The sequence below is a fragment of the Pelmatolapia mariae genome, linkage group LG20 (assembly GCF_036321145.2).
Source record: "Pelmatolapia mariae isolate MD_Pm_ZW linkage group LG20, Pm_UMD_F_2, whole genome shotgun sequence".
NCBI lineage: Eukaryota > Metazoa > Chordata > Actinopteri > Cichliformes > Cichlidae > Pelmatolapia > Pelmatolapia mariae.
Genome location: NC_086244.1, coordinates 10,155,958 through 10,217,496, shown reverse-complemented (window position 1 = coordinate 10,217,496; position 61,539 = coordinate 10,155,958). Strand labels below are relative to the sequence as shown.

The following is a 61,539-nucleotide window of genomic DNA, read 5'->3' as shown; positions in this document are numbered from 1 at the left end:
TGTCAGAACAATGAGGCGACTGCTGAATGTTACAGGTGTTACAGGAGTGATACATCTGCTGTTGTCAGGCCTGCAGGTATCAGGCTGTTGTTCTCCTTTATCTCATAGTGGACAGAAATTATATTTTGGAGTGGCACAAATAATTTGTGTGGCATCAGATTTGATGCAGAACAGCTGATTGTTCTGTAAATAGTTTGAAATGTTTATTTAAAAACGCCTTGGCTGCATTTAAAAAAATAGCTGCAAAATCTTTGTTGTTTGCCAAACTGAGTTACTTTTTTGAAGAAGTAACTATATAATTAATTGCCCAACATTGGTCATTATATACTGTATTTTGCAGACAGAGAGTTACAGGACTCTGTCCCAGACCACAGACTCAGACTCATAATACAAGTCAGAGCTTTTTTTTAAAAAGAAAGAAAGTTGTATTTTCAAAATTGGAGTTCAAGTTATTTTTACTTCCAATAGTGTTAACATACTACACAGGTCAATGACTAGATTTTTTTTACATTTTCATTGTAAATGGGCTAAAGCAGTTAATTAAAAGTAGTCTAACATAAATGTAAATGCTGTAATTTGATTATTTTAATAAACCATGTAACTTGGATGGATTAGATGCTGGTGTGACCACAGTGCACACGTCTGATGTCGCTCACAGTGGTCCAAGGGATCGCTCAGGGAGTTTGTGTGTTCGCTCAGACACGTGAAAAATTAGAGGGAACATTGGTCTGAAGTGAAATGGAAAAAGCATTCCTAATTTATGTAATCTGTGCCACCTGTCAGTTGATAGGTTTTAAATCCGGGGTGGCTGTAGCTCAGGAGGTAGAGCAAGTCACCTACTAACCAGAAGGTTGGTGGTTCGATCCTAGGCTGCTCCAGTCTGCATGCCAAATATCCTTGGGCAAGATACTAACCAGGTTGCTCTCCGATGCATCCATCAGTGTGAATGTGTGTATGAATGTTAGTTAGACAGCACTAAAAACTTAGAAAAGTGAATGAACAAGTTTTGTAAAGCACTTTGAGTGCTCAGATAGAGTAGAAAAGCGCTATATATAAGAACCAGTCCATTTACCAAATCTGTTTCTATGCCCGTGAATCTCTGTGAAGCTTTACATGTGATAGTGGGGTATAAAAAAAATCACAGATTTTTTGAACAATGACAGATGGTGCACTTTTATGAGCTGTGGAATGGCATCATCGCTTTTCCTTTTATAAAGAAGGGTCCAATGTATCCTCTTCTAAAGGCGGTAATAAAGGAAGCAAATAATCTTCTCAGTATTTATAGAACAGCGGTCCCCAATCCCCGGGCCACGGACGGTTGGGGTACTAGTACCGGTCCATGAGTTGTTTGGTGCCGGACTGCAAGAGTTGAGGCTCGGGTGTGATATTCATGGTTTTCAGGGTTTTTATCATTATTTTTTTAACGTTTTTATCGTTAACCTGCTTTCCTTGGGTCTTTCCCCATGTGTTATGAATAAATATTTTTTTTGGTACCGGTGCTGGTTTTATTTTGTTGTATTTATCCGCAACACCTTAAAGGTCGGTCCGTGAAAATATTGTCGGACATAAACCGGTCCGTGGCGCAAAAAAAGGTTGGGGACCGCTGATTTAGAAGATTTCACTGTGGCTCACATTAAGTCATGAACCTTCCTCAGCAAATTTGTCTTCCCTGTCAACAGGTGGTTCAGATGTATCACAGATAATCTTAACTGGTTCTCATTGTGTTTATTTACTTCCCAGGCAACAGTGATGTTAGGAGTGTATCATACATTTACATCCAAATCTATACTCTGAGGAAAGAAAAATAAATCACAAGCACCTCATACTTGAATTTTCAAAGTTGCCAAATCGAGGAACAAATGAATCAAGAACCAATGGGTACAAATCAGTCATTTTCTAAAACAAAAACATCTCTAAATATATCTTCTGAGAGAGAGAGAGAGAGAGAGAGAGAGAGAGAGAGAGAGAGAGAGAGAATATGTATGAAACATATTAAAGTTATTTTAATTAAAAAGCACTGTTTACGGGTAGGGGTTGAATTACTGACTCATTAACGACGTTGCAAATGCCAAATGAGTTCACCCGATAACAAGCTAATGTAGGGCAACGATCATCAAAGTCAAATGGGAGGCAACATGGATGCTCACCGCTTGATGTAGGCCAATGTCATAAGGCATATAGCAGCAACTGGAGCCTGAATCTGCTCCACTGTATTTTGTTTTCTTATCATGAGTAGAAATATATTGCACTTTGAAGACAAACTGAAAAAATAATCTCACAGGTAACGACAGACACAAGTACCACAGAAGAGAGTCATGCATGTCCTGATGGGCTCCTTGGAGGCCTCTTTTGAGGTGAAGTCTACCACGGTGAAGCTGAATCTCTGTAGCACGGTCCGACTCGCGGAGGGTTAACCGTCCTTTGGAGGAGGCGGCTCAAACTGTTGCGCTTCATAATCTTTTGAGGGTATCTATTTGCATACTGGTGAACAGACATCTCCCTTTGCGGCTGTGTTTTAGAGGCATTTAAGCACAGTTTAGCTGCCTGCCCTCCCGCTTGCTTTTCCTCTTGTGGTTCTTGGCAAACGTCACTTTTCTCGTAGAACACAGACGCCCGCGTCACACCGCTGGGTCGCCATCGAGGTAACAACTTCCCAGGAGTCGATAACTGGGTCGTAACATTCGATACTGCTGAGGAGAGAGTTCCCGTCATATCTGGAGAAATGGAGAGGAACTGAGAGTTTGAACCACAGCAGGAAACACAGAGCTGAGTGAAACCACTGAACAAGATCACATTACTACTGTCTGACAAGCTTGCTGCAGAATGCTGTACCGGTTCCAAGTTAAATCAGACAATTCACCTTCAGCTGTCTGCGTACATTAGTACCATGAAGAACAAATATGAAAACACAGTAGTAACTGCTGCTCAAATATCACTAATGTACAGTTGTAGTCAAAAGTTTGCATACACTCATTGTGGGCATGAATGTTGTGGTAATTTGGGGCTTTTAATGATTTTGGTTATCGGTTCTTTTTCATGGTGGAATTATTGTATAGCATACATCTTTAATGACTATAATAACAAAATTTGGGTGCACAAGTTTTTTTGGTTTTTTTTAATTTTCTCTAATCAGGGTCCTTACAGGGCTAAAAGTAAACATGGAGGCTCAAATATATGTACTAATATTTGATTAAATATCTATTAGCAAGTTGCACTTCAACCAGCTCTTGGTGGCCATCAATAAGCTTCTGGCATAATTCTGGGTGGATATTTAATCACTCGTCTTCTTCACAGAATTTATTTAAATTAGTTGGTTTTGTGGCAGTAGGCTTGGCTTTTAAGCCACGTCCACAAATTTTCAATATGGTTGACGTTAGGGTTTGGGCTCATTGTCCTGTTAGAGCCCCCAGTTGTTTCCAAGTTTCAACTGTCTAGGTATTGATTTCAGGTGAAGTTAAAGAATTTAATCCACTTTGTGCAATTTACCAGCACCACTGGCAAATAAAAGCCTCAGAGCATGATGCTACCACCACCATGCTTGGCAGCATGTACAGTGTTCTTTTGGTGTGAATGCCTCTTTACTCCTCCAAACATGCTTCTTGTCATTGTGGTCAAATAGCTCAATCTTTGTCTCGTTTGACATTGCATGACTTTCATGCCCATGGTCAGTGTATGTAAACTTCTGACCACAATAATTTGTCTGCTAACAACATGAATGCAAAGATAAAATCAGCCTATTTTATGAGGAGCCACCATCCTTATTTTCAGCTCTGTATATATGGAATATACTGAAATAGCTTCGTATGTGTCACAGTTCACCATTATTTATCTAATCCTGGGGCTTTGTGCAGTCAGTTAGTTCATCTGTCTGAACAACCCAGATTAGTTTCCTTCCCCTGCCCTGTTATTAAGTGTCATATGTAGATATGACAGAAAATAAGGAAATGTATCATAGGTCATCTTTAGCATCATGATTAGGACACCTTACCTAAGAGTGTTAGCGCTAATTTATGAGTTGTCCCTGTAGCTCAAATTGCTCTGAATTTAAACCACTTACAGATGCCATGCTCATGTGTGGTTTTGATAAACAGTTTGGGCTTTGTCACTTTGGGGAATTCTGAAAATGAAATGCACTGAATGTTTAAGAAGAAGATTTTAATTAGACTGAAATGCTAGAAGGGAAGAAAAAAAAGGAAAAGGCAAAACACAACAAAGACAAAGCAGGGACTGCTTTGGTGAAAGTTGTGTTACTTTAGAAAATACAATCAAGGAAACAATGTTTTTAAGTATCAGATGAGCGAGTTTGAAGGTTCATTAGATGTCAAGAAACTACTGTTAATGTACTATGAAACACGAATGTGCATTGCAGAAAAAAATGAACAAATGAAAAAATAAACAAATCTGTGTGCTTTGCCCGTAGCTTCCAGTGTTTGCATCTCCACTGCAGTCACTGAAATGAATGACCAGGCTGAACCCGCTAAGGTGATCTCAACCTCAGTTTGTATTAGTTCACATTTTTGTTCAGCTTTACCGTTTTCTTTTCAGTTCAGTTTACTTTCACTTCGTTTCCAGAGTCGGCGTGCTTGTTTTGAGTTGAGCTTTTACGGTTTGAAAATGTTTAGTTTAAGTGTCAGTTTAGTTTTTCTGTTCCGGGAGTATTCGTCATGAGCATGACTCAAGAAGGTCAGAACCTGTATTACAATACAAACACATGGCTCACAACCATGTGGGCACTCCAGTTTGAGTAAACATAATGTCCTCCTAATGTTTGTTGTGCTTACATTTTTGAACAAATATACTAAAACTAAAGCATGTTTTAATTTTAATTATTTTTCCGAGGATGTGGTATTGTTTCAGTAACTATAATAAACTGGGGTCTGACCCAAGATAAATGGAATATGGTGGGATTACATTATGCATTCACGTTAAAAAACATTTCCTTTATACAATCATTAAAATTCTTATGTCTGTGTGCAGACTTGTTGAAAATACATATGTGATCTATTCTTTACTATTAATGTGCGCACTGTATGCAGGGAGCTATGGGACATTCTTTCTGTACACCAGCTGCTCTATGCTGAGTAAAATCAGGAAAAAACCCATAATCTCTGTAAAAATACATTCTGAGGGTCAGTCGAAGCCTGAGTGCTCAAAAGTCGTTTTTTTAGTGCTACATTCTCTACTTGTGTTTCTCCACACAGCGTGAAGGGATTCCTCGTGTTATCACTGGGACAAAAGGCAGTCAGTAGACTTGACAGACCGTTTCTTCAGAAAGCATTTATACTATGAGAATAACGATAATGTATTGAAACTGGTTTCACTTCATAGTCTACATGGAAAGAAGGCACAATAACCCAAAAGCCTGCCAATATTCATATCATATGTGAGCACTGTATTAAGTAAAACCCCTTTAGGACTATTACCACAGCAATGGAACTCTTTCTTACCCGGCGATGGCGTAGAGTCGCCCTCGGAGAACGGTGGCTCCTACGTAACACCGAGGAGTCGTCATACTGGCTACAGTGGTCCAGTAGTCTGTTCTGATGTTGTAGACTTCGACGGAGTCAAGGTGTGAAACACCATCAAACCCTCCCACTACATAAATGTGGTCATTGAGCAAAGCCACACCGGCCCCTGGAAACAGCAGGAAGGCGTCAACAGACAGCAGCACAGCTCGCAGGAATTTGGATCAGATATCAGTGTGACCATAGCTCAAAAAGTTGTACTGAGTATCTGTGACAGTGGCCCATTTTATGTATGATGTTCTGTGTTTACTACACCATGCATCAGCAGCAGTGTGAATGGGAGAGCTAACAAAGCATCAAGGAAACAGCAAAAGGTCAGCTGTCTGGAGGAGATGCGTGCTTCCCACGCCAACAGCTTCTTGTTATATGCCTGAACTTCAAATTTTTGCTGTTTTTTTTTTTTTTTTATAGTCAGCAGCACACTGTGGTCAAGTCTGTTAACATGACTGAAACACAAAAAAACCTTTTAAAACCAGCATCTCTTGCTCAATCACTTTCACTGTCTTTAAGTTTAGATTAACATTTGATTGGAAGCTTTTAGAAATATTAAATAAATAATTTTACAAATGAGACAAATAACATGGTCCCTGTTTATGTTTTATTTTTAAATAAATACCAATCCATGGGCATGTGCAGAGAAGGGATAATGGATACACATGACAAAGGATGTTGAATATGGAGCTGCCAAGCAGGAGGAAAAAAAGCCCACAGAGGGGGTTAATGGGTGTAGTGAGGAGGACGTGCAGAGGGTTGGTGTGACAGAGGAGGATGCTAGGGATAGGTGAGATGGAGGAAGATGATCTACCGTGGGAACCCAAAACAAGGGAGCAGTCGAAATTAGAAGACAATAACTTGCAGTGGATTGGTACTCGATGTCAGCAGAAAGTCAAAACCAAGCCATCGGTAATGTATCCAAACTGGAAAAAAGATTGATTGGCGCATCCCTAATGTTTTATTCCATTTGTTTTCTTACCTACCTGACCGTTTGGTGGCCATGGGTGTGACACTAGTCCAGTGGCCTGTGTGTGGGTCATACCGCTCCACCGAATTCAGGATGTTTAGCCCATCATAGCCACCTGTCAAGAAATGGATGGTCAGAAAACTAATCATGATGAGCTTGTTTATGCTGCTGTTCAACCGAGTTCTAACTAAAGACTGTGATGTCTCCCACTGGCTTGTAAATTCTTTATTGTGAAGACTCAAGCTGAGCGTTTTGGCACTTGCTATCTTAACTTTTTAAAACGCTCATTTTGTAGCAACTTGACAGGCCCACTCAAAAGCACCTTCTGCTTTGTCATCCTAACAAACATTATGCTGTTTTGCATGCACATGCAAACATAAAGACTGACTGAGGACACACATCAGGAAAGCTGAGGTCCATTTTTCCATTCACTACGGTAAAATCTAATTTCTTTCTAAAGGGAATCAGGGATAGGTTTCACTTTTCAGACCCAGAAGCTACGTGCACCTTGTATATGACGTAAAAATCTTTTTGGTTTATTTTATGAGCTAAAGCAGAGATTACCTTTGAGGTCAGAAGGAGAATATAAGCTGCTTTCTAAAGAAATCTTAACTAAAACGCTAATGTTATGGCTATGCATACTCTCCCTAATTTTTAAAATGTTATAAACCACATGATTAACTGAAAAACCTGCCAGAAAAAAGACACATTAACATAGTTTTCTTGACACAAAACAAAGATGAAATGATAACTCAGTTTTTATATTTGCCTGTACTGGAAAACATGGAGTTCTCATTGCATTGTGGGTTGCTTGTAGCCTTAATGTGTCTGTCAGTGTTAGTCAGCTATCAAAGTAATTTATCCTGTAGGAGTTTTTGAGAGGAGTCCAATGACTGAGTACAAACTGCCTCCTGACATCTTCTGAGGGAAACCGACTGTGGATAAACTCTTTAGTCGAGCAGCCAAGAATTACTACTGTCATAAATGAAGAGGAGCTCTAAAAGACACGCCTGTGAAATGGTTATTGCTGGAGAAAATGAAGACAGCTTCCACGAAACTGATGGTAGAGTGTTTCAGAACAACTGACTATGTTAAAATGGTTTTACTTCATGCTTTCATTGTTATAAATAAGAGGAAAGGAGGGTGAGAATTAGTCTTATAATCACACACTGTATGTATAAAATGGTAGTAGCTTCATGATTCGAAAAACTAAGCCAATGTGAAAGTGCCTTAAACATGTATTCTTTCTAATCGAGCGACTTCTCTGGTTGCAAAAACAAATGTCTACTACTCAAGTGATCTCTGACCCCAGTCTACCCTTTCTTGATGAGTTTATGGTCTCAATTGCTAGCTTCAAGTCTTAAAGAATACAACGTGTGTTCTTAGAATACCATCTTCGCTAGAGTCAAAAAGATCAATGAAATGTAGGTGTTATGACTTTAGCTGAGACCAAGAGGAGAGACAAATCTCTGGGAGAGTTGCGTCAGGAAGAGCATCTGATGTGAAAACCTTCTAAATCAAATACGCAGAGCTACACACTGGTGACCTGTAGCTTCAGCGCAAATCAACACCCAGCATTTCCAACTCTTCTGTTCCACCTATAAAGGCTTGCTAAATTTTCCAGTCAATGAAAATAAAAATCAGAAGAAAGTAAATGGATGAAAAAGAAGAATTAACTGTACAAAACCAACAACAAAAACTCCACCATCCTCAGTGACACAGCACTAGCCATAATAGTTTGACGTGTGCATTTTCAGTCATAGTGACTACTTAGATTGGTACTCAGTCATCACAACATGGAAAACTTCTGCTTAGGGGAAATCTGAGCATAGGGTGCCCCTTGAATTTTGCAAATTTGAAAATAAAACGCACTGATTGTTTAATAAGATTTTAAAGAAAAAAAAAAAAAGGAAAAGGCAAAACACAACAAATATAAACCAGGGACTGCTTTTGTGAAAGGTTCCCTACTTCACATAATGATAAAATACAATCAAGAAAACCATGTTTTAAGTATCAGATAAGAGAGTTTGAAGGCTCATTAGATGTCAGAAACACATGACTGTACATTGGAGCAAAAGCTGAACAAATGAAAAACAAATCTGTGCTTTGCCTGTAGCCCCCAGTGTTTGCACCCCACTGCAGTCACTGAAATCAATGACCACGCTGATTTTCGTAATGCTTTTCATGAATCATTACGATATGAAAACATCCAGATGTTGATGGATGAAACAGTCAAGGGTTATAGGTCTATGTCCACCTTTTATATACAGTCTATGCTGGTTTTCAGGTTAATATTTGGGTCCATGTGATAATCAAATTTTGATGACAGTGTATTTTTGTCTTCATACCTAGACAGTATATAAGCCCGCTGGCCACCACCAAACCAGCTCCTTCTCTAGCAGTCTGCATATCACCCAGCATGCTCCACTGGTCGATGTTTGGATCATATCGCTCCATGCTGGTATGACGCCGACTGCCATCGAAGCCACCAGCAACATAGATCATATCTGTCAAGAGCCAATAACACCACAGCTCTCTCGTTAAACATGAAAAATGGAGATGAACAAAGAAAATCACAGGTGACTTCAGAGAAGGGACTAAGATCACTGAGCACAGAATGTCTCTGACCTCCAAGTGTTGTAGCTCCAGCAAGGCCTCGCCGAACATTCATGGTGGCGACGGTGTACCAAACACCGTCCTCATCCGCTGTGTAGTCCAGGCACTCCACGGAGCTGAGCCGCGACCGGCCGTCATAGCCCCCGATCACATAGACTCGATCGTGCAAAGAAACTGTGGCCACGTAACGCCGTTTCCGTGCAATATTCTGTTTAAGACACAAGTGTCAAACTCATTTGAGTTCATGGGCCACATACAGTCTAATTTAATCTACAGTGGGCACTGCATTATAACTAAAAAGAAATCAACTCTGCAGACATGAACCAAAGCCAGAGCAAAAGACACGTGAACTGAAATCGATTAGAATTCTTTTTAAAGCAAAGATGATAGTAGAAATCTATCTTCCAGGGAAAAAGCTTTACAAAATCCTATGTTTGGGGAAAGACAGGAAACTCTTTAAGCTGAGCTGCTTTTCACTATACTTGTTATCACTATAATTAAAGTAAATTTAGATAATTCTTCACAATAACTGCAAAAAAAAGAGGTGTTCAAACTTGCTTTTAGAACAACTTTTGCCATTTTGAGATTTGAGAAAGCTGAAAGCAGAAGCCTGAGTAAAAGACAACCTTTAACCCTACACCCTCACAAATTTACCAGCCATTAGCAAATACTGTATTCTGTAGAAGTCATTTTAATTTTAAAGGTTATTTTTTATTCTTTATTAAGCTATTGATTTACAAAACAGGCGCTGAAAAGCCTGAGATGCCTTAATAAAAATCTATTTCAACAATATTTCACTTTACAGATCAAAGCTGTACAGTTTTCGTTTCTGAAGAGGATTTCATGTGTTCATGATTCAAACAACTTCACTTTTAATTTTCTGTCCATTTCTTGTGTAATGTGGGCATCATGAAAAACCTTGCATTTCATTGACAAATTGGAAGCAATTTATGAGTTCAATAACATTTTCACACTTTGCACTGCATGTTTGACACCCCTGGTTCAACAGCCAAATACATGCATCAAATTAATACTTACAGGCAGAAAGCTCCACTCTTGAGTTTTGGGATCATATTTTTCAACTATGTCTATTGGTGACTGCTGGCTGCCAAACCCACCGATAACCAGCAGGACTTCTTTGGCACCTTAAAAGAAAATAACGTATTTTACAAAGCTTCTGTCTACAAGACAAGTATTTAGCTAAAGTGCAGTTAAAAACTGGATTCCTACCTAATCTGGCTTGTGTGCGTGGGCCTTGCATCTCACTCCTCAGCTCCGGTCTTAAGTGGAATTTCTTGGCTTCGTCAACAAGGTCTCGACATGGCAGGCTACACCGAATGAGAGGCTAAGACGAGTAAAAACTTGCTTAATTACGGTGTGATAAAACTTGACAGAAAAATCTTTCATAGGAGGCTTGGCATGTGATTACACAACAACCCACAAAGCGTCGCCTGGCTCACCTCAGTATCAATGACATCTGTAATGTAGCGCGGGGTCAGCAGCGGCATCCGAACAAACTCAAGCATGTCTGGCAGGTAGGGTTCCCGCTCTTTGCGGTTGTGTTTGACCCAATTTAACACGGCCTCGAATACAGGCTCCTCCGAGTCCACCTGCATACCGACAACATATACAGTAATAACACCTGACAGTAAATCTACACAACACTGAAGGATTTGCAAACAGCTGCAATTGAACTATTGCACAAGACTGATTTTTGATGCAAGCTTTTTTTCAATAAATGTAATTACTTGTGGCAAGACTAGTGGCAACAATTCAAGAGACTTCTGCAACTGCAAAGACAAAATGTACAAAGGTGAAACAGCGCAGTCTGCTAAAATAAACTTCAAATCCTCAAAGATGACAGAAAACTTTAACTGAAGGCAAATTATGCGTGACTACAATTTACATGTATGGTCTGGTTTTATTTTAAAAACAACAAATATGACAGGAAAGACAATTTGACAGAACTTGTGATCTATAAATCATCATGTGATAATAACTATGTTTTCACAAAGCGGGGTATGTGGTTGGGAAACAGGAATTTCCTGAGCACAAAGCCAAACTTAAATCAGATTCACTTCTCTGCAATTTCATTGTCAGGTCAATCCACAACACTGACTGGAACTTGGGTGGTTGGGTTGTTGAGGGGGGAGGTCGCAGACTGATTCTGTAGCAGGTTTATACTTGCTTTTCATTTTTGGCGCTTAGATTGTTGACAGACATTATAGAAGCTGTGAAAGTCAAGCTCAATTTGCATTAAATCAACTATTTGTTTCAGGGATCTTAGACTGAAATTTAACTATTTCAGTAGTACTGCAGACTAAAGTTATTACACTTAACTAGAACTCAACTACAAACTAGAACTAGTTGTGATAAAAGATTTTAGTTAACTGAAATAAAACTTTGTGAAAAATAAAATAAAAATAAAGTGGAAATGTCTTCATTTTAGTTTATTTTAGTAAAATATATATAAACTGTCTGATGAGGCTTTAGTGCATTTGTAGATATACAATGTCTATGTGACTGTGAGGCAACAGCCTTCACAAAAAGTCATGTTTGAACTGCAATGCCTGTGTGGATTTCCCTAAATCTTCCCCCTGATAAATATCCTCCATATAACTCATACTAACCAAGGAAACTGAAACTAAATATTTTCAAACTACAGAAACTAAAAAGAAACTAATAAAGCCACTCTGGAAAGTAAGTGAAAGGGAACTGAATTAAAAACAAAAAGTCAATCAAAACCAATTAGAAAATAGAAAACTATAACACCAACTCTCGTGCAGACAAAAAAGTTAACAGGCAACTTTCAGGTGCTTGGAGTTACAAATTTCACATCATCCAGCAACAAAACACAAAGCAGCATTCACAGCACATTTAAAAAGATCTTTAAAGAGAAGCAAGCCTCCCTGCATGCAGTTTTCCTACCTGAATTTCGTCACATTTTATTAGCTTTTCCACTTCTGTCTGGCTCAGCAGCATGAACTCCTCATGCTGAACCACCTCGGAGAAATGCTTCTGGGAGAAGAGCTCAGCGGCCTGCATCAGGTCAAGGCAGTTGTGCGTCTCTGCAAAGTCTCGAATGCCCAGACAGTTGGAAGGATCGAGTTGGCTCTCCAAAAAATCACAACACGCTCTTTTCACCCCTAGGGAAGAGGGAGATAGGTTTGTACACACATGCACCATTTGTAGCCTTAACTCTTTCAAAAACCAGCATGTAATTCTCTTTTAATTTGGAAACGCAGAAGGCATTTTAATGGAATAGTGCCACTGTTTAATAAACGTTTCACTATCACACCAACCAAATTAGAAAGTAGAATTTTAAATTGATGATTAAGCCTAAAAATAATTATTACGTCACATTTTCTGCGGTTCCCAGCAGACTATAATAATTCTGGATGATATGATTAATATTACAAACAGACTCATGAACACTCTCTACAAAAATATATATTTTTGCAACATTCGCTGTCATTTTTTTGTTTTACATTTTTTATATAAGATTATATGGGGTCCACTAAGATGAGCTGGATGAGGCGGCCAGGGAGCGGGAGGTCTGGGCTCTCCTGCTTAGACTGCTGCCCACTCATCCTGGCAGAAGATGGATGGATGCATGGATTTTTCCAGGTGCCATACAAGGTATGAATACTGAATACAACACTGGATGACTGATTGATTACACTGCCGTAACTGGGGTTCAAATTAAGCCCTTACGTTGTTGCATGAATGGATTGAGGAATTAAAGACGATCCATTTAAATCTGTAACTGGATGAGTTTTCCAGTTACTAACGTTTGCGAAAGTGACTTATTTCAACAGGCCTGCTTACTAAAACTCCAAAATCCAACATTACAACAACCCAGTTTATTCTACTGGATAGACACATAAACTGACCTAAATCATGCTAAAACTAATACATTACTGCCTGCAAGAGGCAAAAGGGAAACAATTCAAACTTTGTAATACCTGGTAAAATGTATTTTTGAGGACACTGAATAAGACGTTTCAAGATCTGGGGTTACAGTCATGAGAAAAGATGGCTTAAGCAAACTCTTTAATCATTATGTTTATATTCTTTAATCATAACACTGCACTTTAATTAACATGAACACTGTAAATATGCCACATTTACCCATACACACTAATTCTTATCAGCAGACCGTGGTAAACAGACATAATTATATTATGTTATATTAACATGTTAAACAAAGTTATAAAAGCTCAAAACACAGAAGCTTCTGAAGACAATGTCAAAACCAGGGACAATTATTAGAAACTTTTTAAATCAAGGTACAGCTCTGAACTTACCTTTGAGCTGTAGCAAACACGCTGCAGGGAGCAGCTCTTGTACGTTCTCCACCGTGACGAGCACAGTCTCTGTGTAGACAAAGTCCAACAAGATCTCCATAGTGGATGCCGTGAGCCCCTGAATGTCGACAAAAGATTTCCCCTTTTCTGCAAGCTACAGAGCCACAACAACACATTTATTTGAAGGATTACTTTTGAGAATCATCCTGCATTTTAGGCAAATGTAACACCACCTTAAGACACCCAGAAAGGCCAACAAAGAAAAAAAACAGCATAAAAGAGTGCATCAGGAATGTAACTGGGGCATCTATTTTTCAAACATTATTACCTCGCTAGTGAACATGGCACAAAAATAGTCACTGCAGGCAGCCAAGACGATTCGGTGAGCTGGAAAATCAGTGTTCTCCACCCTCAGAGTGATGTCGCAGAGTGTGTTGCTCTTGCGAAGTGAGTTCATTGCATTGAGGATGGATTTGGCATGGGAATTGGTCATGATGTCTTTGGGAGCCATGCTGCTTTGAGAATCCCTTACGGATCTCAAACTACTAAATGAATCTGGAAAAAAGACAGTCTATTTTGAAAACATCCTTTGGGAAGAAAGGTATTCCACAGTAAGCATAAAAGCACGCCACAAGGACACATTTTTATATACTGTACAAGCAAGTCATGCAGCTAGTCAGTGTGTGTGTCTGTCAGTAATTTGTCAGTTGGGTTGAACTGCTGGCTATTCACAAGATAAGTTTGTGACACTTTGTGGGAAATGATAACAGATTCACTATTTTACACCCTTTTTACAACATTTTATAAAAGACAAACAAACAAAAAAAACCCTCAACTGCTAATGAAAATGTACATGAAAAAAACCCATTTTATATTAACTTTTACATTATATAATACTTACTATATATATATATATATATATATATATATATATATATATATATATATATATATATATATATATATATATACACTTTGTATTGTGTATTATTTCTACAATGTTTTTTCTTGGCAAGGACAAGAAATAGCATAATTTATTCTGCTTATAGGACAGCAATGGAGAGAAAATACTGACTATCATAGAAGCACTATAGTATTTATAGTGCTGTATTTGCCCGACTTCTGGATCTATTTCTTGCAAACAATTACTTGATTTATTAAGGGGGGGGGGGGAGCTATCCAATTCTACCTGGCCCTGTGTAAAAACTGAATTGTTACCCTTGTTAAATCATGAATTAACTCCAACTAACCACATTTTTGGAAATCTGAGTTCAATTTCACTTGCCACACTTTGGTCTGATTACTGCCACACCTACTGAATCAAGAAATTACAAGAGTAACCTGCCTGACAAAGTAAAGTAGGCCAAAAGGCCTCAAAAACCAACATATTATGCCATGATCAAAACAGATGTGAACCAAAGTCACTGACGTCCATTTCTAAGACTTTGGGACTCCGGTGAACCACGGTGAGAGCCACTAACCACAAATGTAGAAAACTTGGAACAGTGGTGAACATTCACCAGAGTGGAGTAATTTTGGTAGGCTGGCCAAAAGCCCATCAATGATTGATCCAGGAGGTCTTAGGCATGTCTCACATTTGCCAAAGAACATCTAAATAAACCCCAGAACTTTTGAAAAAAAAAAATACTCTGAGGACTAAAGTTGAACCTTTGGAAGGTTTGTGTCCTTTTACATCTGATGTAAGACTAACATAGCATTTCACAAAAAGAACATCATGCCAACAATGAAACACGGTGGTGGTAGTGTGATGGTCCAGGGCTTCTTGCTGTAATTCATAGAACAATGAATTCTGCTCTCTACCAGAAAATCCTGAAGAACAATGTGAAGTCATCAGTTTGCCCCATGGAGCTCAAGCATAATTTGGTGCATAACATGAGTTATGCAGCAGGATCTGAAACACATTAACAAGTCTGCCTCTTAACGGCTCAAAAAAATAAGATTTTGGACCGGCCTACTCAAATTTTGGACTGAAACCAGATTAAGATGCTTTGGCATGACCTTAAACTGGTCGCTCATACTTGAAAACCTTCTAATGTGGCTGTATTAAAATCATTCTGCAAAGAAGAGTGGGCCAGATTTTCTCCACATGTGAAAGACTCATTCCCAGTTATCACAAAGACTTCACTGCGGTTCATCCTTCCAAGGGTGGTATAACAAGTTATCAAGGTTGTAGAGGGCAATTACTTTTGTCCACACAGGTTTGGATATCTTTACGCCATAAATAAAATAAATCATCATTTAAAACTGCATTTTGTATTACTTATTTGCCTAATTTTAAAAGTTCTTTGAAGATTTCAAAAATGAAAAAATAACAACTCAGAAAGGGGGCAAATACTTTTCTCATAACTCTACTTCTTGTAGAAAGGCTTAAATGATCAGTTATTTCTATGAATAAAAAAAAACATATTTAATAATGCTAGTCAAATAAGAGCAATATGTGTTTTTTTACTTTCCAGACTTTACATTTTTGGAATATTTTTCCACTACAGTCTTGCAAATACAACTTACCGTTAAAAGATCGGAATACTTTTTCCACCACTGGGAGGCAATAACTATAGCTACACATTAGCTAGCAGCAGCCAACGACAGCTGACGGCTAACGCCAACGCTAACAATAACAACTACGAAAACACAGCAATATAAAGTGAGCTGACGGCCAGAAGAAGACAACACATGGAGCGACACACACACACAAAACAACTTATAATAATACCTGTCGCAGCAGTAAAAACGTCTAGCTAAGTTGCTCGGCTAGCTAACGTTAGTAGCACCAAAGTCTCCCTGTCCCAGTTCTTTGCTCCCAGTCGCACTGCCTTTAACAAAGCCCCTCAACTACAGCTACTCCATGACGACCTCTGCCGGGTCACTCTATGCACAGCCACCGTGAGGACACATATATCGGAACGGCATCATATTAAATCCCGATGGGATTTTTATCCAGCTATAATATCTCGTTGACTAAACTGCAGCAGGTCACAGTAGCAGCAGCAGAGGAGCGACTCCACAGATTGGACGTAAACAGACCATTACGTGAGTGTACGTGCGCGTCCCCCGAGGAGACCGCCCAGACGCGTTTCGCTCCAGAAACAAGATGCCTTCCGCGCATGCCCGCTGGTCGGTCTCAACTGCCGCTGTAGGAATAGTAAAATAGCCGTCTCAAGCAAACAAAGTGACAAATCCGGACTTGACGGGGGCTTATAAACCCAAAGTGACACACAGAGAAACGCAGGAGGAATTTTATTTCTTAAAAAAAATATATTCTGCTCTCTTTTTTTGGTCACCCAAGGACGGCAGCTACAGCAGGAGGAGGAGTTAGCGGCGTGTTTCCGCTAAGAGCAGGCCGAGACGGTAATCTATGCAGCCGCACTGAGAATTACAAAACAGCGGCAGACCAGTTGGCAGCTACTGCGCGAAATAGTTTGACTGAAATTTGTTTAATCTTCGGGGACTTTTGGTTGTTCGTATCGGGAGGCTAAACAACGAGAGAGTGAGTGGCAGCTGGACTGTCAGCGATGGAAGCTGAATTTCGGGAAATCGATGAAAACGGCAGCTGGAACGCCATTTATCAGGTAAGAGCTCTTGGCAAATTAAGGTGGAAATAATCAGACCGTAGCTGAAGCTGGTTAGGCCAACGTGTAGCTTACGTACGGTGAGGTGGTAGCTATAGTTTCTCTGGCTATATGAGTGTGTTGGTGTTTAGTTCAGTGCCTGTTCTTCCTGCTCGGAGTTATCCGATGATTGATACGTCTGCTCGGGTATAAAGGCAGCAGCTCAACGCTGACTGACGTCATACATTTTTGGACATACTAACTTATTTTTAATGATTTATTCTCAGTTTCGTCCACCGTTTCCATTCCGCTGTTAATCGGCAGCTTATTATAGTTATTATAAATGTTTATAATACATTACATAGGGGTATAACACCTGAAACCGAGTGAAATCACGATACAAACCTCCAAAATATCGTATCGCGGTTTTATCTCTCCCATACCATGATACACATAAGATGTAAAATGCCATAGGTAACAATTCAAATGGAAATGCATCACAATAATGGTAGAAATTTTCCTTTATGTAAAAACTTTGCCACGTTCTAAAGAAGTTTTAGCCTTTCATAAAAGAAAATTTAGTAATTTTTGTTGAATGGGGTTTGATTTACTCAAACTTAAATGCATTGTTAAGGGTTTTCAGTGGGGTTAATTTAGAAAAAATACATTACCGACAAAACAAATACCCCCCCCCCAAAAAAACCCAACTGAAACCTGTTTTGAGCCAGGAATCCCCCTCTCCCAATATACTATGACATAAAGGATTCATTAGTCTGTTATATGTAACATACAGCTTCTATTTTAATTCTTTAAGACCATATCCTAAAACTTAAAATTAGAAGTACCCCTCTGGAATTTTTTTGTGAACTAGCAAAAGTACTGTTCAAAACATTTACCAACACATTAAATATTTTCTGTACATTTGTGGTCTACCAAACATGTTGAAGGCATTCACTTCCTCATTTATGATATGAAGTGTACTGTTTTTTTTTCTTTCTTTCTGCGTATAAGAAAATTTGACCTGCTACTCGAACTTCATGTAATCACCCCAAAGGCTCATTTTAAGCCAGGAAATGCTCTTAATGGAGCTTAATTGTTATTCATAATCCAGTCGTGATCAAACGATCAGACCTGTTGTGGACTTTGATTTTCTCCCTCGTGTCTTTGTTATTCATCCCTGCTGAAGAAAATTGAATAAACTGAAACAGTGGAACATGAGGTTATGGACTATGATTGGTCAGTGAGTCAAATCTCAATCATCTCTCTATTATTTACAAACATTATGCAGTGGCTGAAGTTAAAACCGTGTTGTTGTTGTTTTTTCACATGGAATCTTCTTTAACTGTTACATAATTCAAATAAAATAGAAAAAAACAAATGTTCAGTAGGCAGGGCTTTGGATTATAAAGCCAGACCAGGTGATGGTCCCTACAAGCCCATAGCTTCCATAACGGGATGTTTGTGGGTCCAGATGGGTGAAAGGCTGTAATAGAGTTTTGCCGTCTTGGGAAACCTTTAAAGCAGCCTAAGGTGATCCACAGAGAGCTGAAGCTGACAGCAAACTGTTCAGCATTGCCAAAAGCAGATAGGGTGACAGGCCCTAAGTGATCTAAAGTTGGAAACGGCTGCAGTCAACCATTAAAAATCCTTCCACAGGTTCACCGACCTATGCCTTGAAACTTTTTCTCCCGCTGTTTAGCTCTCTTGCAGTTATATTGCCTGCAGCTGAACTAAACAGCGAGCTAAAACTTTTTAGGAAGAGGTGAAAGCAAAAGAGGTGGGCTTGGAACATATATATCATAAAACAATAAAAACAATGAAAATGAATGTTGTTTCTTGTTTTCATAATAGTTGGAAATCAGAATTGACATTTAAATTAAAATTTCATTAGCCACCCTAAGAAAGCAACCAGCAAATTTCTGGTTTCAGAAATTTGCTAACCCCCTCCTCATATTTTAGGGTAGTCTAAATACAAGCTTTTGACAGTGTTAGTATTGAGGCAAATATAATCCTGATTATTACTGAGATAGCTAGAGGAAATTGTAAAAGGGTCATCAGTGATTGTCATCATTATTTGTTTGTTTGTCTTAAAGAATACATTCAGAGCTTTTTAATGTGGAGTGGATGGGTTTTTTTTTTTTTTTTTTTTTTTTTTTAAACAAAAAAAACAGAAAAAAACCCTGCAAAAACACCAAAACTCTGCTTTAATGCTTGTTTTCCTCCTTTTATTCTGTTACAGGAGATTCGGCAGCAGTCGAGTGAATTCCCTTGTAAGGTTGCCAAATCACCTGAAAACAAGACTCGGAATCGATACAGAGACGTTAGCCCGTGTAAGTTTGTCTTTGCTTGCCTCAGTGTGCTGGACTGCAGAGTCTGAAATACTTAAAATATTCCCATAACTCTCAAGGTGTTTTAGCCACTAAAATTACATTTAGGACCTCATTATATACTCGTATACTGGTTTCATTTATCTAGGGCAGATATTTTAAAATGTTTTCATGTAATTAACTAGGGTTTTCAGTGATTTTAAGCATCACAGTTATGCCAGGTATTTATGCCAAACCTGCTGTAAAAGGGATACATTGCCTAAAACTTCACCTGCCTCTTAAAGCTAGCACCATGCAGACAGAGGTTGGTCACAGGGATACAGTATTTGGGTAACTCCAATAGAAACATTGTCCAAATGCCCCTGAAAGTAGCAGATTTGTTTGTGTCCTGCCTGCCAGCTCTGGTTGCTCGGTTATCAAACCACATGTGCTTCAGGATATCTCTGAATCTTGCTCTGCCTCTGTGAACTGTGGTTCATTGCAAAACATTAAAGTGAGTGAGTAGAAGTGGAAAATTACAATAAAATCTAACACTGTTATGTTTTAAAAAAACAACATGCTCACATTTTCACACAGCTTTCTACTATCTTTGCCACACTAAAGGGGTTATTCATGTAAGAAACTATGAAAAGTTGTGGATTGGCAAATGTTATGTCATGGTAGGAACCTTTTTCTGATTCAAAATATCACAAAGGCACATATAAATATACAGCTGGGGTGATAGTGCGACCTCATTTGAATACTTGAAGGTTAAGTGAATGCCACTGTGGGTCTCTTTGCTTGGTACTCTACCCGCAGTGTTGAAGGGTCTGTAATCTCCTATTTATGTTTAAACATCTGTGGTGAAGTCACAGCATTATGCAGCATTATATAAACACCTAAGCTGGCTGCTGTTTCAGTAGGTACAAGAACTGTAATATCAGTTTGAAGTTAAGTAAAGGTAGTGTTGCGCAATAGAAACAGCCTTGCATCACTCTGACTGGCGTAGTATTTCCAGCTAATTTATTACTGAGTGTCTCAAAAACAGCTACACAGGGGAAGATCAGGGAAAGGGGATTTTTTTTTCCAGCAATGCTTTTAGTATCATTTATTTTTTAAGCGTTGAAATAAATGGTGAAATAAAAAGCAAACACAGAAACAAAAAAGAAAGGAAATGCTTATCGTATTAATATATGGTTATCCATAATCACACAGCTCCTATTTGTTTGTATTTTACATAAAAAGTGAGCGTATATACTGATGCATAATTCATTCATAAATATTAATAGAAAAAATCTTTTTTCTGAATTGAGGATATATCTTAAAAATCTTAAAGGAGCCACTGTTTTTTGTGAGCTTGATTTCATTAGCAGCGTTGCCCTCATTGGGACTTACTGGTGTCTTTGACCAAAATTTTGGTACTGTTACAAGCTGTGTGCTGGATATTGTGCTGTTACTTCAGGATATAAATCGGTGTATCTAAAATATATTCTTACTGGCAGTTTGGTGACCATACACAATATTAAAGGTGCATGTGGATAAAAGCTGAATTTTGAAGCTTTAAAGTTAGAGTTTTGCCACCATCATAATGCTATGATGATTTTTGGGGGGCCAGAGTTGACCTTATATGGATGAAAGGGTGAAGGGCTGAGTTTACAGGTACAGTTTTTTTTTTTTTTTTTAGCAGCATCAATGAACTTTTAATTAATACAGTAGCAGTAAACACTCACCAAAAAGGAGCACAAACTTTGTGACTAGTTTGTATCACACATTAGTTATTAGTCAAATGATCTCCATTTAAAAAGCTCAGTGACTCCAGTTAGTGGAGGTGTACATCAGCTACATGTAAGTACACTTGTCAATCAACGCAATGACTAAGCTAACTCAATAATTCAATTATCTAAGTGAATGAGTTTCCTCATTTCTTTTTCTTCTCTACACCAAGTTGTAAATATATATTTTAATGCTGTAAATTTGGGCGTTTTAACAGGGGAGTCTAGTGGGAATTACTTGCTTTTAGAGTCAACCTCAGGTGGTCTCTAGAGGATCTGCAGTTTTTGCCACTTCTGTGTTTTCAGCTCTGGAAGTTTCCCTCTTGCTGGTGACTCAAAGAACACAAAGATACCAAATGTTTTTCCAATATGTATTTTTTTGATCATCAATGTTTTTTGTTTTGTTTTGTTTTTTGCTTGTTTGTTTGCTTGTTTGTTTTAATTTTCTATAACAGTTTGGCATTTAAAATACAAGGTTCATTATGTCCATGTGTTCTTTTTGGGTACAAATCAGATAGCTTTGGGTCTAGTGCACTTCCTCTCGTGATAATCTTCTCACAGGTCACGCTGACCTCTTCTCAAAATCTTTTTACTGCTGGAGACTTTGCAACAACTGAAAGCCTCATGTCAGCTTCAGCAGATAGTCAGGTTGCGATGAACTTTCTACAAAATATCCTGAACTAACAGCTGAACAACAGAGTTTCCTCTTTTTCACACTCAATAAGCCATGCAAATTTTTTTTTTTTTCTCAGACTGGGTTGCAAATAGTTACCGTAAATACCAACAAGGGTTTTCTTATTCCCCTTTACCAGATATGAAAATCAGGAACCTGAAACTTTTTTTATACTGCTAACCTTTTACCTAAAAGGTTCTTTCACTGGAAATCATAACTAGCTAATCTCACAATAGTAAACATCTTTAGTTTGTATGAAGATGCTTGTTAAGTGTTCCCTACAGCTTTTTTGGTCTGAGAATTGCATTTCTAGTCCCTGGTGGGTTGTGGCATTTAAAAAAAAAAAAAAAAAAAAGTTCATATGCATATTTTCATATTTCTTTTTTTGTTTGTTTTTTTTTTTCTCTTCTCAGTCGATCACAGCAGAATACGTCTGCAGTTAGGTACAAATGACTACATTAATGCCAGCCTAATAACAGTAGAAGAGGCACGGAGGAACTATATCCTTACTCAGGTAAGTGTAGAAAAGATTCAGCACTGAAAATTCAATATTTCCTCTAATTCAGAGAGACAGTGACAGAAAAATCCAAACCTTTAAGTCAGTATTTTCTGATTGTATAAGATTATTTAGTTTCCTGGTTGGCGTAATGACCATAATATCTTGTATTTTATAGTTATGCCTTATTTTAGGTCCTTGTCTGCAGCATTTTTAAAATGAATATGCAAAGTTATTAGTTTCTTAGGCACACAGAGCTAAAGATGAGGCCACTCTAATGCAATAACTCAGCATGAGGTCCTCCCTTTATGAAGGTCATAATTCTCAGTTTCTGCTGACACCGTTTTCTTGATGTTTCGATTTGGCTTTTATGATAAATTTAGAATCTTTTTGTTTGTTGTGCTTTTATATGATGAAGGTGTTTCTTTTCATTCTACCCTCATTCTAACCTCAGTCGAGGTTTATCATGTTTTTATCACTTTGAAGTCGTCCTCAGCATCAATGAGTCAACCTTCTGGTTAGAGTGACACTGGGAAAACACTTTGACATTAGGGCTGGTTATACTTGCTGATATGAAGTCACAACTGCAGGCACAAGTGCTGCTTTGGTGTTCATTCAACTTGGCCTGCGCCTCAGTTTTTTATTTTTGTTTTTTATCCTGGTGCTGTTTGGTTCAGCCAAGTGGACATGAATATACCATTGTGTTTGTTGTTCTGCCGCTTATGCGGCTCCAAGTCAAAGAGGCAGCAATGCCAGCAGACGCTCTTCTGGGCAAACACTGAGGTATTGCCAACCAAGGGACACAATCTTTAAAAGGTGTCCTGGGTTTGCTGGGGCTTCTCCACCCTGGAGGACCTGCCTGGAACAACTCACCTATGAGGCACCAGGAGAACTCCTGGTCAGTTGCCTGAGGAGCACTGGCTCTGAGCCCCTCCTGCATAACCACTCTCTTTATACTGTCTCTGAGGCTGAGCCCAGACATCCTTTAGAGCTTTGACTTTCTGCCTTTTTTGATCTACTACCCACAGCTCGTAACCATAGAGAGAGAAACAAAGCTCATTGAAGATTGATTTAAAAAAAACCCCACATAAAGCTAAATCAGTTGCCAAAAGCATTTAAAATATCTTTATTCCTTCTCGCACTGAGAAAGCAAAACTTTTAGAGCACTTTGTGAAGCAAATATTGTCAGTTATTTAGTAACAATACCAATATATTAAGCTGGTAAATGCTCCACATGTTTCATAGTGCACACATTGGAAATGGGCAAATGTAAAGACCCAAATTGTCCAAGTCAAAGCACAGGGCAAAGCTTGGGGATGATCCCTGCTGGTACTAATGCCGGACAGACAATGAACTGGTGACAAGGCAGAAGGGACTGAGCGGGAACTGGGACTGAACTGGTCTGCAGCTGGCATCTTTGAGCTGATAATGGAGGGTAGCTTCGGTGGCTTTGGGTCAAAGCTGATTTGGCAACATTCAAAGAAGTGTATTAGACAGGAGTGATCATAATGTTTCCTCTCCCAGCCATGCAATTACAACAAAGTGTGTTACAAGACAGTTTGTATAAGCTCTGTATATTACAAACAATGTTATGTATTTACAAACAGCACTCAAAAATTGCGTCTCTATTTCAAGCCTGTTTTTAGGAGTTTATAATGTAGATTAGATCAGTTTTTAATCCAAAGAAGTTACGCAAAGGGTAAACATACTGCAGTCTCCCTCTGTAGGAAATTTCAGGGCAAGAGTGTTTATGCTGAAGACCAAATGTCTTAAAAATAAATGAATAAATAATAATAATCAGATGCCTTGGAAAGCTCTTTAAATAGATACTGTTTTATTGTGTTCTGTTACACTAAAAATATTATTTCCTGCCTTTTATATAACAAATGTGCTGTACTTCCTTTTTAGGGACCCCTACCAAGTACATGTGGCCATTTCTGGGAAATGGTGTGGGAGCAGAGGACCCGTGGTGTAGTGATGCTGAACCGGGTCATAGAGAAAGGCTCTGTAAGCAGCTGTTTGAGTCCTCACAATGTTTTAGTATTGTCATACCTTGTTTACCTTTGAACCTCACCGCTGTCTGTTACTCAGCGTGTAATGTGTACCTTCATGTCATTTTAGATTAAGTGTGCCCAGTACTGGCCAGAGAGAGAGGAGAGAGATGCCATCTTCGAAGACACCAATTTCAAGCTCACCCTCGTCTCTGAAGACATCAAATCTTATTACACCGTCCGTCAGCTGGAGTTGGAAAATCTATGTGTAAGTTGTCTTCCTGCTGAGTTTGGTTGTAAAACTGTAGGGTTGGGTAAAAACACACCGCTGTAAAGAAAAGGGATGATGAACTTCAAAGTGAAAATGTGAAAACTTTAAAAAAGTGAAAACTTTATAAACATAGATTTTAATTTAAAGGAACAATTTTCATACTTAAGATCATTAGTGAAATTAAAAAAAAGAAGAAGAAGAAGTCAACCCTGACGGTGAAGTGGAAATGAAGAATCAGGCCAGAGTTAACATAAAACGGCAAATTCACAGGGCTTGTCTTTAGTACTTTACATACCCCCTGTAGTAGATTTGATCACTAGATTTACTGTACTAGTTTTTTTTTTTTTTTTTTTTTTTTTAGGCAATTGTAGGCGCTATAAATACTTGAAACTGTGAGAAATGGTCTACTTTCTAATGAGCTGCTTTTGCTTCTAGTCCTCTGTTGTTGTTGTTTTTCTCTGTGAGGGTCTTTTACTGTGTAGCCTCTGTTTTTATTTTTCCTCCATTGGTTACTGTTCTGTGTAAGACTCAAGAACTGACAGCAACAAATGACATACACTTCCTTTTTGGCACTCCAGCGAGTCTCTATTTCACACTTGGTGAAACACCACTTCATCTTTGATGCTGGCTTAATTGTCACATCTACTAACTTGTGGTGCCAACATGCTAATGATTAAAAGGAGTGTCTGTTTATTCACAGATTAAAAAAACAACAAAATGAACGTCACTCTTGTGATAATTTATAAAAGAGGAATTTGCACCACATGGTATTCTACCCTACATCCAGGTTTAGTTTGGATTCAGCACTTTGTTGTGAGTTTTTCATTTCTCCTGCATGTTTTCTCTCCAATCTTTCTCTGCAGACTCAAGAGACTCGTGAGATTCTGCATTTTCACTACACGACCTGGCCCGACTTTGGGGTGCCGGAGTCTCCTGCATCTTTCCTCAACTTCCTGTTCAAGGTGCGAGAGTCGGGCTGTCTGAATTCAGACCAGGGACCAGTGGTGGTGCACTGCAGTGCTGGAATTGGGCGCTCTGGGACCTTTTGCCTCGTGGATACCTGCCTCTTGTTGGTGTGTACAAAACTCTGTTCTTAGGAAGTCGTGATAATAACAAATTTAATCTCCTAGGAGACTGACATTTGCACAGGAAATTAACGCAACCTTTTCTTGAGAAGCTGTAGTGCTAGAACAACACTTGATTTCCAGACATAGTGACGAATAGTGCTAAGATAATGGGAATCCATTATAACAAATTCGTTGTCTAAGATGTCTTGTTGGAACACCTGGTTAGAAATTGGACATATGGTTAGGTTGTGTTAAAAAAAATCTTTTTAAAGTTGTTAGTTTGCCCAATTACTTTTTTAGATTCTGAAAATGGGAAACTGTGTATCAAAATGGCTAATTCATAAAAAGTTAATTTAATAGGAGTATTGCATTAATGTTGAATTAAAGCTGAAAGTTTGAACTTCAGTAATATATTGATTAAAATCCACTGTTGTACAGAAAAAAAGTGCCATTGTCCAAATTCGTACAGACCTTACTGTAGACCTCACTTTTAGAACCACATCAGCAGCCCAGTTTAATTTTTTTTAATCATTTAAGAAGTTTTATAAAGGTTAGAAGCTTTTTATTCCAGGGAGATGCTGAAAAAACCATCCACGCGTTCATTTCTACCTGGCTGGTGTACTGAAACTCTCTGCTCAGAGGAATCTTTGAAAAGAAAGGAAAAAAATTCAGTTACTAAATGCAGCTGTGTTTAAAAAAACAAAAATAAATAAATAAAATATAGAACACCTGCACTGAGGTCATTACATTGGCTTCTAGTTGGTTGAAGAGGTGATTTCTTTTTCTTTTTTTCTTCTTTTTTTTCAAAGGCCAACCTCAGGTTAAGTATTTCAAGCTGCTAGAACAGCCTGCTGAATCATATTAGGTGTGCTCCAGTTTTAGTATTTATAAACATATTTTAAAAATTCCTGTGTTTACCTGCCTTTCAGTCTAGAACAGGCCTTGAAATTAATGAGCATTTTACTTTTAGTTTTAGTTTTCCTATTGTTTTCAAGTGATTAGTCTTTTAATTTTACAGTTTTTTGTTATTTTAAAAAAGTATATTTTGTTGGTGATAGCAGCTCTTATTTATTTGTGTGCCTAAATCTATTGGCTTAAGTTGTCTTTACAGTTTAGTGGCTGAAACCTCTGGTAGCTCGCTCATTGTTCTTAAGTAGAAGCACATACAGTTTTGTTTATTTATTTTTTTTGCTTGCTAGTGTGACAGAATTCAGTACGCTCTTGCACACCTTACAGAGGACGTCAGAAACGTCTGTATTGAATGTTTTTGCTGCTGTGTGTAGATGTCCCTACGTAAAGACCCGTCTTCAGTTCGTATTCGCGATGTGCTGCTGGAGATGCGACGCTATCGAACGGGCTTGATTCAGACTGCAGATCAGCTTCGGTTCTCCTACCTGGCTATAATTGAAGGTGCCAAGTACATCAAGGGAGATACTTCTGTGCAGGCAAGTCCCTCCTCTCTTTTCTGCTCTGTGTTCTTAATGCACAAATTTTACTTGGTTTGTCTGTTTTTCATTAAATGTTATACCAATATCCACTTTTTATATTTTTATGTTTGGACGGCTATGAGAGCAACTTTACCTGCTTCAGAATTTAAGTTATTGTTTTGTTGTTGTTGTTGTTGTTGTTTTTTTTTTTAATGTTATACTGGACCTTAGTCCAAAGCTTCAGGTTATCTGCTCTCTGAAACAAACTGTTTTAGTTTCTTGCTCCCCTTAATCCATCTTTCGTTTGATTGGCCATCACTGGTAAAGCATATCACGGTGGAGCTATCCGGTCTTTAAGTCTGATGTCATTAGCCGTGCCTGGGCCCAAACTCTGCTGCAGGTCCCTAAGTCCAACGATCACTGCGGCATCACTGACAGTTAAAAACTGTCTAAATCCTTTCATCTTTAATAAAATGATCAGTGTGGCTGCTCTACCAGGTGTAACAATTAAGTTTAACTTCCAGGCATCCATGAAAACCGAATTTATGAAATTTAACGGAGTTAGAAGTTAGCAGGAAGTTAGCTCGCTAGTTTGCATCTAAATATAATATACCATGTTCTGACTGAGAGATTTATGAAACAAATTAACACGTACAGCTCTGCTATCACTTCCAACATAAATGAAGACAGGAAAGTAAACAGCAGTGACGTTTGTAGGGTTACTGAAGTTTGGCTTGATGGTTTGATGTGCTATGTGATCACTAGCGACACAGCTATGTTAGCATAATATAAACAGTGAAGCTGGAGGATGAACGCTAACTTTTTTCCACTCAATAAACGTTAATGTGAGGGTTCCCGAAGGTTCGGGACAAATGCAATCACATGGCAGGATGCTGTAAACGGACTGAACTTCAGTCGGGAGAACAACTGAGATAATCCATCCACAATACGATCACTGACTGTTTTTAGGGGCTTGTTGAGATTAAATAGAACAAGATACAAAGCATTAAAAGATGTAAAAAACACAAAAGCCTTATTAAACGCAGAGTAGTTTGGGCCCGGAAGCAGGATTCATCACGTCATCACTTAAAGACCGGATTCCCACTGAGATGACCATATAAGTATATCCCCTCTTTGTACCAGTGTGTACGCTCACTGACCACTTCTTTAGGTACATCTGTTCACCCGCTTCTTAACAAAAATATCTAATCAGCTGATCAGATGGCAACAATTTAATGCATTTAGGCATGTAGACATGGCCGAGGGGACCTGCTGAGGTTTAAGCTGAGAATCAGAATGTGCAGAAAGGTGGTTTTAAATTACTTTGAATGTTGTTCGTCTAAATATTTCAGAAACTTTTGATCCACTGGGATTTTTCCACACAATCATCTGTGGTTGCTGTCATCTCCGTATGGAGAAATGATTCCAGAACGTTGTCAAATCTATTACATGAAGAATCAAGGCATTTCTGAAGGCACAAGAGGTCCTTCCTAGTACGGGCAAGGTGTTTCTAACAAAGCGGATAGAGTGAGAAAATGGATTATAGGTCATCTTTAACATCATAAAGCAAATGTCTTGATGCATGCTCAATCATCCAGGTAAGTAAATCCCAAAAGGTTGATTCTGTCAATCGCTACAACACAGAGCGAACACCATCCCCACAGACAGAGCGGCCAGAGAAGCAGAAGAACATCACTTCAGGAAGGCTCTGAGTAAATGTGGTTATCCCAGCTGGACATTTGTCAAAGGTGCGAAGGCGCCTAAAGAAAGCTCCAGCTGATCCAGGAGAGAAGGACAACTGCTGCCTAAGCAAAAACCCTTAGTGATCCCTTATGTGTCAGGAGTATCGGAACAGTTGAGATGCATTTTTTTCTAAACACTGCGTCTCAATGGCTTAAACGCCAAAACCCGCTGCGCCAAAAATTGGCCCACCCCAAGGATCGGGTCCCCCGGCACAAACAGAGTAATGTAATGTATGCTGTTAAGTGCCAGGAGGATTGCTATGATTTATACATAGGGGAATCCAACTAACCTCTGGCAAAGTGGATGGCACAACACAGAAGAGCTACCTCGTCAGGCCAGGACTCTGCAGTCTATTTACACCTACAGGCCAGTTGTCACTCTTTCAATGATCAGGATGTACACATCCTGGACTGGGAGGAATGCTGGTTTGAGCGCAGAGTCAAGGAGGCCATTTACGTGAAAAGGGAAAGACCATCTCTGAATCGAGGAGGGGGCTTAAGGGTACATCTTTCACCATCTTACAATGCTGTGACTGCAGCCATTCCCCAACTCTCTGTGAATGGTACTCATGGCCATTGATCAGTGGTTGTTGATCAATGGCCATGACAATTTCCATATTAATGATCAAGGAACTCACCTTCCAGCCCATTGTTCTTTCAGTAGGCTAGTTTCAGTCATTGTGCAAATTTACTGTTTATAAGGTTGGGAAAACTTGCAGTCAGCTGAGCTTGAAGAAGTCACTTGGATGAGTGATGAAACGTTTCTCCCTCTGAAAATGCGACGTCCAGCTGAACAGAATCAACCTTTTGGCATAAAGCACATAAACATCCTAAGAGTGAATGTTAGAAATCACTACTTGGTCATGTGTGCGTGCGTGGGTGGTTCATTTGACTTGGAGTTCAAAGCCTGTCTGTTTTTTATAAACAGGTTTTGTTTTGTCAGTTATGAGAAACCATAAAAATAAATGCACTGAGTTTAATGTTCTTATTTAACTGGTAATTTAAGAAGCATACTGTGATTAGACTGATATAATAGAAGAATAAATATAAAGGAAAATGCACAATATAATGAAGGTGAACTGGAGTCTCTGTTGGTGAAAGGTCCCCTCTAAAAAATAAACAAAAACAAAACATGCTGCAATATCTATTGATTTGAAATCTATTATTTTAGCTATTTTTATTTTTTTCCCCTCTTCAAGGAGTCATGGAGAGCGCAGTCCAACGAGGAAGATGATCCTCCCGAGTTCACCCCTCCTCCTCCTCTTCCTCCTCCCAGAGACCCTCAGAATGGCAAAGCAGAGCCGTCCTTTTTCCCTGAAGAGATCATCCGAACAACAGAGACCCACAGTCTGGGGTAATCATCCAGATCATGTTTTGTTTGAGTTTATCTAATATTGTTAAGAAAACAGGATCGGGTGTCAGTGTTGATTCTAAAGCTCATAGATCCGTGGATCAGAAAGGCCAGGAAACGTAATTAAATAGAGTGCAGTTTGAAATATGAGGTGTTGAATTCCTAAAATTAAATACACAACTTTTAAGTATTTAGCATACACTACAGAAAGTTCGCTGTTGATTCGTGATCAACTTGCTCCATCCAAGGGAAGCGTTTCACCAGTGGGTGTGTTAAGATGCCACAGGTGTGTGCTGATGCTTACAGGGCCTACTTTAGTCCTACAGCCTACGTACAACCTTGCAGATTGTTGTCTAGCTGTAGCTGTTTACTGTCAGCAGGGGGCAGTGTCACAAACAACTGCTCTGTGGACTACTCTCTAACAGAGAGTTTTAAAACCAATGAAAACGGTCCACTGCAGCCTCCGTTTGTGCTTTTCATGCCACCCTTTTATCACTTGTTTTATTTGGGCCTTCTCGCTCTATGATGTAAACTCTTCCTGTTCAGGCCCACTTATCAATAAGCATGCGACCTATGCACACCATCATCCCTGTACACCTACTTTTTTTTTTTTTGGTTGTTGTTTTTACACAAGCACATCTGTGTAGGTTGCATACCCAAAATCTTTCACTCTGCATTTCCAACTGTGCACAAACTCTGTATCATGAATCAAGATTAGTCTTGATATTTGATATCTTGGTTAAATAAATTTTACCCAGGCTCAGTACACTACGTTGTGGCACATGTGGTATTACAGAAAGCTACAGCGTGGCCCTTTTTCACGTAAAGTTAAAAATGATATCTTTTCAATACAATACTTTGTGAATACTAGGTCACAGTGATTATTTCTTCACATTCTGTTGTGAATTTGTAATTTTGAAAAGGTTTCATAAACATTTTAAATACATGAATTTAGAATAAGTACCACTAATCAAAAGGATGTTTTGCTTACAGTGATTCTTTGTACATATGCTGACCTCATTACTCGAAATTTCATTCATATTTGAAAAGAATGAAATCCTTATGCCCCACGTAACTGATTGGACTTTATGAGGTCAAAAAAAGGTAAAGTTAGTACGTTGTTGTGTTTTTATTTGTTTGTTATTTTTTTTGTTTGTTCTTTTCTCTCAAAAACTAATCTTCCAATTTCAGCTAGCAAGGAAGTCCATGTTTCTGTGGAAAAAAGAAGTTAAAAAAAAAAACGAATTATTTTCTCATCTGAACCTTCGTTGTTTCTCATTCAGCTCCTCAGAAAAAGTTCGAAAAAGGATGCCAGCTGCTGACTCTCAGCCTGCTGCTGACCTCCAGCACGCTCGTGACGGTGTTGCTCAGTCCGACGGCCATTTGGAGATCCACGATGATACCTCCTTTCCGAACAAATCTGAGCAGCAGCCAAAGGAAAACTCTCCCGTGCCGGGGACTTGGTCCCCACTACTAACCAAAGTGTGCCTGTGCACAGCGCTGGCTCTCAGTGCTTTTGCCTGCTATCGAGCCTATTTCCACTGATGTCCTTCTTCCTCGTCTCTCCACTGACGTTGCAAAGTGGACAAGGCTGGCCAATCAGCCCGCTTTGACTCTGCTAGGGGGTGGATTGTTTGGTCTTCAGCAGATTCACTTCCACTGGTTTTAATTTTATAAATGCCGTGCGAGTGGTTGGCTGGCTGCCGACCTTATGACCGACCCAAACTTTCTTTCTGTGTGTCATCTTGGATGCTCAGGGCCTCAGTTTTTCAGGTGTCACATCCCAAATAATGTGTGCTGGCTTAAACGCAGACTCAGAGGGCTCTGCTGGTCTGTGAATCAGGATGAATGGCCTATCAACCCTTTTTTTTTTTTTCATGAGTCTCTTCTCTTATTTACCAAACGACACGTGAATGTGTTCTTCCATGTTGTTAGTAAATCATGAGCCCGTTAGGATTTTGCTTTTCTTTTCTTTCTTTTTTTGGTTAAACAAACAGATCAGAAATCGTAGAACCAGATTTATGACCAGCCTGTCTGAAAATATGCCAGTGTGGGAGAAACCTTATTTGTTTTGTTTGTTTGTTCCTTTGCTGTTGGTCAACATGGATCCCAAGAGTAAAATGAAATCCAGAGCATGTTGGGGTAGGCCTTGAATTGTTATGTGACTCCACTAATAGCCTGCAGGTTGAGTACATACAATATATGTGTGTTTGTGTGTATATGTACATTTGTGTGAGTGGTAGTTTTTAAATTCTACCCGTGAAAAATATTAATATAACATTTACAGGACATCAAATGTGAGATGTAGACCGGGTTCTCTCCTGGTATGTGATTCTTTCTTTTTTTTCTCTCCCTGGTAGCCCAAAAGTGACACGGGAGGAGGGGAAAAAACAACAACAACAACAAAAACAAGGTAGAGTGACGTGTGTCACTCTGTATTTGTAAAGTTTAAGTGATTTCAACAGCTTGAGAACTTTTATAAGGTTATAAACATTGGGCTTTAGTTCTAGTATCGCTCACAGTGGATAAAATGCGTAACATAACCGAAACAGAGTTGATTCACATTGTAAAATAAGTGAATGTGTTCAGTTGGTGGAGTGCCAGCTTAAAGACCGGAGATGAAAAGTAGCCAACGTCCATCTCTTTTCTCCAGCAATACAAATACTCAGCAATGTGTCGCCCTTTACTAACTCTCGAGTTTGAACGGGGAACCAGGGACTTTGAACAAACCAAAAATCAAACACCAGCACAGGGATGAAAATAATACACTGTAGTGATGATCCATTGTATCTTGTCATGGCCCTGAGCTGGCGATATTGTTTTATATGATTATTATTTCTTTTAGCATGCTGCATTTGTGAATCAAAAGGTTTATCCTAAGAAGAGATTAGTTAAGCTGCTAGCGTTCGTTTACCTTTGGGACTCGACAGCTGTACCTTTCTTTAGAATGTATAATTCTGTATTAGATACAGCATACAACAGAAGTGAGTACACCCCTGCGCAATATCACTTTTTTAATGTTAAATTTGTTATTATTACTTTACTATTAGTTTGTAGAGTTGTTGCGTTATAAAATAAACAAAAGATGCTTCACAGTAGAAACTCTGTGCAAAAGAAGTAAGCACACCTTTGACACATACCCGACACAGTCGCATCCGAATGCTTGGTTTTTGGGCTCCGGTGCGGCGCTCGTGTGTATGTGGGGGAAAGGACATTAGCTGTGTTGTGATTTCTGCTACATTTCTGTGTGAAATGATCACTCGGAGAGAAATCAACAGGTGGTCTGTTCTCTTATGTCGCTGCTCGTGAAGTGAAAGTTAGGCCGAGTTTAGAAAGGGTAAGGTGAACTGAAACTTGATGATCGTGACGAGCAAGGAGGATTCCAGCGGATGTTTATCAGATTGAACATTAAACGACCTTTAACCTGCCAGTTCTCTATTTGCTGCTCAGTCACATTTTAATTGGTTACCGCTGATGATCACAGGTGTATTCCCTTTTGTTGCACTGAGTTTTTAATTTGCAGTGCTTTAACTATAGCTGGTTTTGTCTCTTTCACATGAGCTGACATTTAGGTGATATTAAAGAGTGGTGTACTCATTTCTTTTTATACTGTACATATATTTTAAATCAGGTTTCAGTGTGCTGAGTTGGGTTTTGGGTTTTTTTTTTCTGCTTTAGCGAGGGATTAAATCTCAGCACCTGTGCAGCCGTTGCACCAGGTTTTCCCGTTTTTTCTATTCTTATGCTGAGCTCAAAAACATGTATTTTTTTATTTACATTTGTTATTTTCCTTTTTAAATAAAAGAGAAAAAAAGCACAGTTGCTGTTGATTTGTCCTGATTCACACCTAATCTTGTTTTCAGTCCTGAAATGTCTCATTGTATTTATATTTTGGACAAATAATCGCTGTGAGCTGAGAACTATGAGTCCTCTGAGGTTTCCTGCTTGTTGGATTGCTATTGGGGATAGGGATGATTTCAGAATCACTGGAAAAAATGAAAATATGCACTCACCGACCACTTCGCTAGCTGTACCTGTTCAACTGCTCGTTAACAGCAACTCAACGCATTTAGGCAAATGGGTATGGTCAAGGCCACCTGCTGAAGTTCAAACTGAGCATGAAAGTGGAGAAGAGAGCTGATCTTTTGGGTTTACAGAGAATGTTCTGAAAACGAGAAACTGCCCAGTGAGTGTCAGCTCTGAGTGAAAATGAAGGCAAAACTTTGCATGGATTCATTAGATAAATTACAGCTATTGCAGAATTAAGGGGTTAGTTGGGAGGGACTCGCTAATTTTTCATACAATGACCCTACTGATAAAGTTCTGCATAACAGAGAAGCGACTAAGAAAAATTTCATAGCTTTATTAACTCTTAAAAAGCCCGTCATGTTTTTCAGGCGTAATTTAATCCTCCAGAAACCAAACCATTTTACTGACTTAAAGTGGGGGTATTCTGTGGTTATATTTTACTTCTTTTACTGGTTCTGTTTGTTTCTTATACGGTTCCATTTATCTATGACAGAAATTCAAAAATATTCAGACAATAAAGTAACAAACTGTGCAGTTTTGCTGTAAAAATAAAACTATTACATTTTTGCTCCTCAGTAGTTGTTATGCAAACTTTATGCAAATTTATTTTGAGCAGCCACGTATCCTGCAGTCATAAAATTTAGTGGAAGGAAGAATCAGATAACAGACAATGCATAAAATGGGGCAGTTTTGCTTTTACAGTTATGATACACCCCCTGATGTTTCTACTTAAATATGCTTGTAGAAAAATGGTTCTGGCTGTAGAGCGTGACACTTGGAGGGAGTGTACAATTGATTTGGTTCTGGTTTTAAGAGCTTAAATATGTTTTTCATGTGGATATCTCCTGTACTTAAGACGTTATATGTCAAAATAAAAAGCAAAAAGCTTGTGTACTTTCAGGGGGAAATCTTGCGTGGTTTTATCTAATATTTAACTTTTCCAGATCTGAGTTTGTATGGCATGAGCCGTGCAGTACTGACCAGCCTCTGCTTGTCTTCACCACCAGGTGGCTCTGTGGGACTGTGATCCTCACCTGTTTTCGATGTGAAGCGTGGCCGTGTTTGTTACGGCCCACTCTTTCCTGTTTTCTGTATTATATCGGTGTTTGCTCATCAATTATGTTTGTATTTACAGCGGTGGAGAGCCTGGAGTAAACCAGTTCGCAGACACTGCCTTCAGACTTCACAGTGACTGTGAGGAAGGACGTCACATTAATTTTCTTTTTGTCTTCAAACTTTTTCCCCATCTTTTACAAACTGGTTTTAATGAAAATGTTCCCTATCGTTAAAGTTTAATTTTCATTATTTAATCTGAGAGATCCCCACAGATAAAACCACAACGCTGTACAGTTTGTGATTAGCAAACTTTGCGGTTCATAAATAACGAGATTTTGCTCCTGCTAGTGTAAAATCTTTAACAACAATAGCCATCAAACTTTAAAGTTAGGTTAAACATGTCCAGAGATGCATGCGTTTCTTGAGTAAACTTCACCACAGGGGTGTAGCGCAGATGATTTGGCAACAGTCTTGGCTAGAACTTCCTGTTTGGGAAATTAAGAAACAGGCACTGTGCTGTACGTGGTGTACAAGAATGCATTTTAAACAGTGAGTGAGTAATAGCACTCCCAACCACCGCTCTGCTGACGTCAAGGCAAAGAACACGCACCACTAGGAAAACTACAATCAAGGTGTGACCGGAAGTCCTAAAACCACAAATGTTTCAACTGAAACTACAATCTTTCTAATCTGACTGCGCTGCTGTGACTCATGCACTGTTTGTGGTGAAAATGAATTGTTATTTTAATATTAGAAATGTGTTAAATGTCACTTTGATTGTGTTTCCTATCTATATATGTCATCTGGGCCTACATTTTCTGATGTTTTTACTTTAGTGAGAAACTTAAAGAAAAAAAAGAGGGAGGGAGGGAGACAGACAGGCTTAAATAAATGTCAAAAGTGCACTGTGTTATCTCTCTGCTTCCTTACTCAGCCTAAATTTTCACAATGCTGACTCCACATTCACAGCTGACCAAAAAAAGATATCAGCCCTGCCCGGCTAACTCTCTCAGCATATGTCCTTAGTTTAGTTATTAACCTGGAACTTCCCAATAGCTGGCCAGCTGTGAGGGTGGGTGGGGCGATGGCTGACTGGAAGTCTCTCTTGTAGCCTGCAGTTCATTTTCACAGGGAGCCGAGCAGGGATCAGGAAATTCCTGAATAAGAGGAGAGTCAGATCTTTCCAAGAGTGACTCTGCAGAAGTCTGAGTCACCACACTCGGCAGCGCTGTACAATGGGAGCTCAATACCACAACGTGTGAGTACACTGTCATCAGGTGTATCATGTCTATTCATGCCCTTATTATTTCAAAACTCCAAAAACCCAGGAGAGTGAATAAGACAAAGCTTTCAGTGTTAACTTGTCTTGAAAGGCAACTTGGCTCAAATTTCCACAACATTTAAGATGCAAATATTCACGATCCCTTTTCTGGCTTTAAAAACAAGTTTATTTAAAAAAAAGAAAAGAAAAATCACACAGTTAAAGCACAGGTGTCAAATTCAGTTTCTCTGAAGAGGCCACACCAGGAAATGAAAAGCATAGCAAGGGCCATACATATAGAGTTTAATGACTGATAATTTATGCTTCATATAGCCTTCTCATGTACACTTTGGACCACATAAAGGCCTCAATCAGCCCACATAAAAGTCTTTTAGACTTTATAACTTTTAGTCAAAGTTGTGTGTTTAAACTATAAGAGGGCTACCACACAACCAGCCCACAGCAACCTGCTTCACAAACCTGACAGACAGCTACCTGCCCTATGGGTCACTTAAAAATACACCCTGATGTCAAAGCAAAGTAGCGGATCTTTTATTCTGTTCCCGTTCATATGCCCGCAAGTCTCACGGAGCTCGTTTTACAGGACTCAACATGATAGCACAGTCGTTCACCAGAACATCTCGACTTTTCATCTGCAAAACACAGTTTAGGCATGGAACCAGCTGGATGTAAGAATAAAACTTCCCACTCTGAGATTTAGCTGGAAGAATAATTTTTTGCTGTAAATGCCTTTTTTTTCCCAGTTAAACATCAAAATTCTTCTTCTTTCAACTTGTTCCTTAATGACACAATGTTCTCTTAAAACAGAAACTGCCTCATGGCTAATGCCTAAACTGGGCTCTTTTCACATGACCTAATCATACCTCAGCTGCCTTTTGGTTGAATAGTGTGTTACCTTGTTAGCTGTCAGGTGCTATGAAGGTGCGGCTCTTTGTTTAATTTGGTGTGCACACCACAGCTATAAGCGGGCCAGATTAAAATTTGCAAAGGGCCAGATTTGGCTTGTGGGTCTCGAGTTTAACCCTTTTGCATTTAAAACAGAAGCGCTCATGTTTTTTTTTTCTGGTACGCCTCTCTTCAGGGGCCAAAAAATGTTCACACTTGACCAATTTTCACGCTTTACTTACTGAGTTTTACTTAAATTGTGAGTTAACTTTTGCTTGTTTAATATCCTTTACCTCACTTTATCTTTATTGTATATGTTTCCCCTGGTGGTCTGCACTCCACTCTTTGAGAAACACTCTACCAATAATAGTATTCGAAAATATGTTCATTTGCTTTCTTGTGAAAGGCAGCTACCAGCAAACAGAAAGCTAGAGGGGTTGGCTGAACCAGAGAAGTCTGGAAACAGTTTATCTCTGTCCAAAGGTAATAAAATCAACCTTCCAGCACCTCTAAAGCTCACTGATAAACATATCTCGTCTAACTGTAAAAACTACACTGTGCCAGGAGTTAGACTGAAAATAATGACAGCTGTATGAAGAGTTTGATTTTTGTTAATTAGTAACCTTTAGAGGCAAAAGATTTTCGTTACCAGTCGGCAGAGCCAGACACATCGGCTCCATCTTTCTTTAGTCTTTCTAAACTGAAATGCAGTTGGGTTTTTTTTTTGTTTGTTTGTTGTTGTTTTTTTTTTAAAAAAAGCTGGAAATATATTAGAAACATAAAAGCCAGAAGAAAATTCTTCATCCGCTCACCTCCTCCCCGAGCCTGGTTCTGCTAAAGGTTTCTTCCTATTCAAAGGGAGTTTTTACTTCAAAATAAGGGGTTGTTCATAGGGGTCATAGGATTGGTGAGGTTTTCTGTTGTCTTTGTGTTATTGTAGGGTCTTTACCTTACAATATAAATTGCCTGTTGTCGTGATTTGGCGTTATAGAAATAAAATTGAATTGAACTGAATCAAAAAAAATAAATAAATTGCATATCATTTAAACAGTGATTAGTTTGAAGAATTTATGCTTGTTTTATCTATCTTTCTGGCCACCTCCTCCAGCTCTTCAAGGGAAAACACTGATGTAACCTCTCCTGCATGTCTTGGGTCTGCTGCGGGTCCTCCTCCTGGTTGGACACACCTGTAAAACCTCACCTGGGAGGCGTCCAGACAGCATCCTTTTCAGATGGCTGAGCCAACTCAACCGGCTCCTTTTGACGTTAAATGATTAAAAACAAAAAATGAAAATCTGGTTGAACAACTCACACCTCAGTTTACTGGCATCAAATCTCTTTACCACTGATGCAGTGCCAGCAGTGATGCCAAATCTAAATCAATATTGTCTGAACATGATTCTCAGGCCCTTCAGTGCAACTGTAGTAAAGCCAGGAAAAAGTCTGCTGGAAATCACTGCCCTAAAGGCTCAGGAAGACTCTCAAAAACAAGCGTTACTGAACGCAGTCCATTCAAAAATTCAAAACAAAGCATATATAAACAACATCCAGAAACATTACAGCCTTCTTTGGGTCATGAATGTATGAAGCGTACTGATCAGTCTAACACTGGTTTCTGAGATGCGCTCCAGGCAAAACCTGTTCACATATTCTTTTCCTTATTCCTTTCTGACACCTTTGACCTTTCTTGACGGTGTCCTCCTACATGCACTTTTAGATGACTGCCTCTTCTGCACGCTTGGAAGCAAAACCAAAATACAAAAAGTGCCAGTGAGAGAAGTACCACTCTGCTGGTAATAAGGATTTATCTGTCACTCAGATAAATCAGTGTCGTCTAATGGATCACTCCTATGCATCCTGCTATGACTTTGGTCTAACCCTCACCCTAATGAAGACTTGGATTAGTGCTAAACTAAGAAAGAGGGTACGGAATAACAAAGCCCTCAACAGAATCACCCAAGTTACAGTTTACAAAGCTGTTGCTCTCTGCAATTTGCTTGGCATACATGGACACTGTATGCCAAACAACATGAGAAACGTCTAAATATCCTCTGCTGAAGATGCCTGAGGAGTATTTCTAACATGAAGTGGTGAAACAAACTACCAAATGTTGAAATATTTGCCACCAAGCCTGCATGCTATCTTATCTCAGCACCCAAACTTGCGCCATAAAAGTAAAAGTAGTAGTAAGAGTCGAGAAATGTCACCAACTGTAAACATAGGGCACATTTGAAATAAAACAAAAAAACCCCACAAACTGCTGAGTAGCTGAAACGTCTTTCCAAACGTTACGTCTTTCCATTCTTCGTTGATACATTTCTTTCAGAACTACAGCAGCTGATCTCTTTCATTCTTCAACGCCTACAGGCTGTTAAAATAAGAGATGATGCAACGCTGCGGTAAACATGTGTCTGTCCCAGCTATTTTGAAACCTGTTGTTGGCATCAAATTCAAAGAGAACATTAAAAAAAGAGGCTAATTTCTAATCGAAAGACAAATGTTTTCCATTTTAGGGTTTCACATGTTGTCTTTTTATTGCTTTGCCTAAACACACCCTTAAAATGATTTGACTTCTGTTTTTATCTCCATTTTACACAAAGTCTAAACTTTTTTTGGAAATAGGTAATTAGTAATGAGCTGCTGGTGCCTCGTATTTAACATATCCTTTAGGGCAGGGGTGTCAAACCTAAGACCCAGGGGGCAAAATCAGCCCTGCAAACGCCCTAATTCGGCCCATGGGGCAAATGTGAAAATGTGAAAAAGGACATAAGACTCGTGCCGATTGATTTTTGTCATTTATTACAGCAGCGTCTCTTTATCATGTAGAAAATCTGAGACGCACCGTTGAAATTGCTCTTCTTTAACTTATATTAGGTTATCTCAGGAGTTTAATGCACAAAGTCAGACTTCTTTAGATGTAAAATGAGTTTGATATCCCTGCTTTAAGGGGAAAAAAGGACAAGGATTTATGACCTCTGACTGTAAGCTTTGTGTAACTGGGGCCCTTTATCACAAAACAGTTACCACTTCCACCCCAGAGATACTTCCCCTCTAGTTCCCCTAGTAGCTATTTAAACAAAAACCACATGAGAAGATCAAACAGGTATGCAACAAATACAAGGATGTAATGTTTTAAGGCAGCAAAGACGTGAGAAAAAAGACTGGATATAGCAGAACTTTGCTTTTTTCTTCTCATCTCATCATCTGATGAGTCCTCGAGGTTAACTTGTGACCTCTCGAAGTCACCCTGATGCTGAGGTTGGAAAAACCCTTGGATTACACCCCTGCTGCTCCCCCTCAAGCAGCTGCACAGCTTACATGCAAACATGTCAAATTGTGTTTTTATGTGTTAGTCGCAGGGGGTAATTTTTCTGCAAACCAAGCAGCAACGTTGTTTTTAAGTTAAATGGAAAAGCTCTGTTTTTGCTGCTTCTCTGACAGAGGCTGATGCCTTTGGTTGTTTCTGTTGAGACATTCAGCCGTGAGCAGTTCCTGTTCCTGTTCCTGCCCCCCCCCGGTTGCTGTTGCTGGGACCAACCGACACTCTCACTGATGTGACATATACTATCATAGGGTAAAAACATGCATGTAGGTCATAGCGTAAATAAGAGGTTCGAGCCGGTGCTTCCCCGCTTATAAGCTCCACATCCTTCCTCTTGCTGAACGCAGCAAGGAGCGATGACTTTGACGTCGACACATGGTCGACATGTAAACAAAGCTGGCTGACCTGCCTCACCACAGATGTCATCACTGTGTTCCTTTGGGTTTGTTGTTGATATTGTCTTCATAGAAACGGTGGAAAGGAACAAAAAAAAGAAAGAAGAAAAAAGATGCCAAAGTGTTGCGTGTGGTGTTGTGTCTGTGCTACCAAAAGCTGTTGTTACAAATGAGGTGAAAGGTAAGGGTACGTGAACGTGAGGATGGCCACATAGTCGTGTGGGTGAGTGAAATGTTTTCATGGCTGCCACCCACGTCAACACACCCTGTTTCCTCTTGAGTAATCATGTCAGTCAAAGCCTACACACCACTACTACTATGATAATTCAAGCTGCTGTCTGTGATTTGATTATTTTTCAGCCGAGAGTTTTTGCTGTACAGTGTTTCATTATTATATTATTCTCCCTCGGCCTCAGAGGCATATGACCTCCCAATGGCTTCAAATCCCTGTTTAAACTGGTTTAAGCTGGGCTTTTGTAATCCAGATGGCGCCATATTTTTTGTGCTGTGCCATACTGCAAATTTTGGTATCAATCTATTAATCTGTTACCAAGTAAATGCAAGCCCAGTATTGCTAATGCCAATGCCGATACTGATAGTTTTAACTTCCAAAGGCCGCTTACATGGGGGAGAGCAGTGTCCCATGATTTGTGAGATGAATCATTGATTTTTACTTTTTACAATAATGAGTTAATACAACAAAACACACCTTTCACCTTTCAGCAAAGTGGGGCAGCTTTTCTTGTTTATATGTGATTTAAGCTATGAATAAAATAGACGTGACCATCACCAAAAAAAAGGGTCAGACTTTATTCAAACTATTTGAGGTATTGTTTTTTCTTTACATGTTTTTTAACACAATTCAGTGGGCTAGAATTCAGAGGCCCAGTATCAATACGATACCAAAACCCGCATTGGTATCAGTACTATCGATACACCTCTAGATGGAAGTGGAACTTCTTAAACACACCGAGTACATCAGAGGACAAATTTTCACTTCCACAATATTCAAAATTTTCAAGGAGTGGTCGTCAGAATAAAACAGGATGTTTGCTTTGTGTGCATGGCGATTCATATGTCTGGTAATCTAGGAAAGTTTTGGTGGGCAGCTTTGAGGAACAGTGCATTAGACTGAACTTTCAATATTGATATAAACTTCATCACCTTAAAGATCAGTGGGATGTTGTGTTTCCTTTCCTTTTCTTTTTTTTATTCCTACTTTAGTGAAGTGCATGCAGTCATACCTAGAGTCAGTTTCTCTGAGTGATGAAGTCTTGACTGTTTAAACGAGCTCAGATGCACATTTCTGTTTCTTTATTTCTTGACTATTTTCTTTCTTGACTATTGATTGGTTAGCAGTTCCTAAAGTAGCTGTAAGGCTGCCTCCTATTTAGTGGTTACAAATAACTAACTAAATAAAAAAACAGTTGAAATTTACCTAACTTGTTTAACTTGCTTTTTCATTTATGCAGTCATTGGACATCTATTGGCTTATTTTATGGTGACATGCAATAAACACAATCTAATATTTTACATAAACATGCTAATAATAATTGGTCGCTGTTTCTTGGTAAAATGTACATGCAGTTTGTTTTTTAAATTTTACTTGGATGTTTTTGTGGCCTTTTTACTTTAAAAGTAAACTATGCAAATAAATTATCACATTACCACAAATTTCAAGAAGACTCAAAAATCTATTGCATTTTAATATTTTGTAAGACTGCATGTAAAGATGAAAATGTGCTTTTTTAAGTAAGTAAACTTTGTGACTTTCTAAACACTTTAAAATTATTTTCAAGTGGATTTTCCCTAATATTTTTACCGCTGAAAATGAAAGTCTTTTCAGGTTTCATGTGAATAAAGATGTATAAGTTAGTTCCCTAATCATCACTGTTTTTGTACTGTACATTTTGAATGCTCTCCATTTTCACACATTGAGAGTTTATTAGGATAAACTCTTCTTGATCACAAAAGTTGCTCGAATAATTAGGCCAGCATTCGTTTTGCAAGGATGGCCTGCTCTTATGCAAGATCTGGGCAGGGAGGCTTGCTGCGTAGTGACCGCAAGTCACTTCTGCACGTCAGTCTTGAATTTTCACAGTCATCCACAGCAAAAAAATTGCAGAAGTGAACTAAGATGTTGAAATCTTGGTTCACTTCAAGACAGATCATGTACTGGTCCGTTTACCGTATCTCAGGCGGTTTGGCTTCCCGTTACAACTCATGGTCCGGATATCCGGTGTGCCTTTCACTTAGGAGGAGGAACTGTAATTAAAAAATAAAAATAAAAAGGCAAAATCAGTGTTAAAATCACCCTTACATATTTGTTTTCATTGTTGCTAAAAATGGCAAGGGTTTGGCTACTTTTGGTTCAGTTCTGATAATTGTTTGCCTTTAGTGTTAACTTACAGGGTCTATGTGCAAAACTTCAAAACACTAAATCTATCTTCCAGATCGGTTTTCTATATATACCCACTCTGAACACTTATAAAGGATTTAAATACACATTTGTTTCAATATCGACAGGTCTTAGATGTGTTCTTGCTCAGTCCTCTCCATCACTGAGTTAGTTTGTTAGATATATATATATATATATATATAAGACAGTAATACGTAAGAATACAAAGTGCAGTGCATGGGTGAATGTGGCTCATAGTTTAAACCTCTTATACTGGTCAATAAAACAGAAAAGCTCTATATAAATGTCCTGTTTTTTTCCATTTCCAATCTCAGAAGCTTTCGAGTCTCAGAAGTTTGTCACTCGTGTCAAAAGTGTCGTGTGGCATTGTCCTTCAGTAATAACTTCAGTTCCTCAATTTTGTGGACGCTTTTGTAAAATCAATCCTTTTTTTTTAAGGAAATGTGTTGCAATAGTAGTATAGATTAATGGATACATGTTTTTTAGGATTAAGTTAGACTAAAACTAGAAGGATTGCCTAAGGTACAGATATTTCGGCAGGAGCGATTTCTCAGTATTTAAGAGTCCCACATTACTCAAATGTTGCTCAATGAATCAACTGCAAGTCAAAGAAAGTTCTCCAAACTGGGTGTTACCTGAATCTTGATTTAGTTGTACTTATGGTTGGCCGCATTGTGAAATGAAGCAACACTTTGAAACATGGGAACAACTTCTTGCAAATTTAAAGTACAGGTCTCATAATACAGAAGAAATATGGTGGGGTTTTTTAATGTAAAAGTATTTTCTGTTTAGTTACTAGATGGTAAACTTTAGAAAGCGTATGAAGAGCAGGTAAGTAAAATTTTATCCAGCTTCATTTGAGGGACACACCTGGAAATGAGATTCATATCAAGGGCCCAAAAGAGCACGTATTTTACACAGCCAATCAATAATGTGTGTCTCATACAGCCCTTTCATATATAGTTTGGTCCATATAGCGCCCTCAACATTGATCCAGGAAAAGTAAAAGCTCTTTGATCTTTTGCCATAACTCTGACTGATGCCTACCCGATCTGTGACTCACTGCTTGCTGCTGTGTGGATTAAAACAGCAAAACAATAGCAGAAAAGATCTTTCTGAAAACAAAAATTCTCTCTTCACACTCGGTACAGATAAAAGATGCTCATTCTCCCTCTTTCTCCTTGAACTTTTCTTTCTGTTGCAGTCTTTGTTAACTTGCAGGCACAGTGGAAGTATAAATGTTTGTTTAGTTTCATGCGTACAGACCACAGCTTCGACTAGGTGGTCCAAATTTTAAAGAAAGCCAGATTTGTTCCATGGGCTTTGATATTGTCACATGTACTTTAGGGTCACCGGGTTCAAGATACTCAGCAAAGGTGCGTCTGTTTTAAGGTAATTAAATTTAAAAAACACACAAAAGATCTGCAAACAGAAAACAAAAATGGTACCTTGAGATACTTCAGTGCTCATATATAGGTTAGCTATATTTTTGTACCATAAAGCTTCAATACTAAAACTAATGTTATAGAGCCACACATGCATTATCCTGCTGCCATAAATCAATAGCTGGAAATATTGGTTAACAAATGATGATCTGCTTGAATTATTTTGTTGCTAAAAACTATAGTATCCAGATGTTTTAGGGAATTATTGGGCCTTTCACGTTAAAAAAGCAAACAAAGATGAAACTACAGTTTTCAAGCTGTTGTTTAAAAGAACCCAACAAGCTTCAGCCTGATTTCTACTGATAGTCAGAAACATATCAAGCATATCATTGTTATGTGTTGTTTTGCGTTTTGTAACTCAATGACAAAGCTGATTATGATGGTTACTAATATGAAGCAACATCTGCAGGCAGCAACAACAATACTAGACTTAAAAAACATCCTTCTATCCACTTACTTATCCAGCTTGGGCGGCTGGCTCTTATGAAACTGCTGACATAGGACGAAAGGCAGGGAATGTGCTGAACAAGTTACCAGTCTGTGAGATAATATGACAGAATTAAAACTATTAATCTAATAATGCGATTAATATTTTTGGTCTGCTCAGTTCTGAAGGTAGAAAAGTGAAAAATTAACACAAATACTTTAACACTTCCCCAGAGAGCCGACTAGTTTTCTAGTTAAATGTTTTCACATTAAATGTGCTGCAAGATCAATGATTAAATGTGTATTGCATCTTTTTACTCAGTCATGCACTAAAAGGACTTTCTATAACAAGTCTCATTCACACAGACACACAGAGATTTTATCTTTGCTTCAACACTTTCTAATTCACACGAACTATGATGGTTGCATCGGAGGCAACTTTGAGTTCAGCGTCTTGTCCAAGGACGCTTTAGTGTGTGGACTGGAGGAGTCAGGGATCGATCTACCAATCCGGTCTACCACCTGAGCCACAGTCACCTCCTTATATAGCTGAACACATATCATATGTCATAAAATACCTCGTTTGTAAAGGTATTTCATTAGTCAAACACTGCATCCCAATCATAATCAGTAGTTTTTGAAATGTTGTTTGTTCGTTTTTGCTCCATTATAATGTCATAAATTCACTCTGACAACCTTCTGTGTGATATAAAACATGTAGTGTGCTCTTGCTGCAGTCAGCTGAGATTTTAAAAACAAATGAGAAAAAGGGATAAATTAAAGATAAATTAAATTTTAAGGGTTCTTCAAGTTTATTTAAGGAAAAGCACAATCTGTTACAACATTATAACAAATTGTTCTGAGGAACAAATAACTGCTAACATATAAGAATGACTCACATCTGAGAAAAATTCTTCAATTTCACAACAACTAGTACAAAGTGAGCAGTGGGATAACAGGTATGTGTGTGCGTGTGTGTGTGTGTGTGTGTGTGTATAATGTGATTGTGTCCTGTGTGTTTGTATTGGATTATAGGAGACCAATTGGAGGAGCTGTGATGCAATGAGGAGTTTACGGTCAGACACTGCCCATTGACGGTAAAATGCGGACATGGGGGGCCGGGCTAAACACTGAAGCACAGAGGTCATCCTGTGTGGGAATTTCCCTCTTGCCTGTCAGCATGTGAGCCAGAAGCAGGGAAAGACTGAGTGGGGCTCCAGTAGAAAACGAAGGGGTCATCGAAGAAAGTATGCTGAGAATGTTTGAAAGAGTCTGTGCCAGCGCTTGCAGAGAGGACGAGAGCAACGGGAGCAAAGAGCCCTGCTGACAAACAATGGAGAGCTTCTCTGAAACATTGCTTTGTTTCTCTGATTGGCCTTGGGGATTAAAGCCAAACCACAACCACTTAAAGCCATTGTCGTGAACATAGAGTACAACAATGTCTTATTTAAATGTGGGTGTAGCATTCTTCGTGGGGTGATGTGCTGGAAAGGGAGGATATTGCACAACAGTTAAAAGCTAAACTGTTCATCATGGAGTGTGTTGAAATATCCTAAATGTCATCTCTCACTGCACACAAACAGCATCACATAGTTTTTATGCTTCATTAAGAGAAGATAAAGTGAGTTTTTCCCCTCGTTTTTCTCTTCACTGTCAGTGTAGTACATGTGTCACTTCTTAAAAAAGAAAAAAACCTAACAGAGGCACTTTTCTTTGCTGTTTGAGGAAAGAGTTGAAAAACATTCCCCACCCTGAATCGTCATAGATATCCTTTAAAATCCCACCGTGCTCCCTTTTCTTTATCTGCTCAGTCTGGGATTTGCTTGCTTGTGACAGATATGTTTCATATTGTGCACACAGTGAACTGCCTTGTCAGGGCTTGGTAAATTCCACTGCAGACCATTTGTCAACTTATCGTGTCTGGTGTAGCTAACCTACTTCCATTTAAAAAAAAAAAAAAACTTTTACATTTTTACTTTTTCCTGACTTGAGGGTTAAAATAAGGTTTGCGCTCGCTGCCAGCCAGATCTTGGCTGTTGAAACGTGACCTCAGGTTGTGCGAGGAGGTTAGTTGCTGATTAATTTCCATGCAACCTTGAACCCCTCTCTGGGGCAGTGGACCCTGCAGACTATTGACAGAGCAGTGTGCTAAAGATAAAGCCAACATTTCTGTGCTGCGTGCAGTGTGACCAGGTCTTTTTTTATGCTTTTTGCTGCCCTCAGCAGTATCGTTTCATCATAAATTGCCTGGATGTATTTCAGGATATGAGAACTTTTCTGCCAATCATTAAGTAAACAGAAGCACTACAGCTTTCAGATTTACCCAAAGAGCATTTTTGTTCTTAATTTTCAGGAATAAAAATCATCTTTCTATTTTATTTGTCAATTTTTCTCTATTTACCTTCTGATCAAACCACTGGGTGCCATTTTCTGCTTCATGAATACACCACATGAGCAAATACTGTACATATAAAGTAATGTTTCTTCTTTTTTTTTTTTAATGTCCTCCATCTCCAAGAAGAAACGTCAAATTCCTGCTCCATGTTTCTTTTGGGGTGTATTTCAGTACGCAGGCCTCAATTAAAAGATTAGGAATATGCTTTGTCGCTGAGCCAGTTTCTTATCTGCAATATGTTGTAAGAGAAATATGTGGTATTACACAGTCAGTCTATGATGAGTGTAAGCATTAGACAAGCAAACGCCCCTTTCTGTCTGTCTGAGCCTTCACCTGCCTCAAAGGGACAAAAAAAGAAGATTTACAAGTGAAATTGTTTAAACAAAGTATAAATCTGTTTAATTCAATAAAATATCAAGTACAATTAAAGCATTTCACCTTTCAATATTAAATAATTAGACTTATTTCATTCATTGCCAATACTATTACAAAGAGTTGCATCATTTCACTGCAGCACAACTCTTCCCTTGACAACCACTGCTCCAGATACACACAAAAAATGTAGAAATTCACTCGCATGTATGTAAAACCTGCACAGAAATACTGCATACACACACACAAAAAGAAAAAAAAAAATCACATCTGAGAATAAAGCTAAGGTGACATGTGAAGAGTCGTGAATGATTGCGCAATACATGCACCCACTCCTTCAGTCCCATTCAAAGTGTCCTTGTAAACTGGTGGTCGCCGTCTTCACCTGTGAAGCGTACCGTTTTCAGCACAGTGGATTCCCTTTCGGCTCTAAAGTCCACCGATGATCAGACAACAGCACGGAGATCCGTGCAGAGTCTCCGGTGTGTGAATGTGTGTGTGTGTGTTTTAACACTGTCCGGTGGCAGAGAGCAGGTTGCGCAGGGTGGCCAGCTCTCTGGACAGCTGCTCCACTCGCTTTTGTAAACGATCGTTCTCAGCGGCCAGTTCCAGCACTTTGTGTTGAGTCTCCAAGTTGCGCATTTTGGCTTTGTCCCTGCTCTTCCTCACGGCGAGGTTGTTCCTCTCCCGCCTCATCCTGTACTCTTCACTGTCCTTGTCCAGGCGTTTCTTTGCCTTCCCGCTTGGCATTTTGCCGCTGTGCGATGGTGACCTGCTTTTACCTGACGGGGCAGGTGTGCCGGGCGGGCTGGAACAAGTCGAGGACGCAGTGGAGATGTTTCCGAGACTGCCACTAGTGGACTGGTAATGAATGTAGGACCTCATGTCAAAAGCAGACGAGCCGTTCTCCATCTTTGCGTCTTCCTGACTGTCTTCTCTGTCGGCGGCAACAGCAGCAGCAGCAGCTCTGTAGCGGCTCCCGAGTTCAGGGCTCAGCACGCTATCCACGCGGGTTTCCTGCAGCTCCGGGTAACCTAGCGCGTAGGGCTCCCTGGGGTCCCTCAGGTTGTCGCACTGGCTCGTCTCCAGCTCGTTCAGTAGCGAGTAGTTCTTGTAGTTCTGCAAAGCTGCAACTCTTCTCTTGTTCTCTGCCAAGAAATCTGAGAAAACGTCCCCCTGCTGCTGCTGCGTCTGCGCCGCCAGCTGCGGGTAGTGCAAAGCTGAGTCCAGGTAAACACTGAAGTCTATCGCTCTCTCCCGCTCTTCAATGCCCAGCTCCGTCATCGAGTCACCGAGCCTCCAATAAGAGCCGCCGCCGATGGGGCTGATAACGCTGTCTCTACTGTGGATAGCAAAGCTGCCCTCCTCGTAGAAGCCGGCCACTTCCATGGATCTTAACACCCGCCGGATTGCAGAAGCATGGAGGGCTGAGGTGAGACGCCCTGAGTGTTTTGGGTTGAGCTGTGAAATGCGTCTGAATGTGGTGAGTCTATAGCTCCCTTGACAACATGCAGTAAACTACTTTGAAGAACTTGTGCTCTGGGAGTGAGAGGAATTGACAGGTTCTTCCTGTCTCGAGGGGTTTTATTTTTTCTAGCGAGGGGCGGAGCTCAGGTATGTGACGTGCAAGGCAAGTGGACAACCTGTGCTGTTTTTCGAGGATCTTTGGCACACTGAACTGCGTTTGAACACAATAAAAAGCGAACTTAAGCACTTAAGCGTTTTTTTCTCTCTTTCTCCCCCTTCTCTGTTTGTTTGGTGGTATTGTAGCACTTGGCTACAACAGGAGTGTCAAGATAGGAAATGCAATCATTTGTATGATTTTAAAACAAACGAAACTTAACTTAAAAAGCAAAATAAAAGTGAAAATATTAACGCACAACGGCGAGTACTTAACCAAGAGCGCAATAACGAAACAAAACCATACGTTAGGAATTATTTGAAACCAGTGTTTTGACATCGGGTCTCTTCACGCCCTCTACAGTCAGATCTCATCAACTCGACAATAATGGAAAAATTCCACTCGGCATGTTTACCATTTTCTAACTTCGTGCGTAATCGTCTCATAACAACGATACTCATGAGCGCAGCCCCTGACAGCTGTTTCCTTTGAGCTGACTAGATTAAACCAGTATGCTGTTCTGTGGTAGACCCCTACAAGATGATACATCTCTTCCAGAACTGTATCAGGGTCAAGGTAGGTGTAATGAGAAATTTAGTGAATCTGGTTTATGTCTACCTATGACAGTCCAGTGGGTCCACGGCTGAACCCAGGCTCACTGTGCAAAGATGACAATTCTCCCAGAACATACAATCAAGAATAAAGCCCAACATCCCAGTGTTACCAGTCACAAGTGGCCTCTGAATTGGATTTACAGTCAGCACTCTCTGTTTTCTTAGACATGCAATTCCGATAAGGAAAGAATTCCCAAAAAAGGTCCTTTGATGGAGAACCGGAGATGGTGGTAGTGGTGGGTGCGTGTGTTGGGGGGCGATTTGTAAGAAACCCGAGATGCAGTGTGAACAGCACATAAAAGCGGCGAAGTTAAGAGACATAGTTATGGATTAAGTCTTACTGCCACCTGCTGGTGACAAGAGTCATTATAACTGACTCAAAACCGAGGTTTTGAGTTCCTGGCCAACATCCAATCTGATTTCAAGTAGGCCGGAGCTGTTAAATCACTGAATAATAACGTATACACATTTTCTCTCTGAGTATAAACACACTGTGAAAACTTTTTTTTACATTTAAAATAACTATCCACTTGTTTCAAGTTTACTAAAATGAGATTTATGTAAAGGGACAGACTCTTACACACACCCACAGCTGAGCGGTTACTAATTTGTGAAACACTTTGGGTGCCTCTTTTTCAAAACCTTCTATCACCGTTTCCCCACATTATTAGGTACACTTCTTCTACAGCTAGGACAAATATTTAATCCGCCAATCACATGGCGGAAACTGGGCGCATTTACCGTACAAATCTCACTTGTGTCTGTTTTTCTGATTAAATGGAACCTGTTATACTAATTCCCAGCTTTGTATTTTCATGTTTGGACTGCTACTAGAGAAGCCTCCCTTCGCCCACTGTCTGAAACAAGCTGTTTAGCTTCCTTCTCGCTCGACTTAATCCAACTTTCTTCTGATTGGCTGTTCCTGGTAAATATTTGAATATCAGGGGTGAGGTTGCTGCGCTCACTGCGAAGACCATATAAGGATTTCCCCTGGCACTGACGTCATCAAGAGTAAGAAGAACTGTCTGAAGTATGAGCTTCTGGCTCCCAGTGACTGTTTGTGCATACACTGACCTATTTGTAGCAGAATACACACTCACTGACCGCTTTATTAGGTACACCTGTTCAACCGCTTGTTAACGCACACATCTAATCAGTCAGTGCATTTATGCATGTAGACATGGTCGAGATGACCTGTTGAAGTTCAAACTGAGCATCAGAATGTGGAAGAAAGGTGTTTTAAAATGACTTTGAATGTGGCTGGTCTGAATATTTCAGAAACTACTGATCTACTGGGATTTCCCACACAACCATCTCTAGGTTTTAATTTTTCCTCTTTGGGGATCAGAGGGATTACCTGTCACATGTTGTTTTAAATCTTATAATGTGTCACATTATTTTTTAAATAACCAATGAACCGTTAAGACACCTTACCTGAGCATATACTGGCAACCTCATACACAGCTGAAGCATCACAGGTGACAGATATCACTGTAACACCTGTTCCTGTTTTCAGCAGTGATGTGGCACTTGCTCAAGATTTGGGGTCAACAAAGGAATACCTGAAGGATTTAGCAGCTTAACACTTTTGTTGATAATGGTTGCCAAGTTGCTGTCTGTGATTACACATAGTTGCAGTGAAGGCTTAAATGTGATGAAAAAACAGATTACAAAAGGTCAGATTTGTCAGAGTGCCTAACATACAAGACAAAAAAACAAACACACATAGATCTACAGTGCATGATGTGATAATAGAATATCAACATGATCATCAAAACTGAGAACACTGTCCAAAATGGTAAAATTCCTGTTTTTCACGCTGTATTTCAGAGAAAGGGATGACAAATATGACCACATTTTTCTGTCTCTGACTTTTTGGATCAACAACAAAGTTTCTGTTTTGTTTCTGTTCTAAAAAGTTTGGAGGCATCCAGCAGTTAATGTCATCAGTGCAGGTAAGATCATCAGAGGAAAATGCTGAGTACAAATGTACATCATCTGTGTAGGAATGGCAGGATATATTATGATTCCTTATGATAGTAACAAGCAGAACCATGTAAAGGTTAAGGAATAAAGGACCGAGGACAGACCCTTGAGGAACCCCAGTTGAATTTATCTTATTCTGTGGATCTAAAACCACTAACTGATACATAAAAAGTTATATAGGTGTGAAGTTTTTATGACCTTTTAAAACCAACTGAGTCATGAAGGTTTTGGTTTAAAATTTCACGATGTGTCAAAAAAGTGAGATGACACAACCCTCTTTCTGAAAAATGAACTCATTAACTCCCTTTTACCTTCCATGTGATCAACCACTTCCCCAAAGCCTCAGGTCTCTAGCTGAATATAAATAAATGTGAGATACTGGCTCTGCATGAGTCCCCCCTGCAGTCAATATGTAATACACATTTAAAAGGAAGTGAAATGTTATGGAATTATACGGATGAGATAGGAACTGAAAATAGGAATATTTGTGTTGGTATAAGAAATATAAACCAGTTCAAAATATTCATTTTAAACTGATTGCTGCAGAGGGACATAGCAAAGCAACAAAAGCAGCTTTCAGCTACTCCGTTGCCACATAGCACCACGTGTTTGATTTGGCATAGGTTTTTAATGCTTGTTTATTTATTTATTTATTACAACAGATGTGCTTATGGACACACACTCCAAAATGGATGACTGTGTCTGGCTTTAATTGAGCCAGCCAAATTTTCTTGCTAAGCAAACGTGTTAACCACTACACCACTGGAGGCATAAATGTAACATTAGTAAGTGATATGGTTAAAAATTATAAAGATGTTTGGGCTAATGCCATTGTTTTTTATAATACAAATAGTACTTCAAACTGAGATGGTTTAGAGCCTTCATTCTGAACAGACACTACTTTTGATCGTTATTCCCAGTGTGATTTTTGGAAAAAGGGCTCAAACAGACTTTGTTTGCAGCTCTTTATCAGTTAAACTCCCAGATTTCTATCAGCAGGTCATTCTCTACTGGAAATGAATCTATAGCCATACTTTTTGTCCACACAACACACCTATGTGGAACACCAGATGCATTAGACTTGGTACGATATCTGTGTACGGATGTAGCTCATTTTATGGATCAGAACGGTAATCTATTACAGCCTGAGGTGTACTGAGAAAAATTCAAGTTAGGATGCACTGCTAAGAGTTATAAAACATTGACAAGAGCCATCTGGGTCCCTCTGAGATCAATGATTAAAGAAGACACTGTGTACTCTAGGACTTCTCCCAGACTGACAATAATTGACTTTTGTGATAGCAGGTGCACAAACAAAGTTATCAGAAATATTTTATTAGACAAAATGTATCATAACCCAGCAAAAAGGAATTATATTCTGAGGAAGTTCAGGTGTTACAGAGAAATATGTTTCACTTCCTCTCCTAAATGAGATTTACCCAACTAATGAATACATAAAGCTGAAATTTTATTTGGATGTGAACTCTGGTTTAAAAAAGATATTGAAAGTGTGGACCTCATGATTCTATTTTTATTAATTTAATTTCTAGAACAACGTGTGAAGCTGGCTGCAGTCCAGGCTGCTTCAATGCCCACATTTAACAATGATTTTAATTAAATTTGAAATTATTATCAATCAATCCTAAATTGGATTCCATTATCTGGATTGTGGTATTATTAGGGATGTCTTTTATTCACAAATACTTGCATTCAATTTTTAATTTAAACCATGCATAAACATGGCTGGTTATTTTAAGTTTAATGCACTGTTTGAGTGTCTAGTTTCTTTTTTTGTACACTGGTTGTGTACATAAATATTCTTAGTGCCTTATTTGACTGTGTGGTTGTTCATAACGAAAGTTGTCTAAAAACTCCGCTTCCCGTTAATTCCATTGCACAGATATTGGCTGCAACTCACATAGAACACCAGGAGAGGGCGCTCAAGATGGTGTTGAGGGAACAAGTGACTGGAAGTAAATGCATTTACAAATACTCCTAAGACAGAAAATGCCACATATAATTTCAGTTTTCACTAAACGGTATCGATAGTGCGTTCGCGCTGAAATAAAAGTTCATTTTTTTTCTTACAGGAGAGCATAATTTGCAGATAAAATTCTAGCATTCTGCCAATGTTGCTGATTGGTTAGTTAAGGATTTACGACAGGATAGACTCCCTTGACGATACCCATTAATAAGCCTCTACTAGTAATGAATATTTGATTTAGAAGCGTATTTATATTACCACAGAAACCTAAGCGTGTGTAAAACAAAATAAAACAAATAAGTACTTTTTTCTTGTGGTCTCCATGGCTGCAAGCTTCATACCTGAAATGAAAATGTCATATACCGTACCGTAAAGTGGCACATAGTGCGGTGACCTACCCAAAGTAGAAAGAAATGTAAGATTATTTTTAAGGAATAGCTGTAAATTGTGTCAGCGCCTTAAAACATTATTGACCCTAGTGAAGGTTACTGTTTACTGCACTAAATTTGCATTAGTGTTTCCTGCTCATTCTGGACTATCGCGGGCACGAGCAGAGCGGGTTCTAGACAGCACGGGTGGGGTCAGGAAATTCGATCGCGCCCCTCGCAGCCCCCTTCCCTATTGGTCACTTGGCTGCCTGTGAAGTAACCAAGCAGCCAACTGGCTGTTGATTGGTAGCTGCGTTCAACGGTTTGCACCTCATTGGCTGAAAACGTTACGCTGTCTGTGGGCTGAGAAGTTGGTGATTCTGTTGGTTCCTGGTGGTGAGTAGAGAGATTGAAGGGGCCGGGCCCATAGCGGAAAGAAATGGCGAGTATGGTTAACGAGAACGAGTGTGGAGGGGAAACACAGAGCCTTGAGCCACAGGGACCGGGCCGGGGAGCGGCCAGATGGGGTCCACAACACGCCGGTGCCCGAGAACTGGCTAATTTGTACTCGCCAGGTGAGTCGATCCTCTCCGCTGCAGCTCCGTCTAATGGGCTTGTTCACCGAGTGGCGGTGTGACATAACGACGGTCTTTATTCAGTCACCAAGAAACAAACTGCTAAAACTACTAAACGAAAAGCAGCAGACTGTATTTAACTGCTCCACTTAAATGAAACCGAGCAGTCGTCGGCAGTATGGGTGTATTACAGCCACGGTGCTGTCGTGACACAAGAGGAAATTATGTCAGAGTGGCTGAATTTGTTTTCGAGTGGCTGTGCTGCTTTGACATTTCGAGCATCAGGGAGAGAGGTTATAGAAGAATCCACTGCCTCTGCTTTAGGCTGAGAAACCTCGTCTGGTCACGGAGCTGCTGTGACCTTTCTTATCTGTGCTGTTGTTGGTTGCCAAGTCAGCACACGCGGGCTGCAAACACAACCAAAAACTCATGCTCTGAATTGTTTGGAGAGCTCCATCGGTCACCCTGTTAAAACACTCAGTGGTGTTTCACGCCCATCATAAAAATGCATTTTCACAATGGCAACTGAAACTAGGCTTTGCATGTGACTGATTAGAAACTTAATTTAGTTCCTGGGCCACATGCAGCCCCCGTTTGATCTTAAGTGGGCCAAACTGGAAACACTGCATTAAAAACACCCAGGAAGTCCTGTGATAGTGGTCATCTGGGCCAGAGAGAAAGACATCCTTTATCCCAGTCCATTAGACATTTGCCACTCAAGAAAAGATATTTGTAATGCCTTAAGAAAAATGTGCAACTTCAAAAATATTCTGCTTTTCCACATTTTTTTGAGTCTACTGTCATTACACGCGCATTACATTTCTACACAGTTAAGTCACAGCAGGTAGCATGGTTTCTCCTGCATATTAAAAACCTCGTTACTGTATGATTTAGTTTATCTAGATCTTGATTTCATTTGACGTTTTCAAACATCAGGGATAGATGTTCACATGGACAAAAAAAAAAAAAAAAAAAAACCTGTGTAGAATCTTAAAAAAATGCCCCAAAAGTAGAGGCTAATGCGTGTTTATTGGGTTATTGGGTGCTGTTGATTGCTTCTGTTTGTTTTCGGATACTTTTTCATGGCAGGTTTTGGACCTTCATTGAGAGAATATGAGGAATAATAATCATAGTATCAGTATTCGGACTCACAAATGTCAGCAAATTCCTGGAAGGAGATTTGATGAAACTGACCAAAACAAAGGCTGACGTCCGCAGGAGGGAAGAACGTCTCATCATTTTATTTGTATCTGGCCAGATACAAATAAAATGATGAGACTGGCAACTGGCACTGCATATGAAACACCCCGATACATTATTAACACATAATGCACCAACACAAATGCTGGCAAACACTTAACATAGGTAATGTCGGTTAGGCAAAAATCTAAATCAGGCCTTAGAGAGAGGGTGAGGAGACATGTGAAGGGAGTTGAGAGCAGAGCAGCTGCTCCCCTGAAAGAGCCAGCTGAGGTGGGTCAGGCATCGTTTCCTAGGTGCCTTCCCTTGGAGGTTTTCCAGGTACGTTCCTCTGGGAAGAGACCCCGGGATAGAACCAGAATTCACTATGTCATCTGTATTGGGAACGCCTTGGGGACCTGGCAGGAATGGGATATGTTACTGGAAACATAATGATGTTCTGGAATACCCAGTGCATGTCTGGAGCCACAAAATTTTGACTTAAGCAGAACAAAGCTGATGAATGTTTCTCAGCGTTAGGGCTTTCTTAACAGCTCAGCACAGAGCACCAATATCACTGACTAACATTTCTGACCAAAAGCAATGCAAATTCACGTTAGGCAAGGAAAATGATAAAACCACAGACTACGATGGAGCGGGTAGATAAGCCGCCATGTTCAGCTGTGTGTCTGGTCAATAACACAGCTGGCTCATGTTTCCTGCTTCGGCTGTTGAGTGACTCTTTGGTGGCAGAGGGGGTGGGATAACCACCATCTTTAGTGTTGCAGAATTCTCCAGTGGATTTCTATTCATCATTTGTTGTGTGCATTAAATCTCATGCTTATAGTGTCTCTCGGGTGTGCATTTGACTGGTGGATGATAGGGCCACTGCAGACAAGATCTGCTGAAAGATGAATTTATCAAATGTTTTGTGGGCTAAATTATCACAGATCATTCTAATTGTTTTTAATGTTTTGGTAAAATCGTTATGGTTTCACAAGTGGGGCATGACAGAAAAAAATAAGCACCACAGTTTAATGGAACATACATTTGTTCGGGACAGATTTACTGGAGCGTAAGCTGATGTAAATATAAAACAGCCAGTAACAATGAGGTCACACGTTAATGAGGGTTAATGCAACAAACTAGTATTATATTTTTTAATGAATAAATCGAAATGCTCCAAAAATGTGAGTTGGTTCAAAATGAGTTAGTGCATGCTCAAAATTTCCCCTTTGACAAATATTAAAATCTGTGGGATAAGCACTAAACTACTGAGTTTTTTTAAAAGGAATAAGTCATATTCACCCACGCCTTTTACTAAGATCTAGTCTTTTGGTTTCACACTGTGTTTGCTGCTTTTTTGCTGTTTTGTTTCTAGGTCACTAAATGACAGTCTTTGTGCTGTAACATGTGGACAGGTATTTCAGGCCCTGCTGCTCATTATTGTCAAAGAACAGAGGAATGCTGCCACATCAGACAAACACACAGAGTCGTTTGCTAACCTTTGAACATCATTGGATTATCTGCACTGAAAACGCTGCACAAGTGATAGAATTTGTCACTAAAAAGCTCCTGTTTCTTGTTCTTTAAGGCAAAAGATGTCAAGAATGGATCAGTGTCATCCTCTGCTTCTCTCTCATGGCCTTCAACCTCATTTACCTCCTTGCCAATTTCCATCAGGGACATATATGGTCCATCCTGCTGGGCATTGGTAAAGTATTACATTTAAAAAATGATGTAGTCTTCTTATGTGTTATTATTTGCTGTCTCTTTTATCAAGCTTCTCTTTTTTTTCTTCTTTTCAGTGGCAGGTATCCTCACTGCAGACTTTGCATCAGGATTTGTTCACTGGGGGGCTGATACGTGGGGATCGGTAGATCTACCCATCTTTGGAAAGGTATGATTTCCCATCATTTACCTCCAAATAGTCATTTTTCAAAGGGAGCATTTTCCTTAATTTGCCACATATATGCAGGCCTTTATACGTCCATTCAGAGAGCACCACATCGACCCCACAGCCATCACCCGTCACGACTTCATTGAGACCAACGGTGACAACTGCATGCTGACCATAGTCCCTCTAGCAAACATGGCCTATAACTTTCTCACCCTCTCACCTGGTGAGTTTCGTATCAACAAAGCATTATCTCCACCGTGAAAATACTCTAATCTGATAAAAAAATAAAACAGTTTCTTTAAGAAAAGGGCAGGAAGGCAACAGCAAACAAACTACCATGTTTGTCTTCTTTTACCTGCAGCGGAGATTTACCATATCTACCCCCTGTACTGCTACCTGTATGCACTGGCCATCTTTGTGACTCTTACCAACCAGATTCACAAGTGGTCTCACACATACTTCGGGCTGCCTCGTTGGGTCGTGTTCCTGCAGGACTGCCACATCATCCTTCCCCGCAAGCACCACCGCATCCATCATGTCTCTCCTCACGAGACCTACTTCTGCATCACTACGGGTTTGTAGTATTATTTCATCAGGATTACCCAGACCTTTTCTCACACTACCCAACCAAACTCTGTCTACCCACTTCTACTATGTTTGCATGTTCACATGGAAGATTTGCTACATTAGGGCTTAGTCATACAGGCCCAGAGACTGGTTGTTGACCCTTTGGCAACCGCTGTGCGCTAAGGAAACGTGTATTCCCTGACCAGTTGGTAAAGGTTGCTGGCTGTTGCAGGGTGAAAACGGTTGCAAAGAGGGTGCTTCATGTCCAGGCTTGCATGACTGACTTTAGGTTGTAGTGCTTTATAAAACCTCCCAACAATGAAGCTGCACCTGTGCTGACTTACTGGCAATGTGTTTGTCATGAAAACTGCTCCTTGCGCAGTTAGATTGTGTGCAAATACATGTACATTTATCTGCCAACTGCTCAAAATAAGATCAGTACACTGTATTTAGGCTCATACTAAGTGTGTAATTATCTAAAAATTGTACTAAAGTTCTGTATTTAAACAGGCTGGGTTAATAATTAAGTTAATAATCTTTTTTTGTTCCACACTTGGGTCTTAAAAGTGAGTGATTATTTCACCTTGCTGTAATGCCTGATTTAAGGTATCTTCGGAACCTGTGGGCAAAAGAGAGGCTTTTTTCTTCTGTCTGATTGCAGCCCGCCTGTAGTCTGAGCAAGCTTTAGTAACATGTTTATAAACTGTCTGAGTGGAGAGCAAAAAAGGAACTTATTGACCTAAATTCAATTTAGAAACCACTGGTTAGCCAGAGCCCGGTCATTAACAGGAAGTTTTGATGCAGGTATACGATATCCGGCTGCACGTGCAGCCCGGAGACATTGCCGGTTGATCGCAAAAGCAAAGTCACAGAGTAGCTGAGGGATTCTCAGTAGTAGAAATATCGGATGTGGTCAGTTAGTGGAAAGGGTTATATTATTACAGATTTCCAGAGCTTATCAGAGTTAAAAAAAAAATAAGAATATGTTTCAAAGAAAGAAGGTTAGGGCAGGTTTTATAGTTTTCCATTGTGTGTTTATTTCTGTCGAAAGATGGGTTTTGATCTGTTGCTTGCTGCTGTATTTACACCCGACATCTTCATTAAGAGTGCTTCACTCAGTGTTATGCAGAGTCACACTGGGCAGGGTCTGATTTAAGAAAGACAGACAGAATAAAGGATGTAATTAAAGATGATTTGAGAGTTAACGTTTGTTTTTTAATTCTCCAGGTTGGCTGAACTACCCTTTGGAGAAGCTGGGTTTCTGGAGATATTTGGAGGAGCTCATCCAGGGTGTGACAGGAGAGAAGCCGAGGTCGGACGATCTGAAATGGGCTCAGAAAGTCAAGTAACACAGCGGGCTAACTGCACCCTACCTCAGACAACACTGGGTCCGTCCAGGCTTCTCATCCCTTTTTTTCCCACACTTAGTTTTTCTTCCTATGGACTTACAATCTAACACTTTCTGATGCCATAGCTTTAACTATTGCACATTGTTTTTCTCTTTTTCAAAAGGAGGGCTTTGTTGGTGGAATTTTTCATCACTCTCACACAGATAATATTTAAAAAAAATGCAATATATCCTTGAAACTTTATATATTTAACACAGCTCATCACTTTTTAGGGGTTTTGCTAAGGAAGAGCGATCATATACATTTGAAATCACTTTCTAAGGAAATCAAATATTTTCTCCACATAAAAAAAATCAAACTCAACAAAAAAAATACTTGAAAGGTTGAAAACTCTTTGCTTCTCCAGAGCCAGAGCTGTTAATTTGAAGTGATGATGAATCACATTATATTTAGCTCAGCTTTATTTTCTGTGGATCTGTCTCTGCATCTCCACTTTATCAAGGATCTACTTGATGTGCAAGTGATTTTAGGCTTGAATTTTATTTAGGTCACGGTGCGTAGTCAGGCTGGAGTGATGTAGGACTTTTGGAAGCTTTACCAATTTTGATATCTAAAGATCAAATTGATAAATATTACTGTACATTTATTGTATACTTGCACATTTGGGTTCAGCTCAGCCCACTTTTGACACTCTTTAAAAGCGAGGTAAAGATGCGTTCAAGGATGATTAATATAAACTGTTTCTAAAACACAGCCATATTTAATTGTTTAATCTGGGGTGTGTCAACCCCCCAAAAATGACTCCAAAAATACCGAGGAACATAGACAGTGTAGAAGATGGATGTAGCCACAGTGAGGTCACCCAGAGGTCAGTGAACTGCACACTTGTTGGTTGACGTCTTGTCAATCACAAATGGTCAGCTAATGGGTAATTATCCTTTCTGAAACTTAGAATGAGCAAAATGTATTTAATATTTTATCTAATATAACCTGAAATGAGTGGATCAGATCCATAAAAGCATTTCTTGGAGGCCATTAAAAAGAACGTATATTTAAAGCACTTCCATGTTGGCTTCATGTCCTAGGAGCTGCGTCCATCTTTTATACTTTCCTAACAAAGAGGAGATGTTACCACGAGATGCTAAAGGAAAAGATACCCTCCCCTAAAAAAATCAAAAGAAAACGCTAACTGCTCCTGTCGGATCATAGTGGTATTTTCAGTTTCATTTGTGGATCTTTGCATGTGATCCAACCATTGAAAAAGTCATTTTCAAGCAAAACCATTTGATTTGAAAG

At 39.4% G+C, this 61,539-nt stretch overlaps 4 protein-coding genes across 6 annotated transcripts in view; 2 read left to right on the top strand and 2 right to left on the bottom strand.

The window, feature by feature from the left end:
• Positions 1-1,713: 1,713 nt before the first annotated feature.
• LOC134619515 (kelch-like protein 12) lies at positions 1,714-16,424 on the bottom strand. Of its 3 annotated transcripts, none has more exons than XM_063465359.1 (13): positions 15,939-16,424; positions 13,738-13,964; positions 13,410-13,563; positions 12,031-12,248; positions 10,851-10,892; positions 10,563-10,712; positions 10,333-10,447; positions 10,141-10,247; positions 9,115-9,310; positions 8,835-8,993; positions 6,503-6,601; positions 5,448-5,634; positions 1,714-2,714 (listed from the first exon to the last, which is right to left on the bottom strand). In XM_063465359.1, exons 1-13 carry the CDS (start codon positions 15,994-15,996, stop codon positions 2,588-2,590), a joined length of 1,839 nt encoding a protein of 612 aa, XP_063321429.1. In that variant the 5' UTR covers positions 15,997-16,424; the 3' UTR covers positions 1,714-2,587. The 3 variants fall into 3 exon arrangements, with proteins under 3 accessions (XP_063321429.1, XP_063321431.1, XP_063321430.1); XM_063465361.1 differs by having other exon boundaries at positions 16,144-16,424; XM_063465360.1 differs by lacking the exon at positions 10,851-10,892.
• Positions 16,425-16,535: 111 nt separating this feature from the next.
• On the top strand, positions 16,536-34,956 carry ptpn1 (protein tyrosine phosphatase non-receptor type 1). Its single transcript, XM_063465362.1, has 9 exons — positions 16,536-16,999; positions 19,218-19,308; positions 22,143-22,243; positions 24,134-24,232; positions 24,347-24,484; positions 25,351-25,560; positions 26,838-26,999; positions 29,923-30,077; positions 31,358-34,956. Exons 1-9 carry the CDS (start codon positions 16,943-16,945, stop codon positions 31,617-31,619), a joined length of 1,275 nt encoding a protein of 424 aa, XP_063321432.1. The 5' UTR covers positions 16,536-16,942; the 3' UTR covers positions 31,620-34,956.
• A 13,169-nt stretch (positions 34,957-48,125) lies between these two features.
• On the bottom strand, positions 48,126-49,668 carry cebpb (CCAAT enhancer binding protein beta). The gene has a single exon (XM_063464132.1). The coding sequence runs from the start codon at positions 49,487-49,489 to the stop codon at positions 48,608-48,610; it is 882 nt and encodes a 293-aa protein (XP_063320202.1). The 5' UTR covers positions 49,490-49,668; the 3' UTR covers positions 48,126-48,607.
• A 5,375-nt stretch (positions 49,669-55,043) lies between these two features.
• The window catches only part of peds1 (plasmanylethanolamine desaturase 1), a 7,799-nt gene continuing 1,303 nt past the window's right edge, over positions 55,044-61,539 (top strand). Inside the window, exons 1-6 of the mRNA XM_063463329.1 lie at positions 55,044-55,248; positions 58,022-58,141; positions 58,236-58,327; positions 58,406-58,550; positions 58,689-58,901; positions 60,122-61,539. The exon at positions 60,122-61,539 is cut by the window's right edge and continues 1,303 nt beyond it. Of these exons, the coding sequence (XP_063319399.1) occupies positions 55,113-55,248; positions 58,022-58,141; positions 58,236-58,327; positions 58,406-58,550; positions 58,689-58,901; positions 60,122-60,243 (828 nt within the window). The 5' untranslated portion in view covers positions 55,044-55,112 and the 3' untranslated portion in view covers positions 60,244-61,539. The remainder of the gene's footprint in view (positions 55,249-58,021; positions 58,142-58,235; positions 58,328-58,405; positions 58,551-58,688; positions 58,902-60,121) is intronic.

Bases quoted from the DNA above. Each gene is read 5' to 3' on its own strand.
- LOC134619515 (XM_063465359.1), bottom strand. From the start codon at position 15,996: ATGTGTAGCTATAGTTATTGCCTCCCAGTGGTGGAAAAAGTATTCCGA. The intron at 13,564-13,737 runs GTAATAATGTTT...GTGGCTCTGTAG, and splicing joins GTGCCATGTTCACTAGCGAG to CTTGCAGAAAAGGGGAAATC. The intron at 8,994-9,114 runs GTCAGAGACATT...GGCTCTTGACAG, and splicing joins TGGAGCTACAACACTTGGAG to ATATGATCTATGTTGCTGGT.
- ptpn1 (XM_063465362.1), top strand. From the start codon at position 16,943: ATGGAAGCTGAATTTCGGGAAATCGATGAAAACGGCAGCTGGAACGCC. The intron at 19,309-22,142 runs GTAAGTTTGTCT...TTCTCTTCTCAG, and splicing joins ATACAGAGACGTTAGCCCGT to TCGATCACAGCAGAATACGT. The intron at 30,078-31,357 runs GTAATCATCCAG...TTTCTCATTCAG, and splicing joins ACAGAGACCCACAGTCTGGG to CTCCTCAGAAAAAGTTCGAA.
- cebpb (XM_063464132.1), bottom strand. From the start codon at position 49,489: ATGGAAGTGGCCGGCTTCTACGAGGAGGGCAGCTTTGCTATCCACAGT.